General features: G+C 39.2%; 1 protein-coding gene across 3 annotated transcripts; it reads left to right on the top strand.

Annotated features, from left to right (window-relative positions):
- The first annotated feature begins 11,847 nt into the window (after window positions 1-11,847).
- On the top strand, window positions 11,848-69,369 carry LOC129762826 (LIM domain transcription factor LMO4.2). 3 transcript variants are annotated; one of them, XM_055761374.1, is made up of 4 exons: window positions 11,848-13,067; window positions 60,539-60,897; window positions 60,976-61,101; window positions 68,119-69,369. In XM_055761374.1, the coding sequence occupies exons 2-4, from the start codon at window positions 60,539-60,541 to the stop codon at window positions 68,528-68,530; spliced, it is 897 nt and encodes a 298-aa protein (XP_055617349.1). In that variant the 5' UTR covers window positions 11,848-13,067; the 3' UTR covers window positions 68,531-69,369. The 3 variants fall into 3 exon arrangements, with proteins under 3 accessions (XP_055617349.1, XP_055617347.1, XP_055617348.1); XM_055761372.1 differs by having other exon boundaries at window positions 60,961-61,101; XM_055761373.1 differs by having other exon boundaries at window positions 60,536-60,897; window positions 60,961-61,101.
- The last annotated feature ends 2,720 nt before the right edge of the window (window positions 69,370-72,089 follow it).

The following is a 72,089-nucleotide window of genomic DNA, read 5'->3' as shown; positions in this document are numbered from 1 at the left end:
CTGCGAAAGACTAACGAGCTCGAGTCCTCACGGTGCGAGAGTAGAGTAAGAAATGAACGAAAGCAAAGGAAGCGTCATTTTATAAACCATAAAAGTATAGAATCTAAATCCCACCCTTATTATATTCGTGAGTATACAGTAAGCTTATACAATAAAGAGGGTGGGGTTTACATTCGATTCTTTTATGTTTTATAAAATGACACTTCCCTTGCTTTCGTTCATTTCTTACTCTACTCCCGCACCGTGAGGACTCGTTTCATCGGGACTAAGCAGACAGCTCGTTAGTCCTTCGGTGGTAAGGCACACGAAGTCAGCTCGGATAAGCGCACCAGTAGCAGGATAGGTGGAGAAGCCACATCGCTATCGATCGGGAACTTCGCATGAAATTCGTCGCTATCAGAAGTCGACCGAATTGCTGATCCGCAAGCTACCTTTGCAGCATTTGGATCGTGGAATTGCTCAGGAACTCAAAACCGACTTGCGCTTCCAAAGTTCCGCGGTTATGACGCTGCAGGAGGCTTATTCGAAGATACAAATTTGTGTGCTATCCACGTAAAACGTGTCACATCATGCCCAAGGACATTCAGCTGGCCCGTCGAATCCAAGGAGAGGGTGCTATATTAGCTTAGCATATAATCAACGGCCCTTTTCAGGGCTCCAAATTTGATGGATTAGAGTTCAGAAAAGTTTTTTGCAGGCCAAACTGAAACGAGAATTTTCGTTTGGATGCCATACAGCATCGAGAAAATTCCGGAAAGATCTAATCGTTGCTGAAAAATAATCTGCCAGTTCCCTGAGAATTGAAGAATACATCCATGCGAAAGAGTTTATTTTAATGTTTTCTAATTATATGGCGAACACAGCGACCAAATACATTTGATTTCGTAATTTTTCAATCAAGTGTAATTAGCTGGAAAGCTTCTGAAGATTATTCTTTCCCATCAGTAGGATATTTTCGTATCCAATAATGGATGCATAACATGAAAAACGGAAAATGTTTCGTATCGCCTAAATTATATAATTTTCAATCGATTATTGCTCAGTCGCCGAAATTTTCATACTCAGAGAGTTCATTCTCCTCTAGTTTGCCTTCCAAATTGCCATCGTAAACCAAACCTTCTCTCGATTCAATCACGCACGAAAAGCATACTGAAATGATATTCTGGTGGTGAAACCCATTCATTTTTCGTGAGGCGTCGTGCACAAATTACGTAACGCGATAAGGGGGGAGGGGTTAGATGTTGCGTTACTTTCTGTTTATTAGAGATAGGAAATTGCGTTACGAAAGGGGGGGGAGGTTCAAAATCCGGATTTTTTGCGTTACGTAATTTGTGCACGACGCCTGAGGACATCGACAAGACAACATCGTTACTGAACGACTTGAACGGCGAGGGATCGAGGTATTCATTACCTGGCTTGACCTGACCTGAAATGCAATCAGTTTGTTTTAACTGTGAGGGAGCGCAGAAAAGCCGATCGATCAGAAGGAGAAGAGAAGGTGACCAAGAGAGTATCAGCATCGAAATACGGTTCCTCGGGAAGACATAGAAGCAGCCGCCACACACACACATAAACGCGCGCAACTCTTTTGCGTTTGCTGGTTATCGAGAGGAAACCTGGAAAGAAATGATCGTTGCTGAAAAATAATCTGCCAGTTCCCCTTGGAATTGAAAATTACATTCAAGCGAGTTTATTTTAATGTTTTCTATCCATATAATACTGCGACCACATACATTTGGTTTTGTGATTTGTCAATCAAGTGCAGTTAACAGGAAAGCTTCTGAAGATTATTCTTCAGAACAAGGTTTTTTGTATCCAATATTGGATGCATAAAACCTCGAGTCTTCAAAGTAACACTCTTGTTTTTGAAGTCACCCAAATATTTATTTATTCATTCATTCAGGATGGATTTAGATTCAACTTCAAGCAAATGATCTCTAAATCAACGATAGTCCTACGTCACCCTTGCGGTTATACCATAGACATAACCCACTTCCTGTTTTTTCATTCGGATTCATTACAGCATTAATGAAAAAATCAAGTAAAAAAAATCAATCAATGTTATGCGCTAATCAGACTTGTTGACTACGAATTAAAGTTAGCCTCATTTTTTTATTTTTTATTTAATTTTTTAAACCGCACAGAGCTACTTGCCATACTCCACAACCCTTGTATACAAATTTTCTCGATGACCGGATCAACAGTTTTTGAGTTTATATCGGACATACACACATTCAGATATACAATTTCTGGCAGGTTTCAGTCCCTCTCAAACGCAAAGCTGGTAGCACAATGATACTCGACGTAGTTGGAATGCTTTTTACATTCTGGCAAATATAAACTGCAATAATGTAATTTTGAATCTTCCGCTGAAAAATTTCGATTTTTTAAAAGAAGAAACTACTGTCGGTGGTTTCAATGTAAATTTTAAGCACGATCTGTCATTTAGTTTGTTTATAGCGTCATTAAGAACAAGTTTATTTTTTTTGTGACGTAGGACTACGTCTTACATTAAGGGCGCCAAATCAGAAAACAGGTCACGTCTTTATGAAATAAAGTTAACGTTAATAAATATTTTTGTTGCGAACGGATTTTAACAATTTACATACCAATCGAATAGGGAATTTTCTATGATTTGTTTGATATGCTATACGTTACAATCGCATAGTCTGTATATGGTTTAAATTGATGAAAATTGGAAGCATTCCAGTGCCGTAAACACTCAGCTTGTGGCCCCGGTGCAAGGCAGTATGAAGGGGCCCTAGTAAGTTGCATAAAATGTTAATCTTCAATGGGATTAATAGGATATAAGTATATTGTACCTAATCTCTAGACTAAAAGTTTTATTTACGTTATTGCTAAAAAAATAAAAATGAAATCAGAATACATTATATATTACGATATTGCTAACTTCATAATATAATACTAACAGGAAAACCAAAATGTGTTGTTATTATAAACATTTATTCATCGTATGGGTATATAAACAAAAATCTCTTAGTATCTGGCTTTAGCTCAGTAGGTAAGTAATAATTATTTATTTGTATTAATTTACAAATTTCTTCTTCTTGCCTGTTTTGAGGAGAATTGATCAATTACGTTATCAAAATCGATGTTATGGGCTCTCTCGCTTTCAATCGATAAAATTGCTAATCCCGATAGTCTTTCCTGTCCCATGGTGCTTCTTAAAAAATTATTAATTCAACTACAATTATTAACTTCAATTTTGAGAAGGATCTTTCGGCTTTCGCAACGGACACCGGTAAAGTCAAATACATAAAACAAGCAGTACAAATGTCTGGGTAGCTAGATGCAAGCATGTTATTTTGGATTATGATGAAATCTGCTAACTGTTTAACACTGCTCATCGCCTTTAACTCCTTACTAAATGATGACTTCAGCGATAGTAACTGAGGAGCAAACAAGTATGACGCATTATTGTTAAATTTATTAGTAAATTCATTCGCTTTTTCTGTGAGTACAGCATCTTCAGTTGTTACGATGTAATTCAGTTGTATCACTTCATATGTTTCCAATACTAATTTCATACCTGTGAATCTGTTCTTCAATTGTGAAGATAGTACATCAATCATGGTGTAAAAGATGTTCACCTTAAATCTAGATTTGGGATTTAAAAGGCGTTCGTCTGCAGCCAACTCATCAAAGTGTAGTTAATAACAACACAAATTCAAACTTTTCTATTTTCTTCTTGAGATTTGTTGCTTCCGCTCTCTACTTCATTGTACGAGCAGTTAAAATTAGTTTTGATAACGATTTCAACACATCATTGTATCTTAATTTCAAAGCATATACTGCATCATATCTGCCTGACCACCTAGTAGGATTTAACCTTTTCAACGTTGTCTGTTCTTCATTATCTTGATGTTGTAGCTCATTCCATCTTACAATGCTGTGTCCATAGAACACATAAATGCTCTCTACATCTTCGAAGAACTGCTTTATTTCACGATTTGCTGTTACTGCGTCTTTAATACCAAATTTATGTTATGAGCGGCACAATGAATGAAATATGCGTGTGGCGCGTTTTCTCTTAATTTTTTCTGAAGACCGTTATAAGCTCCGCTCATAACGGCTGCACCATCATAGCCCTGATCTCTGCATTTTTTAATATCAAATCCTTTCTTTCGAATCGAGTCAAGAACTTGAGAACACAGACCCCCAGCAGATTGATCCCTTACTTCTGTGAATCCTGTGAATACTTCGCAGATGTCTATTCGGATGGGCTTATTTTTATTATCGTTATCATCATCATACACAACCTTCACATAACGATACACTTCGCTTAGCTGATCGATTTTTGCTATATCTTGAGTCGTGTCTAATATAATGGCGAAGTATGGAGCATTCTGTAGTTCTTCTAGAATGTTCTGCAGCACTGTATTTCCCAGCAATGAAATAAATTTATTTTGAATAGAAGGACTGAGATATCTTACACTATTTTTAGGCAACTTGATAACCTCAGCCAAAACGGCATCATACTTTGCCAGAATACTTATCACTGATAAAAAGTTCCCTTCATTATAGCTGGATAAATTCTCTGTTGTGCCTTGAAATGGAAGATTGCATGTGGCTAACAGAAGGGTTACATCTAGTATCCTATGTAACACTTTTTTCCAAAAACTTCGCTCATGCTTGATGCTTTCTTCCATGGTGTCTTGTATTGTACGATTGCGTAGCCAGTCTTCGTAAACCATGCAGGAAGCTACGTGATGTTGTGATGATTCATGTGTAGCAATGCTCTGACTTAAATGCCTCCAATCGGTTACCCCGACCGAACCCCATACTTTCTGGTATCCAGTAATATTGGTCTGCGGAAACCGCCAACAAGGCGTACAAAAAACGCAATCCCGTTCAGTTGAATAATTCAACCAGAATCGTTGGAGATTTAATCCAGATTTTGTTGCAGATGTATAATATGCGGTCTTCAGAATTGGTGACAACAGCTAGAAACACTGGAATCGCCGTAGTATTGGACACTGAAAGCAAGTAGATTCTATACTTAGTAGAACCAGAGTCTGGGATGGCAGGATATAAAAATTTCATATAGTTTTTTTTAAATTGCTTTTAGAAAAGCGTACTCTTGGAAATGAAAAAGTTTATAGATAGTCGATACTGTTGCTAATTAAAAAAATAAGTAATCACATTCACTTATTATGGAATTAGTAGATGTTTAATAGTTTACCTTCAGTAATGACGTTTGAAAGAACTGGAGACTGCTTCTCTGAAGGTATTACTTCAGTTTCCGTAATGGCCATGGGATGGAGTTTTTCAACTCGAGACTTTTCGTAGTTGATAGTCTGCTCAGTGAGTCTAAATACAGAATAATTATTATTCATTGTTTTTGGATTTCTACGCAATTATAGAGCAGAACAGTCCTCAGTGCAGTGCAGTGTAATGTAAAAGCTATGAGTTCTACTACTTACCAGAATCAGAAGAAGATTTATGTTCTTTCGCTGCACTATCTCTTGACGTGGGTGGAGTTGAAGAATCTTTCTCTTTCAACCAAGATGTTAAAGCACTTGCACTTTTAGTATCTTCCGGTACAAGTTTGATTTATTGTTTCCACTTTTGAGATCCACTTGGATAATTTCGTTTCATTTTCTTGGAGGCAATTGCACGTACTTGTGCTTGTCGTGCTTAACAATAGACAAGTCAAAAACGCAAACCCAGTGAAATAAATAGTGAATTTCACAATGGCAAAGAGGACGCGACGTACCACATCTCACGAACCGCTTGATGAAAACAAAAAATTTAAAAACAGTAGGCTTTGGAATATATGTCCAAAACACATGACATACTTTGTTTTTGCAAATTGTCATATTTAGTTGCGAAATGTCAATTGAGGCGGGAACTCGTAAAACTATAATCTAAACTTTTCAAGGGCATCCAAAGTGGACCTTCGAACACATCGCAAAAAGTGTCCGCGTGTGCTCGAAAACCGTTTCCAATGTAATCAAACGTTTTAATAAAAACCTGACAATAAAACGTCAGGAAGGTTCTGGAAGAAAATCTGGGTTTCAAAGCCCAAGGAAAGCCAAGAAGATTATTACCCATTTTGAGCGTAATCCTAACATCTCACTACGGAAAATAGCCCAGAAAGTGCACTGTTCACATGGACTGGTCCAGAAGTACCTACCTGCTATGAATAAACAGATGTGAACTGAACGATGAATCACCATTTGGCATTTGGGCGTTCAATATTTTTCCCACGTATATTCAAACTCAAAGCGTGGTCAAATTGAAACACGACAATTTTTGAATACCTACATACTAGTATTTTTGATTTTGAAAGAAATTTTTAAGTATTGTATTGTTGTAGTTGTAGAACATCGTATTTTTGTAGAAATTAAGGATCATTCGGGGCCCTCCTGGTTGGGGGCCCCGGTGCGATGCACCGGCTGCACCGGCATATTTACGGCACTGAAGCATTCCCATTTCCCCGTACATTTGTTCTGTCTATTTGTGTGCTTTCCCCAACAGAGCTGATAATAACGGGCAACTCATGCAGCCGCTAGATTAGAAACAACGAAGAGGGATTGCGAAAAGAGAATATTTGCGAAGTAAACTTCACCCTCGCATAGTAAGTAAGCTGTCGCTCGCGTATAAGTATTGCAGCTACTCTGAGGAAAATTCTCAGAATCTTGCTGTACCCGAAACAACAAACGTCGCTTATTCTGCCCGTTTTGTGTTTTGTGTTCGCCTCGAGCTGTGAACGCTAGCGAATATTTCACTTGAAGTGCGTCAGGCATTATAGATAACCGAAGGATCCGAACCATGACAAAGCCGACGAAAAAAGGGAAGAGTGCAAATGATTATAGGTCGCTTCAAGCCATCAGTGTTTGGCTTTGTGTGTGTTGCTTGTTTTCGTTGCGCGAAACATAGAATTTGTTCATTTCCTGTACATGTGAATAGCACACCTTCGATACTTTTAGTTGCCATTCGTATTTGCTCTCGTGCGCATCGGCTCTGTTCTGATGCAACAAGCTCCTAGCTTTGTTGACGGTTTTGACCCAGAGTCGAGCAACGATTTTTCATAAACGGTCATTCTAGCGATGATCCATTTTCATCGCTGCAACTGTGTGCATCTGTTAGACGCATGTTTGATACTTGTTGAACGGCGATGCACGGAAGATGCATCTCGTTAAGTACTCAGTGCAATGCGTGCATTGATATAAAGAAAAAAATTGTGACATATGACCAATTAGTGTGTTGTTCTCGCAAAGGCAAGAGAGAATCGTTGCTTCTCGAAATGATTCTACAAAACCACGCAAGCCATTAAACCTTTTCAGGGAACTTTTTACTTTTTTCGACGTATTCGCAAATAATATCCGAAATGATGAACCAACAAATTTAAAAATAAAAGATTGCGTAGTCCTACGTCCTAAGCGGTCGTGTCTCGGATACAACCCCTCGTTTTGACGTAGGATTACGTCTTTCGGGAACATATTGGGGTACAAATTGAAAATCGAGAATCGAGCACATCGTGAAAATTGTCCAATTTCAAACGCTTATTGCTCAGTCATTTCATGATGGATTGATGAAATTTTTACGTCAATCGATTTCGGCACTCCATAACAATTTTTTATATTGAATTAAATAATATATATCATTAAACTAACTATCAAACAATTGAAAAATCTCAACCCCTATCCTAACGGAAATACCCACTTCTGATTGGTCGAAATTGACGACACATGCGGCGGTTCCCTAACAGAGACATCAAAACCAAGCTGCCTGATGGAAATTGGCATTGCAAATACATGAAAGTCGGGCGCATTTTTATATTGCAAGTAAGAAGAGTGATACGAATAATTCTAGCAAATAAAATTTAAATTTGGAACTTTAATGGTGGTTGCTTCGTGAAACTCCATATCAATGTCCGATCGTGTATTGTGAAAAATTTAGCTCAAGGGTAGGTGTAAAATTGTATACGATAGCCGTTGTGTTAACCCTTTCCCGTACAACATAGAGTCTCACTACATATAGTACATATAGTATTAGGTATTGTTAGTCCAATTAAAATTCGCATTGGGTTGAATAAACAATCAGAAAGTAAAAATTATAAAAGAAAATTACCTTTCCCATTTCAAATATATTTTCGCTATATTAAAGTAACATGTTTTTACTGATAAGAAAAATTGATAATTGTGTTCGGTATTAATAATTATCTCATATTACATTGGTGAATTTTTTTTCTTTATTTCAACAATACATATCACAAGAGGCATCTCGTCTAGGATCACAGAGGGCGGTTCTCATCATATCTCGTTCCACTTCGGTATCCTTTATCTGATACACACCATCCAACGACTGTTTATCATCCTTCTGTCATCATCACCCGTTAAACACTGGTGGAATGAACAAACAATACCCAACAACCAAACAAAACGGCCCTTTTCAGGTCCACCTAATCATTATCAAAGAGTTTAAGGATGTAATTATCCAAAATCAACAGATAACCTAACGGAATCCTACGTCAATTATGCGGTCGTGTCTCGGACACAACCCTCCTGTGACTTTTTTATTTTGCTTTGCTATTTTTGCTATGGTAAATTCCACTGGTCGAAGATATTGTGTTGCAAATAAAATATCGAAACGTTGAAAATGTTGCCGAATACATCTAGTGACTCAACATTGTCAAAAACACGGGTGTATGCATTCAAAAACGGCCAAGAAGAACGATTTGCCATGTCAAGGACGACCATAATTCTTTTAAACTAATGAAAACATTGACAAAATTAAAGAAACGGTGCTCAGAAATCGTCATTTTAGATTGAGAAAGCTAGCCCGTGAATTAAAAATCTCTCAGGGGACCGTTCGTCATATTTCGGGCATGCGAAAAGTCGCAGCACAACTAGTGCTAAACGTGCTTAATTTTCTTCTACAATTCCATCACAATTAAGTGACAGAAGACGTGCTTTAACGATCAAATTCTGATCTCAGGTTCCTTCAACGCATAATTACTCTCCAGATATGGCCCCATTTGACTGTTTCCTGTTTCCAAAACTCAAATTACCTCTGCGTGGGACCCATTTTGATAGCATTGAATACATACAAACAAATTCGCTGCGTGAACTGAAAGCAATTCCTGAATATAAAGGGTGTGTCACATCAAATTGCATCACGGAAAAAACGCTGTAGAAATTTAATTTTTAGGAATTATATCTTCAGCTTTCGCTTATAATCAGATAAGAGTGTATAGATCACGTTGGCCATGCTTCACTGTCAATTTTTCCTAAATTTGGAAAAATGTCGTCGAACGAAAAAGATCGTCGTGAATTAATCCTGTGCACTCATTTCGAGAATCCGGAGTTGTCACATCGGGACATCGGTAAGATGCTGGGAATCGTCCAATCCACGGTCAGCGGAGTACTAAAACGATACTTCGAGAACCTAACCATCGACCGGATGGTGAAGAACGGCAAAAATGGATGCTCCGTCAGTGAAAAAGATCACAAGCGCGTAGTTAAGCAGTTTAGACGTGATCCGAGAAGTTTGGTCCGGGATGTCGCCAATAAGCTGAATTTGTCAAGTTCATTTGTCCAGCGGACCAAGCAGCGGGAGGGCCTGCGTACATACAAGGTTCAGAAGGCTCCTAACCGCGACGAAAGGCAAAACATGGTGGGGAAGACGCGAGCCCGGAAGCTGTACACCGAAATGCTGACGAAGCCGCATTGCCTGGTAATGGACGACGAAACCTACGCCAAAGCGGCCTTTCGTCAGCTGCCGGGCCTGTTGTTCTTCTCCGCAGAGGACAAATTCAGCGTTCCGGAGGAGATTCGCAAGCAGAAACTATCCAAGTTTGCCAAAAAGTACATGGTGTGGCAAGCGATCTGCTCTTGCGGAAAGCGGAGCGCCCCCTTCGTGATGACCGGCACGGTAAACGGGCAGGTTTACCTTAAGGAGTACCTACAGAAGCGCTTACTACCACTATTGAAGCAGCACGAGGACCCGACCATCTTCTGGCCGGATCTCGCTTCGTGCCGCTATTCAAAGGACGTGTTGGAGTGGTACGAAGCCAACGGGGTCACCTTCGTGCCAAAGGAAATGAACCCGCCCAACGCGCCGGAGCTTCGCCCAATAGAGAAATATTGGGTGATTATGAAGCAGGCCCTCCGGAAGAACCCAAAAGTTGTCAAATCGGAGGCGGACTTCAAGAGAAAATGGATTTCTGTTCAAAAAAAACTACAACCTGACGTTGTACAGAACCTTATGGACGGGGTAAAGAGGAAGGTGCGAGCATACGGGCTTGGGCTCGAAGTATGAATAAAAAGAAAATGCCAAAAGTTGTTTAATAGTTTTTATTTTACTGTCTAAAATTTTCAAAAGGATCGGTCTACTGGGTCTGGTCTGGGGATCGGCCGTGATGCAATTTGATGTGACACACCCTTTAGATTCTAAGGAGCATCTAATAGATACAGGTAAACTTCGATATATGTGCTCCCGTGGCCGAGTGGTTAGCGTCATAACTAACATGCCGGGTGTTCGGGTTCGATTCCCGTTTTGGTCGGGGGAATTTTTCGTCAAAGAAATTTCCTCCGACTTGCACTGTGATCACGCGTATTCTAGAGCTTGCCACTCAGAATGCATTCAAGGCGTGTTATTTGGCATAGAAATCTCAACTAAGTACTAATAAAAATGACGCAAGTAATACTACGTTGAGACGGCGAAGTTCCTCTAGGAACGTTAGTGTCATTGAAGAAGAAGAAGAAACTTCGATATAACGTACATTTCACTTTCAAAATTGTACGTTGTATCGAATTGTACGTTATATCGAAGCATAATAAAGTACTCACAAATGTAGTCTATACTACATTATTATGTTGCTGTTTTAGTAAAGTTAATGAATAACTTCAATCAGAAAACGAAGCCAGTCTTTCTCATGATGCTTCCCTTCGTACTGTTGATTGAAGCTTGATTCATTTAGAATCCGGAATCACAAAACCAGTTGTATTTCGGGATTGATTGAAGGTACAAAACTTGTTTTAGCATCACAATACAGATAATTCTTTGTTATATCAGAAAAAAAATATTGAAAAAAATTTTCCTTTACACTTTGGAAATGTGTACGTTATATCGAGTGACGTTACATCGAAGGTACGTTATAACGAGGGTACGTTATATCGAAGTTTCCCTGTATTCCTCATAGCTCACGCACCCACCAGTGGATTGCCTTCGCTGTTGGTATCAATACCACTTTCCCACGCTTGTTACCAGTCGATATTTGTTACACAATCTCCTCTGAAGTGCTCTACTGCCACTGCTTCTATTTCCCTCTAAGGTGGCCACCAAGTCTCGAGTCCTCCGCTGGCAAACGCAGAGAGACGCAACGCAATGATATTTCCTATTCCAACGACCCCCGCGCCGTCGTGTGTCACGTGTCATCTACACGATTTGTGTACCACCTCCTCCTTGAGAGCGCCGAAAAAAAAAACAAATCTCCACTCGGTTGTCTCTGTTGATCCTTGTCCCACCGCAGGTCGCGCACACACATTATTTGCCACCACCCCCTAGCGACAGAAGAAGAAGACGAGCTGCAACCGAGAGTGATCGAGTGAGCAAGCGAGAGAGCGAGCGAGAGAAGTGCGAAGTGTCAAAAAGCAATTGAAATTTACGGTGTGCATATTATAACCTCGCCTGATCAAAAATAAATAGGGAGAGTAAGCATGCGCTGCTTTGGCCCGTTGAGAGCGGCAACTTTCTCCTTATGTACACACAGGATCAGAGCGCGCGAGAGAGAGAGAGAGAGCGAGAGCGAGTGTGATTGCGGTTGCAGCGGCTGCGATAACACGCGGTGCTTTTCTGCAGCGGTCCGGCTCAGTTGACATTTGAACGTCGCGCCAAGCGGAAGTTGATCGAAGGGTTGCACGCAATCACGCGTTCAGATCAGGTTACTTTTTTCGGCAATAACTTTCCAAACAGGTGTCCTGTTAACGTGACGAAATCCGAAGGTTCCACATTCGCCACGAGAGTGTCATAATAAAAGTGAATTGTGAAGAAAACAAAAAAACAGCAGCAACAAAAACAAAACTGTAAACAAACGTGAGCGATAGTCCGAGAACGTGAATAATAAACAAGCTGCAGCGCAGCGAATCAGAGTCTAATTAATAACCGTTTATCGTTGGGCGCAATTATAATTAAATAAAAGCTACAACTCCTGCGGGGCACACAGAAGGAAGGGCAGGCTCAGCGCTCAGCTCATGCGAGGAGTGGGGAAGATTGTTTTCACATTGTTAATTAAATGTGCGATAACCACATGTTCATGAATGAGCAGTGAATCTTGACGGCGCGAATAAATTCTGTCGCATCCAGAAGCTGGGAGCCATCATAAATGAAAAATGTTATAATTGTTCAAATATTTGAATACCCGAGATAAACGACACTTTCGGTCCATCTCCAGCGGTCGGTGGCGTGGTCCTGGGTTCAGCGCGTTCGGAAAGTGTCTCCGAGTCGTCCGAGTCGAGCAAAGTGCTTAAATTTATTGGTGTTCAGTGCAGCGGGGGAAAAAGGGGTTCCCTTTCGCGAGTTATTTTAATTAGAGAATACAACAGTAATAGAGCAGTGTCAAAGCAACGGAAAAAGCAGAAGCCGGTCGGCTGCATTTTGCAGGGCGCGAGTGGTTAAGCAAAAAAAAAAAAAAAAACGGAAGAAAACAAAAAGTGCAATTCGCAGCACATTGCGCAGGAAAAGACAAACACCAGCGAAAAGACGCAGACGGGTAGACGAGAAATTTGAGAAGCTTGAAGTTGGGCCCAGCCAGTAGAGTCGGCCTCCAACCCGGGTGGAGCCGTGAGCGAAGATTCGGGGGGAGAATTGGTAACGCGCCGCCTGAGGAACGTCTCTGAATTGTAATACGATCACAACGTGGTAGACATTCCTTGGACACGGAGCAGTCGAAGCGAGGCCTTTCAAAGTCAGAATCCCACGGTATTCCTGGGCTGCAACGCGGAAGGAATTTCGCAGCGGCTTCGATTAGCCGGCAGACGCTACCCGGCGCAATTCGCCCTGCTACAAACCACAAGATAGTAGCCAACAGTCAGTTATCCGTAAGTGATTTGTTCGATTGCTATTTCTAGGCGTGAATGATTGGGATTGGTGGGATTGGAATGTGGATGGATCGATTTGAGGGGGGTTTGGGATTTGGTTTTGAAGTGAGTTGAACTCGCAAAAGAACTTTTGGTTTGTGTCTAATGAGGCTATGGATATGTCTTGGATTTTCAGAAATACATTAAATGACGCTCCTTTTTTTTAATGTATGAAGCCTTCGAAATTAAATTGAACTTGCTGGAATTGACTGTCATATTTTGGAAACGACGAAACGAGGTGTTGAGAACTATGGACCATTCAAGAAAATTGAATGTCATTTCACCAGGAGTCACTTAGTTCAGAAACATATCGAAGAAACGCAAACTTCTATTTGATAACACTATCTTCCTCAGATATTACACGATACTCTGATTTCAAAGCTAGATTATACATAGGGTTATTTTTGAACTTTTTTTTTATTTCTTCAGGTCGATGTCTTTCCCGAGATTTGGGTTTCAGCTCTCCGAAATCGCAGTCTTGAACTAAACTACAATAAAATACTGGTTTCCTTGGCTTGAATCCTCCGGAGAAGGATTCTCCAAAATTTTGCCACTAAATTCATGTCCGGGGAACAAGTTAGCTAGCAAATCTATTTGCTGGCCCATGACAAATCCTTCTTGCTCCGTGAGCACTTTTCCTCAAACCATAAAAAAATAAAACGTTGAAACAGATAATTGGTCTTATACGGAATAGACATTGCGACAAAGCTTAAACATTTGTTTGAACCGCTCGTTTGCGTACACAAACGCATATGAAAAATACACAATCAATTGTTGTCACCAATCCAGTGACAGACGACAAACAAAATTTAACCAGCATTGTAGAAATTCGACAGGTTGTATACAAAGGAAGATCATACGGCTCGCATTGCGTGATACTTTCTCAATACTCCGACCATTGCAAATTGATCGACTTAGAAACCTCATCCAGAAAATGGGTCAGCATGCAGCGCTTATACGTCTTCGACAGGCTACGAAGTAATATTTGCTGCCCTTAAATTCTGGAACTAATTCCATTCTACATTTTTTGTTTTTAGCACTCCCATTCTTTCGACTCGTGTCTTCGTGCACTTTAAAAACTTATTCAGAATAAGGATAAAGAATAGAATTCAGATTAACCATCTTCTAGTCCCTTTATTGTAATTAATAATGATGGTTGAGCTGCATCGTAACAAGCTCTGAAACATCTCATAGTGAAAGTCGTTCAGAGCTAAGAATTCGAACAGTTGATTATGAAATCGAATACTTTCGAAACCTTTATTTGTAAGATCGACATTAGGTTGATGATTCTTCGTTTTTCAGAACATCGGTGAGTCGCTTTGACATGGATCGAACAAATTTTTCAGCGTAGGTAAGTCATCTACCATATTTGACGGTTGCTCGAAGTCTTTTCTTCTTTCATTTGGCTTTCATCACACAGTATTCCTTTCGACTGTTCTAGAAAGCGGCGAACCTGTGAAAATTACATGCCACTAGAAGTTGGAATCCTTATCTACGTGTGTCTGTGCCTTTCCATTCGATACTTTATGACATTACCACATAAAACGAGGTCTGGCTACTCTACCATGAAGCCATGAGGACTGCTTATATTGAACACTCTATTCGTCATTTCTTGTTAGTTTTTCTCAGCCTCATTTGCAGGATTTGATGCACTCAATTTTTCATTCTTTTTCCATGTGGATAAGCCATCGCTCGTCAGCTTCTTCGGGTTTCTTCCGAATTAGTCTAGTTTCAAAAACATTTTTTTCGAACTTTCACATTCCTACGTCAAGTCTCCGTTCGTGCTTTTGGTCGCAGACCCACTAATTTTTTGACGTAGGACTACGTCTTTCATTTCTATACCGGGGTGTAAAATCAAAGTTTCGAAAACGAAAGCGTTACGCCGGAGACCGAGATTTTGAGTGTTAATAGCTCCTAAACAACTGAACAAAATGGTATGATAAACACTTCATTCGGAAGATAAAATGTCTACGCGTTCTATACTTGTTACTTTCTGATCCAAAAACTTGTTTCAATAGTCTTAAATTTGCTTTCAAAATAGGCTATTGAAATCACCAATCGATATATAAGCGAGCGCCGCTCGGAAATCCACTCAGTTCTAATTGAACAGCGATTGGAGCATGTTGTCGCTGTTGTGGTGAAGCTCTTCATTTATCATGAAAGCGCGGATGAACGGTATCACCAAGAGCCTGTTTGTGCACCTTAGGCCAGAAGGGAATCCATCAGGAGGAGAGTGATGCTACAAACGGTTCCCCGGGAAGATCTCTAAAGCAGCCGCCACACACACACACACACACACACACACACACACACACACACATACACGCGCGGAATTCTTTCCGTTTGGATGCCATTCAGCATCGAGAAAGATCCGGAAAATAATCTGCCAGTTCCTCTGGGAATTTAAAAATACATTCATGTGAAAGAGTTTATTTGAATGTTTTCTATCCATGTAACACTGTGACCAAATACATTTGGTTTTGTGATTTTTCAATCAATCGCAATCAACAGGATAGCTTCTGAAGATTATTCTTCCCCATCAGTAGGATATTTCCGTATCCAATATTGGATGCATAAAACCTTGTGCCTCCAACGTAACGCTCTCGTTTTCGAAGTTCTCCAAATATTCATTCATTCAGAATGAATTCAGATTCAACTTCATACAAATGATCTCTAAATCGACGATAGTCCTACGTCACTCTTGCGGTTGTACCATAGATATACTTCCTGTTTTTTGAATTTCTTTCATTTATTTGGTTTGAATTTTGAATTTTCAATTATTTGGTTTGAAGCGAACACACTGTATTATTTTTCAATTGCTTATTCATTATATTATTTTAAATTCTTTTAAAGTATGGAATTTTTTTAGTTTTACTTAAAAAAACAAAAAAAAATTATTTGTATTGAAAAGAATAGTGAAAAACAGGAAGTGGGTTATATCTATGGTATAACCGCAAGGGTGACGTAGGACTATCGTTGATTTAGAGATCATTTGTTTGAAGTTGAATCTGAATTCATTCTGAATGAAAGAATATTTGGAGAACTTCGAAAACGAGAGCGTTACGTTGCAGGCACAAGGTTTTATGCATCCAATATTGGATACGTAAATATCCTACTGATGGGGAAGAATAATCTTCAGAAGCTATCCTGCTAATTGCGATTGATTGAAAAATCACAAAACCAAATGTATTTGGTCACAGTGTTACATGGATAGAAAACATTAAAACAAACTCTTTCACATGAACGTAATTTTAAATTCTCAGAGGAACTGGCAGATTATTTTCAGTAACGATTAGATATTTCCACATTTTCCTCGATACTGGAAGCCCACCAGTGGTTAATGCTAACTCGATAACCATCTGTTAATAGCACTTGATTGAAACATATTTGGTCACAGTGTTACATGGATAGAAAACATTCAAATAAACTCTTTCACATGTATGTATTTTTAAATTCCTAGAGGAACTGGCAGATTATTTTCTGGATCTTTCTCGATGCTGCACGGCATCCCAACGGAAAGAATTCCGTGCGTGTATGTGTATGTGTAGCGGCTGCTTCGATGGTCACCTTCTCTTCTCCCGAAGGATCGGCTTCTCTGTGCTCCCTCACAGTTTCAAACAAACTGCTTACGTTTCAGGGCAGATCTCGATCCTTCGCCGTCCAGCACCCTCAGCAACGATGTTGTCTTGTCGATGTCCTCACGAAAAATAAATGCGTCTCACCACCAGAATATCGCTAAAGTATGCTTTCTGTGCGTGATTGAATCGAGAGAAGGCGTGGTTTACGATGGCAGTTTGGAAGGCAAACTAGAGGGGAATGAACTCTCTGAGCTCGGAACTTTCGGCGACTGAGCAATAATCGATTGCGGGCGCATACAATATTGGATACGGAAATATCCTACTGATGGGGAAGAATAATCTTCAGAAGCTATCCTGTTAATTGCGATTGATTGAAAAATCACAAAACCAAATATATTTGGTCAGTGTTACATGGATAGAAAACATTCAAATAAACTCTTTCACATGAATGTAATTTTAAATTCCCAGAAGAACTGGCAGATTATTTTCAGTAACGTTTGGATATTTCCACATTTTCCTCGATACTGGAAGCCAATCAGTGATTTATGCTAACTCGATAATCATCTGTTAATAGCACTTGATTGAAACATATTTGGTCACAGTGTTACATGGATAGAAAACATTCAATTAAACTCTTTCACATGAATATATTTTGAAAATTCCCAAAGGAACAGGCAGATTATTTTCAGTAACGATTAGATATTTCCACATTTTCCTCGATACTGGAAGCCCACCAGTGGTTAATGCCAACTCGATAACCACCTGTTAATAGCCGCGCGTGTATGTGTGTGTAGCGATGTCTTCCCAGAGAACCGTTTGTGGCATCACTCTCCTCCTGATAGATTCCCTTCTGGCCTAGGGTGCACAAACATGCTCTTGGTGACACCGTTCATCCGCGCTTTCATGATAAATAAAGAGCTTCACCGCAACAGCGACAACATGCTCCAATCGCTGTTCAATTAGAACTGAGTGGATTTCCGAGCGCCGCTCACTTATATACCGATTGGTGATTTCAATAGCCTGTTTTGAAAGCAATTTTAAGACTATTGAAACAAGTTTTTGGATCAAAAAGTAACAAGTATATAACGCGTAGACATTTTATCTTTCGAATGAAGTGTTTATCATACCATTTCGTTCAGTTGTTTAGGAGCTATTAACGCTCAAAATCTCGGTCTCCGGCGTAACGCTTTCGTTTTCGAAACTTTGATTTTACACCCCGGTATAGAAATGAAAGACGTAGTCCTACGTCAAAAAAGTGCTCACTTAGAAAATCGATATGTTCTCGATAAGTTGTCATGGGAAGAGTCCTCGATTGTTTGTGTTTTGACATTCTGACATGTTTTCAAGCAAGCGGCTCGACCTGATTCATTTTTACACCCGATCCCATTTTATTCCGTTTAAAAAAGAATGGAGAACGGGGTGATTTCGAAAGCAATTCCTTTGTGTACTCAAAGATCGGTGGTTCGTGATGTGCAAAATGGTGAATCGCATCGGGCTGTCACTCGCAAGTACAGTATGGCAGTGAGGAAAATCTTCTGAAACCAAAAGGTTCGGATCAGTGGTAGGTCGCCCTGGCAGAGGCAGGAAGCACAAAACGGACGCGATAATGGACACCAAGATTATGCACGAAGTCAAGAATAAGCCGAAGGAGCGCCATATCCATGGCACGGTGAAGCATTATGGAGGAACTGTGGTTGTCTGAGAGTATTTTTCGTGGGGTGGAATGGAGAGCCTCGTAAAAATCGAAGAGATAATAACAGCAGATTCCTATACCAACATCCTGCGGGGAAATCTGGAGGTTTCGCTGATCCAGACGGACCTTGGAGAGACGTTCGTATTTCAGTAGGACAATGACCTGAAGCATACTGTCAAGATGAACATATTTTTCTAGTACTGGTACACGCGTATTCACGAACTCGTCATTCAGAGTACACCCAAAGTTAATTTTTAGCACATGTTCTGGCATCCCGATTTATTACATTAAATGAGCTGAAAGATAACATAAAATGTTCTACTCCCCTATACATGTATATCATTTGTATAATATATATGCTAGAGCCAATATGAGGGAGCGAAACAGGAGACACATTTATATGAAAGCTTTTCGTGTAGTTTGCCAAATACACGGCCCAGACAGAGAAAGATATATTCTCATTCATGTTCTTCTTTATCGTCTTAGAAAACACCTTCCAACTTCATTTTATGATAAGGTGTAATATTATCACGCTCCTTTATAATAGCGCTGGCAGCTATATAGATAGCGTGGTCGTGTAAAGTAACTTTGCATTCCAGCCGGCTTTGGTTCGATCCCCATTGACATCGTCCAAAAAAGTCCATTTTTTTTGCACAATCCTAAATGAAAAGAGAAAAGAAAACAGAAAGAGATGTCTGCTCGCATACATACAAACCTTTTTTAAGCTTTTAAAATGGCTCATTATTTGCGCATTTGACTCTCATGCACAGGAAATGGCATCTTTTCTGCCAAAGATGACATGTTTTCTGCCAACGCTAGTTTGGGTGTGCAATCGAACGTGTTATTTGGCGTAGAAATCTCAACCAAGTACTGTAAGATCCACGCAAGTAAAAATATTATGGAGAGACGTCGAAATTCCTTTAGAATTGGTAGTGCCAATGAGCTTGAGCTTGGGCATTTCGCAGTTACTCTCATTGCTTTAAATAGCCAATAGCGACGCAGGCCACGTCCTTACAGCGGTTACCAGAGGAAAGGGAAGGAATGTTAGTATGATATTCGCCGCCTATAGCGTGGTTCCCTAGCGATTATCAATGAAGGGATAGGGATAGTTGTTACAACCATTCTTCTTAGGGGCTTTGTATCCTCTGCTCTGGCTCTCAATAGTTTCAGGCTCTTTTTCGGTCATGCTACTATAGAGATCCGTCATTCACAGGCGGAGTTATCCAGCAATTCCATGCCAAATCAACCGAAAAACAGCAAATTCTGACGCAACCCTCTTCGATTTTATTTAAACTTGGCAAATATGATGAAAGCTACACAAAATCACAATTTTAATTATCATAAAACAAATTTTATTTACCACTGATTGTTCAAAAGGGCGTATTCAAAATCATTGATCTTTCTTTCAAAAAATCGTAACTCAAAATCCAGATGTCTGATTAAAATATGATGTTTGACAACTTTGCTGGAAAATGAATAAACTATTTAATAATAATAAAATTTCAAATTCACTGTTAAAAAACCATACGGAAAATTGAATTTAATATAAAAAACTTTTATATTCCAAAACTGAATGTAATGCTTTATCCTGGAACCAACCGTTCTCGAGGTATAACTATTTTTCATAGTAAAAATAGTGTTAGTGTATATAATGTTAGTATCACATGCGCAAATAAAAACATCAGTTTTTAAGAATGTTAAAATGTTTGTATGTATGGAGTAGACTACTTATTCTCTCAGACTGAATTGTCAGCTTGGAAATGTACAAAAAAAAAAAATCCTAAACGATGCCAAGCAGGGATTGAACCAAGGCTGGCTGGATTGTAAGACTGATTGTTCCAAACTGGTGCTTTCGTACCAATGTACGAGGATATTACACCACAATATAAAATGAAATTGGATCTTCTTCACTCTCAGAAAACACGGAAAGTATTTTCTGAGAGTAATAAAGAGAATATTTTAACGTGAAACTATTTAACGTTTAACGTTCCGACGTGAAAGTATTTTCTGGGGGTAAAACATTTGATGTCTGATGGTTTGCAAAGTGTCTCTTATTCTGCTCTCTTTTAATGCCAAGTTCTGTATATTATAAACAAACTTGTCTTTCGCTTGAGTAAATGCTGTACCAGTATGGGTGGATAGCACATCTAATGAAGCTTTAACCTTTTTTAATGTCATGTCTGAGAATGTCAAAAAATGTGCGGAATTTGTAATTTGGGTGTATTTTCGCAAAGGGAACACGAAGTTCAATATCCAGATCGAGTCGATCAGATTATATTCTGTTCGTAAATTTTGTGAAAACTTTTGTAGAAAATGATGGTAATTTTGGGGAAATCTGAAATAACTGTGGAGTCCGATCAACATTTTCAATTGTGCTCCAACGTTGCGTTGTGAACCTCTCTAGGTGCAGTAATCGCAGATAAATCTCTTGATTACTCGGTTCGCGAAGGTATCATGACTGAACTGTCACGGCTAAATATCCTCGTCGCTAAGAGGCTACGAAGTATGTTTTGTGGGAGCAGCTTGGTCGTTGTCATTGGAGAACGATATCGAGTTCAGCTGATACGATTGATCCGAGTAATTAGCGAAAACAGCCACTCTTCATGCAGAGGCAAGAAAAAGTGATTCTACAGTGTGGCAACGCTTGGACTCTTCAAAACATGGCTTGATTTGTGGATAGTTCTAAAAGACGAAAACGTTTTTTGTTATGAGCACTGCCAAAAGAACGGGGAAAAGTGGAAGCGATGGGCAATATTTTGAGCGATTTATTGGCAAACTTTTTTCCCAATAAAGCTCCACTTTTGTTTAAAAAAACAGCCAGAACTTGGTCGCGCGCCTAATGTATTTATTCAATATGGATAGTCAGTTCAAGAGTGGTTAGCTCAAAAGGAGATAGATGTCAATTTACAGTACGTTTTTTCACTTGCAATTTATTATCTTTTTTATTATTTATTATTTTCCTTTATTTTCTTTTCCATCTTCTCCTGTATTTTTTTCGTCTTTCTTTTTTTTTGACGTAGGATTACGTTTTTCGGGAACATATTAAGGGTACAAAATGAAAATTGAACATCCTATTGCCTTACTGATGGGTTTACAAAATTGTTCTACCAATCGATTTGATGAAAAAGGGTGATTAAACCTTGGACATCGGATTCTTATCAGCAAACAAACAATTTTATTTCCAGTTTTTGCGCTACTTTAAAAAAAGACGGGTGGGTAATGAAATGGACATAACCGGAGGAGCGTGGAATTACAGCTTCTCACATCCTTTTGGTTATTCTTCTTCTTAAATTTTTCATTCCGCGGAAATATCTTGATGCTGATGATGAAAAATTTAAGCGGATGGGCAGCCAAGTATACATTTAGTATCCTCTATGCAACTTATTCTATTATGTCAACGCATATTTCATTGTACAGAATGCTTCCACTGAGCGAGGCGAGCAATGGACACAGCAACAACATTCCTATATAAACTGTCAACGTCAACGCATCATGCTGGCTGAAGTGTGACTGAGTTGTGTATCTTCTACCTTCCACTTGTATAGTGCTCATTCTTCGATGCAACGTGACATCGAGAAATGGACCATACCCTGTAAGCTTACTCTCTAATTGAATGGAATGGTAGAATGCTTGCAGATTGCTTGTAGATTGTTGCATTGTACAGCATGTGCGAGTAAAATCGACCATTTTTATTCGTTACATTGTTCACTTGTTTTATTATTTCCACTATATATGTCTCGGATAAAAACATAGGTGGGGATATTTTTTTCTTAATTTGTGTATTTGAAAGTAAAATCCATCCATTTTTTTCATTTATTTATTTATTAGGCTCATTAGCATTTTAGTTGTAACAGAGCCGGGTTTTAATCGTGTACATGTACATATGTTTATGTTTCTATAAGTTGTAAATTACACAGTAGTAGCCATTTAGGCGTAAGGGTATTCTTTCTGTTCTTCTATTGTTCAGCAGACCGGACAGCGGAGACAGTTGATATTAATCATTGTTGGGTTATTTATAGAACATCAGCCCGATGTTTCTTGTAGAGCAGAGCAGTTGTATGGATGAATCGATCTTTGTTTCACCGTGGATCGATTTCCATCGCTGATGATGGTTGCGTGGACGTCGTTATTCTATAACAACACAAAGATGGTCAATTGAGGGCCCTGAGTTTGAACTCACGATCGATCGCTTGGTAAGCGAACGCGTAACCAAGTGGCTACGAAGACCCCCTAAATCCATCCATTAATTGAAGAGATATAAACGTTCAAAATCTTTCACTTTTTCCACCAGAATCTTTGAGATGGTATTAAAACGTTCGACGTAGTCCCACGTCAAAACCGCGGATATTTTTTGAATGACCCAACAAGATACCACGAAGAAACGTTGCATGCTTTCCAAATATTTGTATTTTTGTTACCAATTCTAAAATCTATCGAAATCAAAACAACGGAAAACAGGACCCCGCCTACTACGACCTCTCTGCTCTATCTATCCGATAGCCCTAAATCGAGCTCACACGCAAAGTTCAAATGCAATTAGCCTCCAACGGCCTGCTGCGCTGCAATTCCTTCGTTTTATTAATTGCCAAACTTGCAGTGGTTTGAAGGATTTTGGAAATGGGAAAACAACAAAAAACGACGCACAAACGCACCCCGACAACACCGCTGCACCCATCGAAATTAGATTACTGCTTTCGCTTTCTCGTTTGTTTGTTAATCATTACACATTATTCTCGCATCTTCCTCTCCAGCAGCGTTGCTGCCACCGAGAAGGGACAATCCGAAAACATATGATTCCAATGAGGATCACGGGAAGAATACAGAAGGGAATCAATTTTCTGTTTTACGTCTCATTTTTCATTCATGAGTCAACTTTTGGCCGAATGTACGCGTACGCGCGGATACGCACACGCGTGAGCGAGAGATGCAATTAAAATTAACGAGCTTCGAAGCAATGCGGGAACGGAACCCCTTGAATTTTTCTTAATTTTTGATGAGGACAAAACTCCGGTTTGAATTAAAATTTCTATTTAAATTTCGGATTTCCTATTATGCGATTTGCTCCGGAGCAAGGGTTGGCACGCGAAGCCCGATGACGGATTGTTGCCCGTAATTGGTCCATATGGGGAAGAAGAGAGGAGATGTGAGGCGCGAAGCGCAATCACAATTTTTAATTGGATATATTAATTGAAATTCCTTTCCCAACAACTGCATTCCGGGCAGAGGAAGCCCTCAAGAACAAACACAATCGCATTAATTAGTGCGCTGCTGGCAAACATCAATCAGTAGTCCTTCTCGACTCGAACAAACCACTTGGTGACCACTTGTCAATTTTGTTCCGAGCGAAAACCCGCATTGAACCCGCAGTGAAATTAGGAATAAACTTGAAAAGAAGGGTACAAAAAGAAAAAAACAAAGAACAATATTTGCTAAATCGAATCGTCGTGGACCTTGGTGGTGTGGGGGCAAATTATCTCCAGCCATTGGCTAATCGTGCAACGCATGAATAGTAGAGAAAATTGATTGATTGCCGGAGCAAAACTATTGCAAATAAACAACATAAACAACAACAAATACACAGTGGGCGATGAGTGAATTACAGCGATTTGTTTACCTTATTTCGAATTGCGCTTGTTTGCCGCATTCCGTTCCGACACGGATCACATCCATGAATATGGTTTTTCTTTGAGTTGGAGGAGGAGAGGTAGAAATCGGTAAATTAGCCACTTAAGCGATTGGTAGTGATTAACAGCATTGAGTGGGATTCGCATTCGCAATAACGTCAACGTAACGTAGCGTAACACCAACAAATAAAATGTTTATATTATGATTTCACACTGATATCAAAAACCGATCATATTTGATTATATTAGGCTGTCAAAAAAGTCCTGCGGTATTTCCGCGAGGTGTCGTTGTAAGCGCGTAGTTCTAGTTGTATTCATTGTATCGAGTCATACTATAGCTTGTTGGAAAGGTATTTTTGCGCGCTATAATATAGTCCTTGACAGTGTTTTGTTTGGTTAAGTCGTTCGTGAGTTATAGTGTCGTAAATATGGAGCAAAATAAAGAGAAAATCCGACATATTTTACAGTACTACTATGACAAAGGCAAAAATGCATCTCAAGCTGCCAATAAAATTTGTGCAGTTTATGGACCCGATACAGTTTCCATTTCCACCGCACAACGATGGGTTCAACGTTTTCGTTCTGGTGTAGAGGTCGTCGAAGATGCGTCACGCTCCGGAAGGCCTGTCGTCGAAAATTGCGACAAAATCGCTGAATTAGCCGAGAAAGACCGGCATAGTAGCAGCCGTAGCATCGGCCAAGAGCTGGGAATAAGTCATCAAACCGTTATTAACCATTTGAAGTAGCTTGGATTCACAAAGAAGCTCGATGTATGGGTGCCACACGCGTTGACGCAAAAAAACATCTTTGACCGTATCGACGCATGTGAATCGCTGCTGAATCGCAGCAAAATCGACCCGTTTCTGAAGCGGATGGTGACTGGCGATGAAAAGTGGGTCACTTACGACAACGTGAAGCGCAAACGGTCGTGGTCGAAGCCCGCTGAAGCGCCTCAGACGGTGGCCAAGCCCTCATTAACGGCCAGGAAGGTTCTGCTGTGTGTTTGGTGGGAATGTCAAGGAATAATCTATTATGAGCTGCTTCCCTATGTCCAAACGCTCAATTCGGACCTGTACTGCCAACAACTGGACCGCTTGAAGGTAGCACTCATGAAGAAGAGGCCATCTTTGATAAACAGAGGACGCATTGTCTTCCATCAGGACAACGCCAGGCCACACACTTCTTTGGTGACGCGCCAGAAGCTCCGGGAGCTCGGATGGGAGGTTCTTTTGCATCCGCCGTATAGTCCGGACCTTGCACCAAGTGACTACCACCTGTTTTTGTCCATGGCGAACGAGCTAGGTAGTCAGAAGTTAGCCACAAAAGAGGCCTGTGAAAATTGGCTATCCGAGTTTTTTGCCAATAAGGAAGCGAGCTTCTATAACAGGGGTATTATGAAGTTGGCATCTCGTTGGGAACAAGTCATCGAACAAAACGGCGCATATTTGACTTAAAACAGATGATTGTAACTAATTTTATGAACAAATGAAAATTCAAAAAAAAATACCGCAGGACTTTTTTGACAGCCTAATATTTCCAATATTATTTCGACGAACTTCATTCCAATTGAGGGGCTTAGAATGCAAGGGGTGTAAGTGACTTGATCGGTTTCTCTTCATCAACTTTTTCTTTAGTTAATAACTCAATTGCAAAAACGTTCCAATTTAAGTTTGCTATATAATCTGATAGGTGAGGTTCTGACCTATCTTCCACATTGTCAAATACAGCTGGGAATGTATTTGCAGCTAAGCTATGGCCAAAAGAGAGAGTCGATGTAGAGAAATCGATCAAATCACTTACACCCCTCTCATTCTAAGCCCCTCAATTAATATTTGAGGGCTTTAGAATGCAAGGGGTGTAAGTAACTTGATCGATTTCTCTTCATCAACTTTTTCTTTAGTTAAAAACTCAACTGCAAAAAAGATCCAATTTAAGTTCGCTATGGAATCCGATAGATGAGGTTCTGACCTATCTTCCACATTGTCAAATACAACTGGGTTATGACCAGAAGAGAGAGTCGATGTAGAGAAATCGATCAAATCACTTACACCCCTTTCATTCTAAGCCCCTCATTTTGATTTAAATCACTTCGAACACTCAAGTTTCCACAGAAATTATTTTTATGTACGTGATCTATACTCGCGGTATATAATTTCTTTTTTAACATTTAAACCTGACGCCGACTAAGATGCATCAATTCTGATACTGACTGCTTAAACCCGTTACTCCGTTCTTGAGTTAAATCGTGAGGTCCGTTCCTCATCGTTTTTATTTATATAGCTATACAAAATTTACTTGAAAAAATGACATTCCAATTTTCCAACTACAACATATGCTAAAAAATGACTTTCCAATTGTTTCATCTTTCCGAATGGTTTTCATAACCTTTTTGGCATATAAACCTGTCGCAGACTAAGACACATCAAACCTGATAATAAGTGTTTAAATCCGTTGCTCCGTTCTTGAGTTAAATTGTGAGGAACGGACACCAAATCATATCATATATAGATATACAAAATTTGCTAAAAAATGACCTTCAAATTTTCCAACTTCCATACAAAATATGCTAAAAAAATTATTCCAATTCTTCAACTTTCAGAATTGTTTTGACTTTCCAATTTTCCAACTTTTCGAATGGTTTTAATTACTTTTTTGGGATTCAAACCGTTGCTCCGTTGTTGAGTTAAATCGTGTGGAACGGACACCAAATCATTTTCATTGATATAGATATACAAATTATTAAAAAAATGACTTTCCAATTTTTCAACTTTTCGAATGGGTTTCATAACTTTTTTGGTGTATAAATCTGACGCAGACTAAGATGCATGATACTGACTGTTCAAATCCGTTGATCCGTTTTCAGTTGAATCGTGAGGAACGGACATCATACGATTCTTATTTTTATGGGTACGTTTTGTTTTATTCTGAATCTCTTCAAATAATGGCAATAGTATGGTTGTTCTCGGAGACAAAACAAAAGTTATTTTTTTAGAAGTTTCCAGAAAACAATTAGTCATGGCTTCGCTTTTGGAGAGAATAATAAACAACATAAAAACGGTGGATTCGGAATTTTTTACAAGCAAGAAGCAAGAAGGAGAATTCGCGGTATACAACCATGTGAAACCGATATAGTGGTACTCAGATTTTCGTCAAATGTGGTAATTTTGTTCTTTATCGCAAAACATTAGACCCGTATTTTTTAATTTTTTTTATTAGGGTACCCATTTTTATTTTAGGGTGGTCCGAAAAAAATATTTTTTTCCACTTTTTCCCAAAAATGACTTTTTTTAAATTTATAACTTTTGAACCACTGACCCGAGTACCTTAATAAAATTCGATGGGTTGCATCCGAGACACTATCGCTTAAGACGTACGACTACGCAATCTGTCTTTTTAATTTGTTGGTTTATCATTTCGGATATTATTTGCGAATACGTCGAAATTTATTAAATAACTCTTTAGTAATCGGAGAAAGGGGATATGATTTTTTACAAGTATATCAATTAATACAAAATGCTAAAAATGATTTCACAACCAGAAGAAGAGGTAAATTTACATTACTAAGGGGCTTCTTAGTAATATCAATTGAGGGGCTTAGAATGAAAGGGGTGTAAGTGATTTGATCGATTTCTCTACATCGACTCTCTCTTTGGGTCATAACTTAGCTGCAAATACATTCCCAGCTGTATTTACCAACGTGGAAAATAGATCAGAACCTCATCTATCGGATTCTATAGCAAACTTAAATTAGAATGTTTTTACAGTTGAGTTATTAACTAAATAAAAAAGTTGATGAAGAGAAATCGATCAAGCCACTTACACCCCTTGCATTCTGAGCCTCTCAATTAGAAGTAGGGTAGAAGGAAAAGCTGATTTTTTGATGAGTTCGATGACCATATCAAAGAGACATATTTTTCCAAAAAAAGCAATAAGAATAAATATGCTGCATATATCGGATATGAGATCACACGTACCACATTTAGTTTGTGGAACAGAGATTCCTAACCATTTCACCTTTGCAACCTCCTTTGATTGCAATTGAGTATCCCCTAGTCTCTGCAAGATATGTGGTGTGGCTAATGGAAATCCAAAACTGGATCAAATCATTTTTACCGGACGAATCACGAATCTCTAACGAAATCAGAGAATCCGAAAAACAGCAATGGTTCCAGCACGGACATGTTGATGGCATTTGAGCACGTTCGTTGATCTTTGTTCACGAATCCTGATTTGTTACTGAGCCAGAAAACTGATGAACTGGAATAAAAGGATTTCATATCACAATAAATTATTGATAGACAATAATGACAGGCAAAAAGTTCGAGAGACTCGGCGGAAAGACTAGCCTCGACCTTTTTTTCATGTTTCAGGCAGCAAACGGGTCTTAGGAACTGCTGGTTTTTCGAAGCGATCCGAGGATTTTTAGGATTTTTATTTTTTGAGGATGGAAGTGTAGCTACGCCCGTGCGTTATCGACATCTGAAGAATATGACGAATGAGGTTTCATTGAAGTGCTTCCAGGTAAGGTTTATCGACTAGCGCAACATGTGGTCGAGCGTTGTCGTGCAACAAAATTACCTTATCGTACCTTTACTCATATTGCGGCCATTTTTGCTTCATTGTTCGACTCGAACGCATGAATTGCGTTAGTCAGCGATTTCCTGTGGAAGCTGATAACCGTCGTAATTGCTCCACATTTTATCCAAAGTAACAATCCGATGCAACGATGCAAGGATCCGGTTTTGATTTTGACGTAGGCCTACGTCTTTCAGTATGCATATTTACTGAAAGAAATAGTCCTACGTCAAAATGAAGACGTTCGAGGCATTGGTGAAAACGTTTGAAGATGCAGAATTGGAGGGACTTCTCAGCAAACAGTTCACGTTTATATGAAATAGTTTTAACATCGATAACTACTTTTTTATGAGCGGATTTTGACGAATGTCATGCTAATTTAACCTAAATTCTCTAAGATTTGTTTGATATGCTATACATCATCCGTAAATTTATGAAAATTGGAAGTATTCCCATATTCCATGCATTTTTTTCTGGATATTTCAATGCCTACCTACCCGTGTAGTCAATGAGGAGCAACTCAGGCATCAGTGAGGCAGTATATATTTTCTGATAAATCGAAAGAATGAAGCTCTCAACTAACAAAGAACGAAAAAAGTCATTAATTTCTGCTTGTCACTTTAAATCCATACCCGATAAAACGATACAAAGCTTCGACTTTTTTTTAACGTCGCACCTCACACGTTGTTGCTTTTTTAAAGTCTTGCCAAATATATTTTGAAGTTGTTATAACAGTTTTGTGTTTTGTTTATTGAAAATATGGAATAACACCACCGTTATTATGGAATAAATATGTAATAGCCTGTTACCGAGTATGTTTCAACTGAGAGTAAGACCGCCACGATAGCTGTTATAGCTATAATACAATAATGGAAACGTTCGAGTACCCACTACCCAGTTCGAGTCCGAGATACCCAGTGCAGTGCTGACATTGACATCAGGAAACAATTTGCGACGTGTGATCAGTTTGCGTATTGCTCTCGCAAGGTAAGAATGATCTATGAATCAGCTATCTTCTGCAGATTCATCGAAACCACACAAACTATCAAACTAACCGAAATATTCGAATAATAACCGTAGTAGTAAACAAGTGATTCAAATAAAAATAATTTCGTAGACCTACGTCAACAATGCGACTGTGTGCTGGACACAGCCTTCTATTTGTTCGCAAAAAAATAGAGCTGACACCGGTAAACACACTCAATCGTTGTGATGGGGATTTGTTTACATTGGCATTACGATCCGTTACATTGGCGTTACGTTGACATTACCGCGCGTGTGAATCACCCTTTAGGCGCAAATGTCCGTTTTACTCGCGAGTTTGTCCCCGCTGTTTTGATTTTAACTCGGTCAAGCGTTTTTCGAGCATTATCAAACAAACTGGAACTTAATTGTGGTTTTTTTTCCTACCAATAAATCATACCCTCCTTTATTCTCTTTTTTCCCCGGAAAAATAATCTTCCACCGGAAGAAAAATCGTCAAATGGACTCCGGATGGCTCACTCCCATTTTTCTTACTTCCTTCCGTCCGACCGTTCGTCCGTCCGTTCGTTCGTGTGTATCCTTCCCGGTGATTTGTCGGTTGGCCAGCAGCCGCTCCGCAGTCGGTAATTTCGGCTTAAGAAGCAACAGCCGTCATTCGTTTTCATCCCCCCTCCAGCCCTGGTAATCCCCCGTCCAAGTACGGAAGACTCGAAAGACAACAGAAGCGGAGCACAAACAAGAAAAAAATGCGAAATTTGTGTGAGAAAAATACCCTCCACCAGGGAGGGAGAAAGATCGTGCATCGAATGTAAGAAGAAAAAAATCAGGGGGAGTAATTTATAAAGAGATTATGGTAATTTCTTCCCCGACCGTCGTCGTGGGGCGGAAGAATGAAATTATGAGATGGGAAATTATCTGGACAAATCGACTTTTGCTTGAACCAATGCAGGGATCTGGGGGTTTGGGGATAATTAGCCTCGCCCTCCTGGTTTAAGTTTCCCTAATGGACCTCCTCAATATGTGCCAAATTACAGCTGAAATCGAGCGAAGAAAACTGAATTTTGTGGTCCGTTTTTCACACTATCCTTATCGTTCTCTCCCTTTCTCGAGATAAGTCTCGAGAGGGGTTGGGTAAAGCAAACAAATCGTCAATTGGGCTTCTAATTTATTTACCATCCTTTTAGAAGGATTTATGAGAGTGTTTTTTCACTGCCTGTGTCCGTTCAGCTTGCATGCCAGCATGCCATGGCTTTTTCGAAACTTATGTTTGCTTTTCAATGATTCTCCTCAAATGTCAGATTCAAGTCATAATTGAAAATAAATACGTTTTTGGCTTTTTTTCATTTCTTCTCGCTGCTTGTTAATGGATTCATCGAATTTAGTGTTTTCTCTGGTGCGCTGGAAATTCATTAGGTACTTGTGTGTTTGTGTCCAGAAGGAAGTAGTCATTTTTTTCTAAGATATACATTGATGTATCAAGCGATGAGTTGTGATGATTGACGACTTCCGATGCAACTTGATGGAGGGAAAATGGTAGTAATTGAAAATATGGTATTTAACGATGAATTATTGGAATAAACAAAACAGAGTAGATTTGATAAGTGAGTTTCGGAGGATTGAGAAGTAAAACAGATATTGAACACAATGGCATCATCTGCGAAAGAAGTATTGATTCGCGGGAGGGACGACTGAAATTTCTTCATTGATGTCTCAATTGCTCTGAACGGAAGAGCCATTTTCGTGGTCATAATAAGAGATGTCTGGAAATCATTCGATTAATCGATTAAACGGTTACAGTGCAACCCAATGTCCTCGAAAAAATGCAATGAAGATGGTCGAGTTTCGAGCGACATAGCATGCGCTGCCATAACTATTTCCCAAATAGTGACGTCAGTCGTTGTGTTTATCTTTGATTGCCCACCGCATCTATGTAAAAATGCTATTTTCAGGAAGTAATTTATCAATTAAAAACGTACATTTTTGTGGAGCTGAATATGAGGCTAATGCGAGGCGTGGAGTGAATATTTGTGAAATCACGTCGAAAAAGACGGATAAAAGTGATATTTCCATGTGCCATTTTCACTCCCCCACGTTCATAGAAACAAACGAAGTTTAATTATTTTACCGTTATGAAGTTGATATTTCAGTGTCGGTGTGTATGCTTTCGAGAACTAAGCATACGACTGCTCTCTGGACCGTTTTACCACATGAATAATCGAAATAAGCCACGATATAATTGTCATCTGTTAAAAAACAACCAGTTGAATACTTTGAAGTACGAATAAGGTGAAGTTTGTTTCTTCCATATACATTCCATATTGAATGCAAATAATTTCGACAAGATATTTTGCTTGCCAATACAGATACACTTCGCCTACTGCTCCACCTCTCTATATGTACTTCATTGAGTGCAATCGATAATGGAAGCAAACCAATGTACTGGAAAAAAGGTAATGAAGATGGTAGAGTTTCGAGCGACATAGCATGCGCTGCCATAACTATTCCTCAAATAGTGACGTCAGTCGTTGTGTTTATCTTTGATTGCTCATCGCATCCATGTAAAAATGCTATTTTCAGGAAGTAGTTTATCAATTAAAAACGTAAAATGTATTAGTGTTTCCGCTGAATATAAGGCTAATGTGATAGCGTGCAGTGAACATTTGTGAAATCTCGTCGGAAAAAAACGGATAATAGTGATATTTCCATGTGCCATTTTCACTCCCCCACGTTCATAGAAACAAACGAATTTTCATCATTTTTACGTTATGAAGTGGATGTATCGAAGGCTCTCAGTGTCGGTGTGTATGATGTGAGATAATAATCGCCAATTATGCAAAATTTCGCCGAAAATCTTACTGCTTTCGAGAACTAAGCATACGACAGCTCTCTAGACCTTTTTACCATATAAATAATCGAAATAAGCCACGATACAATTGTTATTTGTTAAAAAACCAACAGTTGAATAATTTCATGAGAATTTTGGCTCAAATTATCATGCAACCGTGAGTACTTTCAACATTGTTTTGTATCTTCCATATAAATTTCATATTGAATGCAAATAATTACGACACATATAGGGGGTCTCCGTAGCCACATTGGTTACGCGTTCGCTTAGTAAGCGATCGATCGTGAGTTCAAAACTCAGGGCCCTCATTGACCATCTTTGTGTTGTTACAGAATAGCTACGTCCATGCAACAATCATCAGCGATGGAGATCGATCCACGGTCGAAATAAGATCGATTCATCCATACAACTGCTCTGCCCTGCAGATATATCGGGCTACTGTTCTATAAATAACTCAACAATAATCAATCAACTGTCTCCGCTGTCCGGTGGTCCAACTGGATAATGGAAGAACAGAAAGAATAACTCTTACGCCTAAATGGCTACTGTGTGAATGTACCATATGTAATGGTATAGAAGGAATACTGGCGAATGGCAACTGTGTAATGTGCTAATTATAGATATGATAACCATGTGACATATACACGATTAAAATTCGGCTCTGTTACAGCTAAAATGCTAATGAGCCTTAAATAAATAAATGGGTTAAAAAAAAAAAATTACGACACGATATTTTGCTTGCCAATACAGATATACTTCGCCTACTGCTCCACCTCTATATGTACCTCATTGGAAGCAAACGAATAATTTACGTCGATCATTCAATCCAAATTCAGAGAAAAAAAACGAAATTTCGCGTTAACGGCACTGACTTTGTGTTGCGCCATTTGGGAAGAAAAAAATGATACTAGATTTTCAAGGTGGAATAATTACACTTTTAAAATAAAAATTATGGATGAAAATTTATGTTTCCCGCACCAAATATGTGTTATATGTAATGCAACAACACAGTTTTTCGGTGAAATTCGAGTTTGGGACCCAAATTTTTCTCTATCTTATTAGAAGACCCGAAGGCAGTTTTCAAGTGTTAAAATTTGAATGAAAATTTTTAAATCATGTTATTTGATTACTCAAAATCGGTAGTTATGACTCTTACTTAACCATAGCCTACGAATTACCTCATATTTCCATTAAAACTCACCATTATATTATTATAAATCATCTTGACGATGACATAGCACAGCTTTCATTTAATTTAAAAAAAAAATTGTTATGAAAACTGTGCAATTGATTTTCACTCGCCTGTCCTGAAGCAAGGATTAATTCGACCTTCTTCTGTGGAGAAATCAATAAAGAAAAGTAACTCCGCTCAGCTCAATTATCAGCTCGACAATCAGGTTAATAATGTTATGTTTACATATTCTTCGCGGTTTGACAATCGTCAACGTTACCGGTACCGCGTAGTAAAATATACCAATCGAAGGTAGAGATGAGTTTTACATCCAGTTGGTAACATTTACAGAAACTATGTACATTCTACTAATGTTTACATTACCAAATATATGGTAGCTTTTTAGTAACCCATTTTATGGGTGCATGTATCGATGTTTGAGTTCAACGTGGTTTGACATATACTACAGGTGAGCTAGTTTTTTTTGCATCGTATACGAAAATTACTCACACGCATAAAATAGTGTGCAATGTTGTGTTCAGAACCATCGACAAATTTGTGAATTTTGTTCATATAAACCCGTTTTTCTGTATGTTTTTTTCTCACAAAATTGAACTCGAAGACAAAGTGAATTAAAATTTTGTATAGAATTCCTCTCAAACCGCACGCTATTTACTAATACTAACGCGAGGACCTTTAAAGCATACTGTCTTAGTTCGTTGGTTCGAGTTCACGGTGGGTAGACAATAAACCGTCCATTAATGGTGTAACTACTTTTTTGCATCAGAAATCAAGTTTTCGTTTCACGGCCGAAGTAGTCCTAGTCGAAGCGAAGCTACAGACAGGAGAGTCGATCTTCAATTTTCACCTTCAAAGATTTCGGGCCCTGGTCCCTACTACGCTTTCCATTCAGTTCGCATCAAGAGCATTTGCACAATATCAGTGGCTCAAATTTCACTGCTACACGTGAAAGCAAAGTGAATTGAGTGCAAACATTTGGTAGAATTCATTATGGATACACCGAGTTCATCCATCGGGGTTATTCTGGATTCCACCTAAGACAAGATCAGACAATTGGAGGTCGATTTCGGACCAGTTTTCGGACCAGCTGCTTATTGGTCAATTTTAAAGGGTTGCCAATAATATTTGAAAATACATTTCTACATAATGCACTCATAATATGTACTCTCACACTAGTTTCCATGATAAAGCATAACAGAAAAATACAATTTGTACAAAAAATTTTGCTTTACATCATCCAAATGCAATTATTCATAGAATATCTGATAGGAAAACATATGTTAGGGACGTGAAAAAATAGTCTTCAAAAACTTTATCTCATTTAGAAACTTAACAGCTCGAGTGGTTTGGCGTCCCTGTTGCTCGCACCTGGTCGAAGAGAAAGAGTAAGAAGCCAGTTGTCACGTCTTGTCTGAGGTTTCCACCTGAGAGAGAGGAGCCAGCTCGCGTTTGTTGTGATCGCTCTTATGTCTGCGCGTACCAGTCACGGTGGACCAAGGGGAAGTATTGAAATATGTAGAAAATTTTAACATGACATTTTTTGCAAGACTCTTTATGAGCAAATAATGTTGACGTCGGATTACATCTTTCATTTCTATACTGGGGTGTAAGTTCAAAGCTACGAGAACGAGAGTGTTATATTGGAGAAACAGGATTTTGTGCAATAATACCTTTTTGCCGGTTGAAAGAAATGGTATGATAACCGCTTCATTCGAATGAACTAATGTCTACGTGTTATATGTGTCTTACTTATTGATCCAAAAACTTGCTTCTATAGCTCAAAAATTGCTTTGAAAGCAAGCTATTGAAATCACAGAAATCTGTATATAAGCAGGTGCCAGCTCGGAAATCCTCTCAATTATAATTGTACAGCGGTTGGATCATATTATCGCTGCTCAAGATTGATATGGCGAAGCTATCTTTGTTCATCAAGAAAGCGCTGATGAATGGAGTTACCACCAAGAGCATGTTTGTGCAAACAAAGAGTCCACCGAAGAGAAGAATAGTACCGATAAGAAGGCGACCAAGAAAGCGCCAGCATCGAAAATGGCCACCGTTTTCGGGAATAAGGGCAGGACATAGAAGACATCTGCTGGTGTGGCTGCCCGAAAGCAAAAATCAAAAAAATCCTCGAAAATCGCTGCATACAAGCCGAAAACGCCGAAGCCATAGAAATCAGCAGCAGCCTTGTTAAAAACTACTGTCTCCACACATAACGCATAACACGAGATCTAATCCAGTTCGTTTCAGAAAGAGTTCATCAAATACTGCGGTTAAATACATTCTTTTTGTAATTTCTTCGATCAAGTGCGATCAACGTAAGATTATTTGGGGGTCTCCGTAGCCACATTGGTTGCGCGTTCGCTTAGTAAGCGATCGATCGTGAGTTCAAAACTCAGGGCCCTCATTGACCATTTTTGTGTTGTTACAGAATAACTACGTCCACGCAACAATCATCAGCGATGGAGATCGATCCACGGTCGAAATAAGATCGATTCATCCCTACAACTGCTCTGCTCTGCAAGAAACATCGGGCTACTGTTCTATAAATAACTCAACAATGATCAATCAACTGTCTCCGCTGTCCGGTATAACTTGGATAATGGAAGAACAGATAAAAAACTCTTACGCCTAAATGGCTACTGTGTAAATGTACCATATGTAATGGTATAGAAGGAATACTGGCGAATGGCAACTGTGTAATGTACTAATTATAGATATGATAACCATGTGACATGTACACGATTAAAATTTGGCTCTGTTACAGCTAAAATGCTAATGAGCCTAAAATAAATAAATGGGATAAAAAAAACACGTAAGATTACATCTTTCGAGAACTTATTGGGGGTACAATGAATCTTGAGAAAGACAATTCATTGCTGCTTGACGCTCGCACAAACGGTGTTCACTCAACAATTTCACAAACGGGAAGTGGGTGTTGTGAGGGAGGGCAGAGTGAGCGCAACATTTATTTAGACTGATTGGAAGCGACAGATATGTTGTCTATTGGAAATGGTATACACATTATATCACACACAAAGAGGAGCAAGACTCTTGACCCTTTTAGTTTTGTGGACAAGACTGGTTCACCTTCACTATCGGTCAATTCGATTGGACCTTCAGTGATACAACTGTAGTATAACTCTCATCTTCATCCGAATCCTATTATTATTTCCTTCGGACACAAACGAAATTCCCTCAAAATGAACCTGGGAAAAATCAATGTTGACTCTTTCATTGGGAGATTAGCACTTATTTTATATATTCCACATACGCTGCATATTCAAATTGCATCGGAGAATATACAATCATCGCCCACATTGCAAAAATCGATTCACTGAGCTTAATAAATCAAACTGGAACCTGTGAGAGAATGAATGAAAGAATGAAAGAATTCGTGAGAACTGAATGAACGATCGGAAAATCCTACATACGATCCTACATGATCAGTGTTCACATTTTGTACCCCCCCATATATTCCTGTTAGACGTAGTACTAAGTCAAAAATCAAATCGGAGATAAAAAATTATAGTAGGATAAAATACGACCGCATTGTTGACGTAGAACTACGCTGTTATTTTATATAAGTCGCTTGTTTATACCTTCGGATATTATTCTATAATGCTGTGAAATTTTCGAAACAACTGCTTAGTAGAATAATCTTTGAAATGGTTTTTCATTGTAGAATCAGTTGACGATAATTGATTGATGATTCATTCTTGCCCTCGCAAAACAATATACTAGCTGATCGTATATCGCAATTTATTTCATGTCAATGCATTGAAAATTTACTCCGGTGATCTTTTTCGCAATTGACATAGACTCGGCTACAGTTGATTATATACATGTTACACCAGCACCATTATTCCACATCTCATAACTACATCAATATATCTTTGGCACCGAATGGAAACAACAATGACAACACTTGCAAGTATCAAATATCATGCTACATGTTATTTAGTATTGCCTCAAAGCAATCGCAACTCTAGGCATCGTTCGTACAACGTAAACCAAGCGCCAAACAAGCGTTCGCCATAGCATGCTTACAGAACCATACATTGGTGGCTTGAAGCTACTACGAATACAAATACTTCTCATCATTTTGCGCTATTCTCAAAAGAAACGCTTTTGTTAATATTACTGGCCTCAAAAAAAGTTGCATTACTTTCTCATGCTCGAGAGAAGCGCAGCTGTCACCCTTAGTGGAGGAATTTTTGTTACTGGTAAGCGAAACCTAATCACATACAAAACTCCAGAACGACATTTACTTTCTTGGTGACTGAACAAGCGAAATAAACTCTTTTTGTTAATATCAACAACCTCGAAAACAGTAGCAATGCTTCATTATGATCAATATTAGCGCAAATGCAATCCTAGTTCAAGGTAGTTTTGCGACTGGCACGCGAACCTAAATAACTTATAACATTCCAGTAAGACATTCAAGATGTTGGTATTCCCCAAATATTTTTTAGAGCATAACCTTAACGCCTGCTTCGCCATAACGTCAGTTTAATGCATTGATGCATTCTCAAAGGCACCAAAGGAGCCGTTCATATTTTCGACCGACGCGCCGAAATCGCCTATTTTGCTGTTGTTCAATGCGGTGTCACACTCGTGAAGGCTCGGTTCAGTGCGAGCGCTTTTCACTACACCAACATCGCGTGCATCATTAGGTGACGCTTGCCTCGAAATTTCATTGCCCCTGGCAATGCGTTCGTTTTTTGCAGGGCTAGAGCCTGCCTCCATCTTCTTCTTGCTCATCACACACTACGCGAAACGTCCAATTTATGACGCGGGAAGAAAAACACACGATACGAATAAAGAATAACGAACAGAAAAATCAAACGACGATATCCAAGTTGGATTACCACTGGTAGGGTCCAATCTTAGATCGAAGTGCAGCGAAAGCAAATTGAACTGGTTTGCTCAACAGTCCGATGCCGAATGAAATTTTGCCTCAGCGAGATCCACTGTGTTTATACTCAAGGCAGATATTCCCCTTCATTCTTCTACTTTTCCTTTGTTCACGGCGACTTCAAATCCTACGATTTCCCCTTCGTTGGTCGTCGATAAGTTGCTCGTTATTTACAGCTCTCTTCGGGAAAGCACACAAATGGACACAACAAATGTATGGAAAAATGAAAACGCCTAAAGTTTTCATGAATTTTAACCATTTACAAACCAGGGGATTCCAATGTATAGCATATTAAACAAATCATACGGAATTCCCGATTCGTTTAGTATGTAAATCGCTAAAATCCGTTCGCGGCAAAAATAGTTATTAACGTTAACTTTATTTCATAAAAACGTGACCTGTTTTCTGATTTGGCACCCTTAATGAAAGACGTAGTTCTACGTCAAAACGCACAAAAGTACTCACAAACAAAGGTTCACTTCAAGTTTGAACACTTTTCTTATAAATGAATGACAACAACTTGCTTGATTAAAATTGTCCGATTTGAATTTAATAAAAATGCGTAAAAAGAATAAGAAGAAAACAAACTATCTGACATTCAGCTGGCTCCTCTCTCTCAGGTTTCCATCACACTCTCTTGTCAGGGTAGACAGAGCGATTTGTTGTGTTTTGTTTTCACTTGTATTTTGAGGGACGTCACTGGAAATGAACACAGGGTCATTCTGGTTTCCACTCCACTGTTCAATACACGGAGTTCATTTTTACACTTCACGATGTAAACGGGAATGGGTGCGAAAAACTGAAGTGAGATGCACTCGTAGTGAAAACGTAAAGGCTGATTTAGACGATGCCAGTCAGCGCTCTAGTTGAAGTATCCAGTGAACAGAGAACAGACACTCTGTTCAGGTTACTTGTACCAGTATCGAACAAGTAATTGGCCTCTAACTTAAACAGAGTGTCTGTTCTCTATTCACTGGATACTTCAACTAGAGCGCTGACTGGCATCGTCTAAATCAGCCTTAAGTGTAAGTGGATACGGGAATAAGTGTCAGTCCTTGCCCCCAAAGATATTTATTGTATAAAAAGAGAATAGCCAGAATTTCGACTAGAAAGTAGTCACATATCATAAAACATCCGAAAACAAACATTGTCTTATATTTCCTTATTTTGTAACTGTCAGTTTCAATGATGAATGTTTGTCTCGTCTCAGAGCGCTACTAGGGCCAGAATAATGGCTGCAATGTTCCATTGTCAGTCCTAAATTGGGCTGATTGAAGGTGTTATGTCAACCTATACACGCAGGATAATATGTATATACATTGGCCTGAATTTCAACGCAATTATCATGAATTCATTTTATGAATAGTTTGATTTTTTTGGACACTTGAAGTAGAAGTAAACTAGAAGATTACAGAATTCTCAAAAAGGACTGATGACTGTCGATTTTCAGTCACAAAACCACCAAGTGAACCTCTCCCCTCCGAAATTTTGTGTTCCTCTTTCTTCCCGTGGGACGATATAAAACATCAAATTTTACGACAAACAAAGTAGCTGCCCAAACGCGGCCTACTTTGACAACAGTGGAGGTCAGAATTAGCGAACTCTCGCACGCACCGGGTGGACGACGTCTCGAGGAGGCTCGTAAAACAAACACCCCCGTCTCACGGCGTCGGTAGCGCCACCCAGGCCCAGCGTGTTGTCGCCTCTGTGATTTTTATATATTTAATTAACCACTCGTGGCGGGGGTGCCGGAGTGGATACCGATTTCGTCAAACGAATTGAAACAGGTAAAGGTAGCAGCAGCAGCAAACAAGCTCTTTTACGGTTTTACGACCGGTTGTTGCTCACCCGGGTTAGGAATCGGTGGAAAATTATGTGGCGTCGTTCAGAATGGTGGGAGGTGGGAGAATTTCCCCCGTTATACTTATCATACCCGACATTCAGGGATAAAAAAAACCAGTGTGAGGGGATGAGGAACCTCGTGTCTGATTTCGATGATTGCCGGTAGTCACGCGATTCGAGTTCGGCTTACGCTTGTTATGCTTTTAAGTATGGAGCAAAACGTGTATTAAGATTGGCATTGTTACGGTTGTTAATGTGTCTTTCTTTTCGTAGATAAAACAACCTTTCTGTTATGATGTGTAATGAATCATCAGGTTGGCAATGATTGCCACTTGCGACCTTTCGCATGATGGCTGTTCATATATTGATGCTGGCAGTTAGCAGCAACGTTTTCGATTGGTTCAAATTTGCACGTATTTTTTAATCATCCGCGGAGAGGGACCCCGTCTCCCCAGTATATCGCTCGCATGTTTTGAGGTGATGATGATCAAACATTAATTACATTGCCACATACACACGGCATCGTTTAGCACTCGAAATGGGAGAACACATCTCGCCTGCTGCGATGCGAACAAATTGAGTTAACAAATGACACTATCCAAATAAACGAGATGGAGGAGAGATAGGCAGCAGCAGCCAAAGCAGCATCAGAGAAGATGTTGTTTGTTTCGTCATTAGCGTGTGCATGCGGCTACACGTTGCGCTTGAGAGGGGGAAAAACTCTTAATGAGGAATAAGAATGTACTAATTGCTGCCTTCCCAGAGCTTGTAAATAACCTGAAAGTATTTGGAGCACGAAACACTGGCATTTCAGCATTTCAGAGCATATGGGCTATCGATTAATAGCTTTCACCACTGCTCGAAAAGGTGGAAAAACGATTAGCATGTGGGTGTGAGAAAGCACACACACGATTTGTCGAACACACATCAAAGCACAAAACGCGCGACGGATACTATTGCTAATTCAAATCTTCTCCAGGGGGGAACGAACAGACAGACACACACATGGCACTTTCCCGGATTTGTGCTTGTAGTTTTTGACGTGCAAAAACTTCACAACTTGTGAAATGTGAGAACAGTGAGCGAAAAGAGAGTGAAGAAAAAAAAGTGCACACCGACCGCAACCACTTACATATCGTTTTACAGACGGCTATGCCACAAGAGCATCATCATGATATGCCATTTGTCATGCATAGCCTACTCTGCTACTACGGGCTCCACGGGCTGCCAGCATAGGAGCCAAAGACTGCAGCAGCAAAACAGAGAGGGAAAGAAACGTGTTATCGTTTCACGCCTGAGCTACATCAATTGCATTCTGTTTTGACGGTTGTTGTCGTCCTGATGCAAAATTCTGCATCCCCCGATTTCCAGCGGTTGCATACTGTGCCATTCGAGAGAAAGAGAGAGAGAGGTGGATTGCATACATGGAGTGATCGATTTTGTGACACTTGATGTAGTCCAGGGTTTCTCAAAGCGGTCGATATCCCTTGGGGTCGATCTCGGTTTTGAAGGGGTCGCCACAAACGAAAATTGATTTTGGGGGTCGACGAGGTATAAGAATCGACCCCTATTTATTAACACTTGTTATTATTTGAATCTTTCATGATACTGTATACGTTGTATTACGTTAAGCAATTTGTTACAAGAATGGCCAATATTTTAGTGCAATATCGATGTAAACAATTCTTGGTGGAAATTCAAGCAAAATCTTCAAAAATCACAATTTTTACCCCACTGTACATGTAATAGCCACTTAAACTTCACCTAAACGATGAAAGGTTACATTTCTTCTCGAAATAAGTCATATTAGGCTGTCAAAAAAGTCCTGCGGTATTTTTTTTGAATTTTCATTTGTTCATAAAATTGGTTACAATCATCTGTTTTAAGTCAAATATGCGCCGTTTTGTTCGATGACTTGTTCCCAACGTGATGCCAACTTCATAATACCCCTGTTATAGAAGCTCGCTTCCTTATTGGCAAAAAACTCGGATAGCCAATTTTCACAGGCCTCTTTTGTGGCTAACTTCTGACTACCTAGCTCGTTCGCCATGGACAAAAACAGGTGGTAGTCACTTGGTGCAAGGTCCGGACTATACGGCGGATGCAAAAGAACCTCCCATCCGAGCTCCCGGAGCTTCTGGCGCGTCACCAAAGAAGTGTGTGGCCTGGCGTTGTCCTGATGGAAGACAATGCGGCCTCTGTTTATCAAAGATGGCCTCTTCTTCATGAGTGCTACCTTCAAGCGGTCCAGTTGTTGGCAGTACAGGTCCGAATTGAGCGTTTGGCCATAGGGAAGCAGCTCATAATAGATTATTCCTTGACAATCCCACCAAACACACAGCAGAACCTTCCTGGCCGTTAATGAAGGCTTGGCCACCGTCTGAGCCGCTTCAGCGGGCTTCGACCACGACCGTTTGCGCTTCACGTTGTCGTAAGTGACCCACTTTTCATCGCCAGTCACCATCCGCTTCAGAAACGGGTCGATTTTGTTGCGATTCAGCAGCGATTCACATGCGTCGATACGGTCAAAGATGTTTTTTTTGCGTCAACGTGTGTGGCACCCATACATCGAGCTTCTTTGTGAATCCAAGCTTCTTCAAATGGTTAATAACGGTTTGATGGTCCATAAACTGCACAAATTTTATTGGCAGCTTGAGATGCATTTTTGCCTTTGTCATAGTAGTACTGTAAAATATGTCGGATTTTCTCTTTATTTTGCTCCATATTTACGACACTATAACTCACGAACGACTTAACCAAACAAAACACTGTCAAGGACTATATTATAGCGCGCAAAAATACCTTTCCAACAAGCTATAGTATGACTCGATACAATGAATACAACTAGAACCACGCGCTTACAACGACACCTCGCGGAAATACCGCAGGACTTTTTTGACAGCCTTATATTTGAAATATTGGGTTGGGGAAAATGAAACGTCGTATATTGTCAATATATGGCAACACTTAAACATATCTTGTGTTGTACTCATCGCATCGGATCATACTATATGGCTCTTTAAAGACGACAATCTGTGCTACAAGTGTCGTTTTGACAGTGTTGTGATTGTCCTTTTCAGTCTCAAGTTATAGCGCCTCAAAGATGGAGTCCACCAAGCAAGAAATTCGCCATATTTTACGTTTTTACTACCAGCGAGGTAAATAAAACTGCAACGAAGGCGGCCGAAAAAAATCGGGTAGTTTATGGACTCGATACTGTAACGATTCGCACAGCACAGCGTTGGTTTGATCGATTTCGTTGTGGTGTAGTGGCTGTCGAAGATACACCCCGTACCGGTTGTATACGGCGCATATTTGACTTGAATTGGATAATTTTAAGTATGTAAAATAAAGCGTCAAATTTCGATCAGAAATACGACATTTCTTTTTCCCCAACCCTATATAAAAAAAATGTTTTTTTCCAAACTGCATATAATCGAGTCCAAAATTGTATATAATCGAATCACACATAATCGAGTCCGACCTGTATACCTTTTTTGTAATCAGATCCAAGAATTAAATCAAGTTTGTTGCGAATATAGCTTCAAAACCGTTTGTATTCTTACATTACTTTACTGATATATTACAGACTTTCTCACAAAATACTGATAGAGGTGAAGCACTGGGATTAATTTTCGTAAAGGGGGAGAATTGAGCAAAAAAGGTTGAAAATCACTGGTCTTCTTCTTCTTCTTCAATGGCACTAACGTTCCTAGAGGAACTTCGCCGTCTCAACGTAGTATTACTTGCGTCATTTTTATTAGTACTTAGTTGAGATTTCTATGCCAAATAACACGCCTTGAATGCATTCTGAGTGGCAAGCTCTAGAATACGCGTGATCACAGTGCAAGTCGGAGGAAATTTCTTTGACGAAAAATTCCCCCGACCAGAACGGGAATCGAACCCGAACACCCGGCATGTTAGTTATGACGCTAACCACTCGGCCACGGGAGCACAAATCACTGGTCTAAAGTGCTCTATTTCTCTGTATGTAATAACTCTTATCGTCACATATTCATTTGACCTTCATCAATGAATGGATGAAAAACGTAAAACCATTCAAAAACATTTACAATGTATTATCATAATTTTAATATCAAAAGTTTGTTCATTCCACATAAAAAGCCTTTACCATTTCCGCCTCACTAATTGGAAGACGAACCGTCAATGCCGTTAACGCGAATATGCATACCGAAATGAATGTATTTCCCTAACACGATCTTTTGAACCAAGGTGTCTGAATAAATTGGCATTGTAAATGCATTTTGCATGTATGTATTTTTGTACTCCTGATTGTGTTTTCCTAACACGGACTACAAAAGTTGGTAAGAGCACAACACTCATTCAATCAATTATTTTATCAATACAAACAAATGATTACTAAGTGAGCTGTAGTCCTACGTCAACCCTGCGGTTATATACACTGCGTTTCACAACTCTAAAACCACTCATTTTTTCTGAGTTTCCAGTGATATGTAAGAAGTCGGTTGAATACTTCAATTCAGGATATAATAACTATCTTCATTTAAAAGACTGGCCATTTGAGCTTTATTGTTGCTCAATGCGCGAAACAACAGCAGTAAATGGTTCTAAAGTACCTCTCTGCACTTCTGACTGTTCATCTGAGTTCATGGTAAGCTACATAAACCAGGCCTTTTTGATAAAATTATCTCCAAACTATAAAAATCTCATCTCCTAAGCTGCGGGTCCAAAAACTGATGTGGAAGCTAATGCCATGGATTTCACTATTTCAGGAGAACTTCTCTGATAAGAAGAAATTCAACTTGAATAGAATTTCTTCTTACTGGAAGGACTTACGGAACGTGTCATGTAATTTTTCAACTCGTAACTTTGCAGGCGGCAGTTTGATGGTTTGAGGTAAATATTTCCAAAAAGGCCTGGGTAATTTTATGAAGGAGTGAGAGTTTTTCCATCTGGTTCTATAGTTATGAAACACTGGAATTTTAGTTTATTGAATGTTTCGCGCCTGAACAGAACAATAAAGTTCAAATGGCCAGTCTTTTAAATGAAGTTAGTTATTATATCCTACACTATACACTTCAATTCAACCGACTTCTTACATATCTCTGGAAACTCAGAAAAAATGAGTGGTTTTATAGTTGTGAAACGCAGTGTATGACCTAGAGATGGGCAAAATGGTTAATTTCAGTGAGCGGCTCAGAGCCGTGCGCTCAATGTAAAGAGCCGGCTCATTTGAGCGGCTCGACGGCTCTTTTCATGAATTGGTTTATTCGGATATGTAAAGAATGGAAGACGTAAAAAATAAGGTTTAAAACAATAATCAGTGCAGAGAAAGTAAAAATATTTTTACTGAAGGTTTTCTCTGATATATTTCCATCACAATGATCTTTTTATTTTTTTTATTTATAAACATTATCTTTTCAATGTTATCTGATGAATGTCGACTACATCTTTCACTGCTAACTTGTCTTGCTTTCGGAAAAACTCGCTCACATGGTACTGAAGTCGTCGGAATACATAATATTTTCAAAAAAAAGATAGAGCCGCGGAGGGATAGATTTCCTTTAATTCCACCAAAACGAAGGGTCGCTTAGTCTCAGCAAATGTGGATATAGATGTTGCAGCAGATTTTGGATCATGTGAGGATCGAAGATTGCCAACCAATGCATCAAACTCCTCCCATTCAGATGACAGCGCTTCATCACCAACGATTTGTGGTAGTTTCGTAGGTGTGTATTCCATGGATGTCATTCTTAGCATCCTTATCAACGACTGGTGTGCATAGTTGTACTTTCTGTTATCCCCAAAACCTTGCTGCTTGAAGCGAGGATCTAGCAGTATTTGTTAGGCTACTAATTCGTCTGACTCAAGATTTGTAGATCGCTTTACCAGCTCCGAAATCAATTCATACAGAGCTTTTTTACAATCACTAGAACTGATTTCACTTGATCCATATAATGTTGATCATGTCGAATTATCAGTCGGGAGAATATAGCAGTTTTCGATAACGACACAGTTTTCTCCCCGTTTTGTATCCCAAACGTTTTTAAAATATTTCGAATGGAATGTTTTCATGAATAACTATATTATATTAGTCAAATCATTTCATTCGATACCTATATGCGGGTTGGATTTATCATACATAACTGTGATTTACTAGTCAAGCCCGTTCATCTGATACCCATATAATGGGGTTTTCAAAAGAAAAGTAGTCTGTCATTTCGTAACGGTCGCTATTTTGGATTTACATTTTTCACGAATAACAGTGTTCTACTAGTCAAGTCCTTTCATTTGATACCCATATTGATGAGGTTTTGGCAAAATATGTAGTCTGTCATTTTATAATGGCCGCCATATTGGATTTCCATTTTACATAAATAACTGTGTCCTACTAGACAAGTACTTCCATTAGATACCCATATCGAGGGGGTTTTGAAAAAAAATACATATTTCGCCATGTTGAGGAGGCGGCCATTTTGGATTTACATTTTTCATAAATAACTGTGGTCTACTAGTCAAGCCCTTTCATTTGATACACATATTGACATATTGGGTTTTGACGAAATTAGTGGTCTGCCATTTTGTAACGACCGCCATCTTGGATTTCCATCTTACATAAATAACTATGTTCTACTAGTCAAGTCTTTTTATTAGATACCCATATTGAGGGGTTCTGAAAAAAATACATATCACATAACACAAACTTCTGCATTACTCAAGAATTAATCAAGCTAATAAAACCAAATTGGGCATATTGAGGTTATAGGGTGCAATAAATGATTCTATGATAGTTAGACTCTCCACCCCTTCTCTAAGGAGGAGCTGCCATACAAATGAAACACAAATTTCTGAATTACTCGAGAATTAATCAAGCGAATGAAACCAAATTTGGCATGTGGAGGTTTTAGGATACAATAAATATTTATATGGTGGTTAGACACTCCTCCCGATCTCTAAAGGTGGGCTGTCATACAAATGAAACACAAATTTCTGCATAACTCTAAAACTAGTCAAGCACAGTTTGGGATGTGAGGGTTTTTGAGTATGAGAAATGTTTCTATAATGGTGTGACACTCACTCTCCTCTGGAATGGAGAGGGGGTCCCATAAAAATAATACACATATTTCAACCATCAATTTTCCATCCAAACATGACAATTGAAAATTTTCGGAAAACTCTGAAGGAAAAAGTGAAAATTCGGAAAATTAAATTCCCATATGTTCTACAATTACATAGTGACAAGTGCTGTTAGTCCATTTCATGTTTGTGCTAGCGAAATTGATATTTGTTCGAAACTGGAAATGGATTTTAATGTGATGAAACGCACTCCTATATCTTCTTCTATCTATACCAAAAAAAAAGGATTGCCGGATGTGTTGATAAGATCAGAACTCGAAGAAGGAACTGTCCGATTTAGGGCTGTCTTTGTTCTATCATATTTTCTGTATAAAACATTTATTCTATGTCACGGAGAAACATGTTACAGTCAACTCTCCCTAACTCGATATCCAAAGGGACCATCGAGTTAGGGAGGTATCGAGATACAGAACATTTTTTCTTAATTTTTTTTATGTCTTAAATTGTCATATATTAGGGTAAGTGTCCCAATTATGGTATGAATTTGAATTTTTGATTCATTCCCTTAAAGTGAAAAAACACCTTTCTCATATAAAAAAAATATTTTTTCCAGAATCTTTCAGGAGGTGATAGACGGTTATATTTCACGAAAAAAATCCTTCTACGCATATGTTAGAATTTCAACGATGACAGACTTATAGAACTTTTTCTTTGTTTCGGATTCTGTTGGCTCAAACTGACTCTACATTGAAAAGTATGCTACGTAATCCGATTTTGTTGCTTTCATTTGAAAGATGAGAAAATTTAGTACAGGATATAGTAGTGGAACATCTAAATTAGTGGATTAAAATAACATTTTTGAAGTGGAAAATTTAAGTTTTTTTTTATTTGTAATTATTAATTTTATCCTAATAATTCATACTAAACTTGATTGTTTCTATCAATTAAATTAAAGCTCTCTAACCTCTCTACAATTTGTTCTTTGACGCCCAACTTCTATCTCTCTTAATTTCGCTGCAATATCGATATAAACAATTCCTGATGAAGATTCAATCAAAATCTTCAAAAATCGATTTTTAATCCACTGTACTTATAAAAGCCACTTAAATTTCACCTTAATGCTGAAAGGTTAATTTTTTTTCTTGAAATGATTCATATTTGAATTATAAAAAAAAACTTTTTTTTTCAAACTATATACAATCGAGTCCTAAATTTTACATAATCGAATCATATATAATCGAGTTTGTATATAATCGAGTCCGACTTGCACGAGGCACTAGGTTAACAAAGAAAATATTGATTAAGTATGTTACTCAAACTGAATTGTAACGATCACGCAGGAACTGTTCAATCACAAAGAAATGTTCGAATAGTTTCACAGGAACATTTTCAGTTGATTTCAATATTCCGGACATATTCTTCAGGTTTGATTTAACGTTCGAATTAACATCTCAATAGAACTACTATCTTCAGCGTTTTTCTCAGGTTTTTCAACACTTTCTAGTATATCGGTATCTGGCATCAGATCACAGCAAATCACGTTTTGGTCCTTTTTGCACTAATTATTAAAAGACATTGAACAATCGAACGGTATTATACCGTCGACATCGCTCACGACACATTAATTATGCCAGCGGAATATCACTCCCGTCCATGTTGGTTGTGCTTTGAAGTTAGGAATTCCCAGTTTCTGGACAAATTCTTAAGCCATATCCCGAAGAATAGAAGAGGGGTAAATTATTCTGTCTAGCTTGACAAGACAAAAATTCATTGACCGCTCCAGCTTCTCGATTCTGACCAACCTAATATGCTTTTGGTCTAGATACAATTTTCCATTCCGATTCCATTTTTACTTTAGTTTGAGTAGTGTTGATACCGCACTTTGTGCAATACTGAAATTATTTGCAGCTTCAGACCCCTTCCGTCCATATTTTTCGACCTGCTCGATGATGCTCAAACCTTGCGCAATGGATAGTGTTTTGATTGTTCGCTTGAAAGGTTTCTCGTGGTTTTCCATACTTGAAAAGAAATTGTTTGATGACACGAACACTCCGTCTTCACTTTCAAGGGCAATTGAAATCTGAGGTAATGACGCACAAAAACATGTACGCGAAAATCAATCGAGTTAGGGAGGTGAAAATCCATGGAAAAATGAGTCAAAACACATCGAGTTAGGGAGGTATCGTGTTATGGAGAGAAGAATGCTTGTAAAATCGATGGTGCCATGAAATCCATCGAGTTAGGGAAAATATCGAGATACAGAACATCGAGTTAGGGAGAGTTGACTGTAAACTTGAAAGGTTGAAAAATCTTGAACGAGAATCGTGTCTGAAAATAATCTGATATTATAATGATGAGTTTTGTAAATTCTACGGGGTCGATTAGAAGATCAATCAATGAACAGTTCTGCGATTGGACCCATGAATTTGCTCATAGTAAGAAAACGTGAATGTTTGAAGGTATTGATAACAAATAACAAATTTTGGGCGGGACGAAGTTTGCCGGGTCAGCTAGTTTTTCATAAATAACTGTGATCTACTATGCAAGCCCTTCATTTGATACCCATATTGATAGGGTTTTGATGAAATTAGTAGTCTGTCATTTTATGACGGCCACCATCTTGGATTTCCATTTTACATAAATAACTGTGTCCTACTAGTCAAGTCCTTTCATTAGATACCCATAGCTATGGGGTTTCGAGAATATATGTAATCCGCCAAAATTTACAAACATTCAAACAGTTAAATGAAACTGCTTAAAAAGCAACATGGGAAACATATATTTCTTCTACATTGCCGCAAGCCACACTGCCGGTTCGTCAGAACGAGCGTACGATTCACGGTTCTTTATCAATAAGCCGGCTCTTAAAAGAAACACGGTTCTTGTATGAACCGTAGTTCTTTTTTAAACCGTGGTTCTCAAATGAACGGCTCTTAAATGAACCGCGGTTCAAAAACGGCTCATAAAAGAACCGTGGGTCTTTTTGAACCGTGGTTCATTCAAGAGCCGTACGTATAAGAGCCATTCATTTGAGAGCCGCGGCTCATTTTTAAAGAACCGTGGATCGTACGCTCTTTCTGACGTACCGGCTCAAATGAGCGGCTCGTGAGCGCTCGCCCGTCTCTAGTATGACCTACCCATTTTTTATTTGGAAGAACGTTACCTCATTTGGGTAACAAATTCAATGTTCTGCGTTGAATTTCCTTAAAACAAGAATGAATTTAAAACTACTGTTGCTAATCCGAGGGGCGACAAAATCTGTCACTTCCTGTTGCTGCACCGTCAACACCACCACGGCGTTCCACAGCTGGGCTTTGTTTGCTATGTGCATGCATCTCATGACGATCGTTGGGGATGTATGGAAACTAATGCCTTCGAGTAGTTGGAGTGAGAGTGGTGGAATATCCTTTAATGTCGCTTTTTTGCGACCTCTCTATGACGCTGCTCTTCTCGGTTATGCGCTTTTGGCACATCGATCATGCTAATCTGCTGCCTGTCGCCATGGTTTGGGGGCGGGTTGCTCCTTGGCGGTGGTTGTTTGTTCTATTTGCTTTGTCGGTGGTTTCCATGAATTTTATTTCACTATCAACGATTTGATTTGATTTCCACCTCAAGCACTTGTCGAAGACCGGAACGATAGCTTCAAGCTCACAGATTTTGGAGACTGATCCTGTTCCGCCAGATGGTGCCTCGCACCATGCATCAGAAAAAAAGCCCATCATTCAAACAGACATGTTCGCGATGGAACGAGAACTCTCGGTGTGTAATAATTTCGATTATTGAATTACACCGATTTTTAACTCTCAAATTGCCATTCGTAACTACGTGTTTTCAGCGGCGCGCAAAAAAAAAACCGGCCGCCAGCTGTCGTCGACAGCAATGTTTGTGACCGGATATCAAATGACATTACTTGCTGCGCGCCATCACCGCTCCCCAAAAGTTTTGTCCGGACACTGCAAAACTGCTGATATGAGGGATTTCTGCTGGTGGTTGGCCAACGGCCGCGCACTGCTTTTTTAATTATTGTAATTGCGAACGTCGTCGTCATCACAGTCATCATCATGGTCATCACGATTCTAGCCCATCGCGTAACCGTTTCCGTTGAGTTCTTCGTTCGTCCAAACACCCCGTTATTTTGAGTTTGCAAAAAGTAAGCAATTTGTGTCCTTCTACTCTCTCTCGGTTTGGCGCAAATCATTGGGGTAAGAGAGGCAACAACAAAATTAGCGGCGGACAGGACCGGACCACAACCATCCGAGTAGGACTCGGATGAGTGTTATTCAATTATCTCATGTTCCTCCACGTTTCCGTTGGTTGCTGCTGTTGGCAGGATCAACTCAACACGACGCGGATGTGTTGTGCACACACACACACACACACACACACACACACATGTGGTGAGGTGAGATTGACGGTGGTAAATTGAATCCACAGTTGACACGTCAGATTTAATTGCTGTGACCGACGTGGCGCGGTTCCATTATATCTTTCTTTATTTTCATTCGGGATTTGCTGGGGAAACTCTTGAAGGTGCTCACAGTCACTCAGTGACAATTATAGTTTCTCCGTCGAATCTCCATCGCGCAGTGACTTACCGAGGACATATCAAAAACTTTGCTGACAGTGGCGTATTGGCTCGTGCAATATTAATACCGCAGGACCTAATACCGTCTCGGAAGCTGATGCTATTGAATTTCAATATTTAATCAGGACCAAGAGTGCCGTCAATTCATTGTTCTCCCGGGGGGCGGAAAAGAGAAGTTTTCCCGAAACCCGGGAAAACTATTCCGCCAAGTGTGGCGAGAACCGCTCGGAACATTTTACAAAGTAACAAATTACCCTCCTAAAACTATCTTGCTCATCATATATTCATCGGTGAGGCGATGCGGAGTGGAGCTGCTGCCGATACAAAGGTAAACATTCCATCCGGAATTCCGACGCAGAATGCCAACTTTGAACTCCGGCTCCAGTCTTCATCATTATCCGAATTGTTTCGCTTCGAATTTCATCATGCTTCTGTGTTTGTGTGGGTGTGTGTGTATCTGCGGATTAAATGTATGGAATTTTCTTACATCGAAAGGCGCTCGAGGTCACCAACACCCGCCCCTGGCGGCAGGATCAAGTTTTCCCTATCATTGCTGTGGTGGCAAAAGTTTGTGACTACTCGTATCTTGTAGGCCACCATAACCGACACAAATTAAACTTTGAAGATCAGACAAGTGCCGGTGGCATCAAAGCAAACCGTTTTTTCAGAGTTCGATTTGCATTGCTCACGAGATGCGCCGTGTTGCCGATTTCGGGAGAGGAAGAATAATCAAAGACTTTTCCCGAATCCGCTCTTTTTTTTGACGTAGGACTACGTCTTTCATTTCTATACCGGGGTGTAAAATCAAAGTTTCGAAAACGAAAGCGTTACGCCGGAGACCGAGATTTTGATCGTTAATAGCTCCTAAACAACTGAACGAAATGGTATGATAAACACTTCATTCGATAGATAAAATGTCTACGCGTTCTATACTTGTTACTTTCTGATCCAAAAACTTGTTTCAATAGTCTTAAAATTGCTTTCAAAACAGGCTATTGAAATCATCAATCGGTATATAAGCGAGCGCCGCTCGGAAATCCACTCAGTTCTAATTGAACAGCGATTGGAGCATGTTGTCGCTGTTGCGGTGAAGCTCTTTATTTATCATGAATGCGCGGATGAACGGTGTCACCAAGAGCCTGTTTGTGCACCCTAGGCCAGAAGGGAATCTATCAGGAGGAGAGTGATGCCACAAACGGTTCCCTGGGAAGACATCGCTACACACACATACACGCGCGGCTATTAACAGGTGGTTATCGAGTTGGCATTAACCACTGGTGGGCTTCCAGTATCGAGGAAAATGTGGAAATATCTAATCGTTACTGAGAATAATCTGCCAGTTCCTCTGGGAATTTTCAAAATATATTCATGTGAAAGAGTTTAATTGAATGTTTTCTATCCATGTAACACTGTGACCAAATACATTTGGTTTTGTGGTTTTTCAATCAATCGCAATTAACAGGATAGCTTCAGAAGATTATTCCTCCCCATCAGTAGGATATTTCCGTATCCAATATTGTATGCGCCCGCAATCGATTATTGCTCAGTCGCCGAAAGTTCCGAGCTCAGAGAGTTCATTCCCCTCTAGTTTGCCTTCCAAATTGCCATCGTAAACCACACCTTCTCTCGATTCAATCACACACAAAAAGCATACTTAAGCGATATTCTGGTGGTGAGACACATTCATTTTTCGTGAGGATATCGACAAGACAACATCGTTGCCTAACGTGCTGGAGGAGGTGGACGGCGAAGGATCGACACATACACGCGCAGAACTCTTTCCGTTAGGATGCCATTCAGCATCGAGAAAGTTCCGGAAAGATCTAATCATTGCTGGAAAATAATCTGCCAGTTCCTTTGGGAATTTTCAAAATATATTCATGTGAAAGAGTTTAATTGAATGTTTTCTATCCATGTAACACTGTGACCAAATATGTTTCAATCAAGTGCTATTAACAGGTGGTTATCGAGTTGGCATTAACCACTGGTGGGCTTCCAGTATCGAGGAAAATGTGGAAATATCTAATCGTTACTGAAAATAATCTGCCAGTTCCTTTGGGAATTTTCAAAATATATTCATGTGAAAGAGTTTAATTGAATGTTTTCTATCCATGTAACACTGTGACCAAATATGTTTCAATCAAGTGCTATTAACAGGTGGTTATCGAGTTGGTATTAACCACTGGTGGGCTTCCAGTATCGAGGAAAATGTGGAAATAACTAATCGTTACTGAAAATAATCTGCCAGTTCCTCTGGGAATTTTCAAAATATATTCATGTGAAAGAGTTTAATTGAATGTTTTCTATCCATAAAATATCCATATAATACATTTGGGTTTGTGATTTGTCAATCAAGTACAGTTAGCAGGTTAGCTTCTGAAGATTATACTTCAGAACAAGGTTTTTCGTATCCTATATTGGATGCATAAAACCTTGTGCCTCCAACGTAACGCTCTCGTTTTCGAAGTCTCCCAAATATTCATTTATTCATTCATTCAGAATGGATTTAGATTCAACTTCAAACAAATGATCTCTAAATCAACGATAGTACTACGTCACCCTTGCGGTTATACCATAGATATAACCCACTTCCTGTTTTTTTTTGGGAAAATGAAATAAGGAGTGTATCGAAAAGTAGTCTTAAACATTTACCATGTTATTACACACAAACGGATGAACTTTTTTTTGTCGTGTAATCAGAGCACGCTTTGTTTGCATGTCAAACATCGAAATACAATTTCATTTAGTCGCGGTCATAATGTTGTTTTCGAAATGTCGCGGATTGATTTGAAAACTAAAAGAAAATTGTGCACAGTTGGTGCACCGAAAAGGATGTTACATACCACAGAATAACAAAAAAAAAATCAAGGTTTGTCCATAAAGTGTTTAAGGAATCGTTGCAAAGTTCGGTAATGAGTGTTCTTTCGAGGATCTCAGCAGAAGTGGACGAAAACCAGGAACAAGGTACAGGATCACTTCGATATAACGTACATTTTACTTCAAAATTGTACGTTGTATCGAATTGTACGTTATATCGAAGCATAATAAAGAACTCAGAAATGTAACATATATTACCTTATTGTGTTGCTGTTTGAGTAAGGTTAAGGAATAAATTCAACTAGAAGACGAAGTCAACCTTTCTCATGATGTTTCCCTTCGTACTGTTGATTGAAATATAATTCATTTAGAATCCGGAATCACAAAACAGTTGTTCTTCGGGATTGGTTAAAAGTACAAATCCAGCTTTAGTATCAAAATACAGATAAATTATAGTTCTTTCAGAAAAACAATATTCAAAAAATTATTTCTTTGGACTTTTGTAAAGTGTACGTTATATCGAGGGTACGTTATAACGAGGGTATGTTATATCGAAGTTTCCCTGTATCCCGAAGTGGTCCTGAAAGGTGTGAATTATATTCAGAAGTACAGGTCTGCATCTATTCGTGATTTGGCCAAGAAACTCAAAACCAGTGTTGGGATGATTCAGCGGATTAAATAGAAACATAATCTGAATACCTATAAAAAGCAAAAAGTGGCCAAACAAACACCGGAGCAGCAAGATCGAAACACGTGCTCGAAAGCTATGCGAGCGTATTTTGAGCAATCCCAATCAGTGCATACTCATGGATGACGACACATACGTCAAAGAAGATTCCAGAACGCTGCCGGGACCTCAATTTTATACCAAATCGATTGGACAGAGTGTACCATTTGCGGATACGACTGTTGCGTGGGAAAAATTCGGCCAAAAAGTGCTCGTTTGGCAAGCCATTTGTACGTGTGACATGTGATCGTCAACATTTTTCACTAAAGGGTCTATAAATGTCCAAATTTATGTGGAAGAATGCTTGAAGAAGAGATTGATTCCACTTCATCGAAAGCACGAGGTTCCTCCTATATTCTGGCTGTAATTGGCATCGGCATATTATGCCAAATCCACTCTACAATGGTTTTCGGAAAACAACATCATGTTCGTCGAAAAAGATCTCAACTCACCTAACTGTCCCCAGCTGCGGTCAGTTGGACATTACTGGGCAATTGTCAAGGCGAAGTTCAAGAAGGAAGGTACAGTGTCTAAAAATATGTCAGAGTTCAAGAAGAATTGGTCTGCAGCGTCCAGAAAGTGCACAAAGACTACAATCAACAATCAACAATAAGCTCAACAATAAGCTTGATTTTTTCATTTCATTGCTATGCAAACTTAATATTGTTTAATAAGATTCATTTTTGTAAACACTTTCTGAGCATTTTCAGTTTTATTTTGATGTTTAAAAGTTGAGGACTACTTTTCGATACACTCTTTACATTAGCATTTATTTTTCTCCTATTTTTTACTATATCAACCCCTCACATAACGAAGCTTGTTCTTCTTTTTTGTTAATAAAATGACAAGGATAATGTTCAACAAACGATTGCATTTTTGACGTAGGTCTACGAAAACATTGTATCTAAATCGCTCGTTTATCACTTTCGACATTATTTGAAATGAATCCTAATTCGAAAATTAAAGTTTTGTTTGTTGTTTTGTGCAGTTGATTCAATCGTCTTGGCCTTTTGGTGAATAATACACATTTAAACTTATCATTTATTCCATTCATCACGCGTAACTTTATTTACAGCCTGTAGAACCACTAAGCTATATATATATTTTTCATCAAATGTTGAACATCGGATTGCTTCATCGGATGACGAATTGACGAAATTCCAACGCCATCGTTTTCTGCTGAGACGCTCGTTTTCAACTTTCTTGTCACATGTTCTGAATTTGTTCGCCTCTAACTTTGGAAAAAGACTCATTAGGAAATAGTAAACAACTCACAAGTAGTGTTAAAAAGGGATCTATGGAAACAAGTTCTATACTTCCACTAAATCTACTATTAGTCACACCGAGAATAGCTTGGCTTCGAGTAGCTTCCTCGTGTAGCGTGATAGAAAGATTTTTCGCTGCCATCAGATGGCAACATCTTCATGGGGAAAAGACCGCCACGCAAATGCACACCTTCGTGGACGCGAGCGAAACCAGTTAAACCAGCGGTTGTTCGCATTCGTTTCCAAAAGAGACAGACTCAGTTGAAAGTGCATTGGCTGGAGCTAAAAGCAGAGTCACGACGCCAAAAAATGCCGTCATCGGAGCTAGGCTGGCAGATTCCATTTCTGAATGGATCTCTACTACGATTCAAAAACGCTGTCTCTGAACAGATCTCAGAAATGTCATGTGTTGGGTAAAATTGCATCATTTTGAGTATAGAAACTCACCGCGGGTTGAAGTAGTGAAATCGTCCGCCGTTATCATACAAAATGTTAGAATTCGTTACCTTTTCTTTTACCATTCAAATAGTGAATAGTGTAGCCTAATAATTATTACGAGAAAGTGGATTAAGATGACCGCGTTTGTCCAAATTAGTCTCGGATCGAGACGACCGCGTTTCGCCAAATTAATAGTGGATCGAGACGACCGCGTTTAGAAAAATTAGTAGCGGATCGAAATGACCGCGTTTCGCCAAATTAGCAGTGGATCGAGATGACCGCGGTTGGCTAAATTAGTAGCGGATCGATACGACCGCGTTTGGCAAAATTAGTAGTGGACTTAGTTGGAGACCGTCGCAAAATTTAGAGAATCAGTTCTAGGTGCTGTGGAAAGGCCCACCCTGACAAACTGAGCGGAATGGTTCACCGGAGTGAAGTTGCTTGCTATCAACGAGATCGTAGTAATCAGATTACCACGTAATTACTGGCCTGAACGAAAGTACAAACCGTTGGTGGCATTTACGAGCGACCTGTTGTCGTAGCAGGAAATACAATTCAGGACGATCTTCCTGCTTGGGAAGGAGGAAAGTTAGTAACGCAACGTCGACCAGCGTGTACAACAGATCTTAGTTTGGTCATCTCGGAAGCAGACACGGTTTGCTGAGGAGCGTCGAACGATAATGAAGTGTCTTTGTCAAGACAGGTGGAGAAGGAGTTTGAAGTGAGGCCCTTTTCAGGGCTAGAGACGAATGAACTGGAAAATTTAACGTCTCTATGATTCAACAAGTCAGTCAGATCAGCGTGTAAAGCACGTTCCTGTATGAATACAATAAAAACGCCAGCTGCATCCACTGGCTGAGTAAAAGCGAAAACTGTAAAAAAAGATTGAGCAAAAGAATTAAAAATATTTATAATTTACGAAACGTTCGAATTAATCAAATCAAATAAATTCCTCTTCACTAAACATTTGGATCAAATCTACGAATGATAGGAAAATATAGCGAGCCTAAATTGGCAGAGCATAACAACAAAGATTTTGGACAAAGGGGCAAATAAAGTTGAAGACTACCAAAATTCATTGTAGCGAATAGGGGAGCTACTTCAGTGAATAAAATTGGATAAACTGAACTAAAAATTGGGAAATGGGGAACGTGACTGGAATAGAAACCGCAAAATATATATCTCTCTACTCTCGTCCGGTGGAATTGTGGTGGAAGGGGGGAGCTTAATTTCTTGAGTTCTTCTTGGGTGTTCAATGAAAATCGCGAACGCTGCTTACTGGATCATTTCTTGATGAATCGCAGAGATGTTTGCATCAATCGATTGAAAATAATACACAGTGCAATTGATTTTTGATTTAATAATAAATTTCTGTTCTCAAATCCGAGATGAAGGCTCGATGAGAAATACAAAAATGCATCGGATTCCATTCCGTCAGGTGGAGAGTGTTTGTGTATTATTGGATCAAACGTACGCATTATTGTATTGATGCGTTCTCAAAGGTAGATTAAAGCGGTGCTTGTGGAAAAAATATAAAGATGTGTTCCTAAAAATTTAGATGCTTATAGGTATTACTTTCCAATTTATATTAGAACTGATACTCTGTAGTTCCAACAATGTGGTCGTGCCCTGAACACCACTTCTTATAATTTTTTGCGATATACTGTCCTTGAGTCAAGCCCTGATATCCATAATGAGAAAAATACTCTTTTTAAGTTGGCGGCTTTTCTTGAATTTTGATTGAATGAAACTTGACTAACAGACGATACTAATTTATAAGCCAAGTCCCTTCATTTGATACTCATATCGGAAAAAAAGAATAACCCGGCATTTTGTGGTGGCGATAGTGGATTTCCTATCTCCTCATGGTTTACTATATTCTTTTTGTTTCATTAATTATCATGTTGAAGAATTTGTCAAAATAGGTAATCCGCCGTTTTGTAGGGTCGGGCATCTTGAATTTACAATATTTGTGAATACGAATATAATTGTATTGTTGCCACAAGTCATGTACCAAATTTTTGATCAGTCGGTCAACAGAAAAGGTGTAAATGGTAAATTTCAAATTACTGGATTTGATCCACACAAGACATAAACATGGCAGGTTAAGAAAAACCATTTAAGAATGATATTTAGAATACAAAAACTCTCTTGTAGCCTTTAAAAATGACAATTTGAGAGTTTCGAATTTAACTCATATCTTCACAAAATGCTGTTGACTGCTCACTGGCTGGATCGAGGCTGAAACAGAAATCGCAACGGCACCCCTGTATAGTCTTTCCCGGTGCAAGTTTTGTGCAAAAGCGGATTTTTAGTTGTAAATGTTGCCCTGCACTGCACTGAGCATTCTTTCTGAAGCGAATGATGGTAAAAAAAGCTTTCCCCTAAAAGTAGGCATTTGAGGTGCCATATAATATCACATCGGCGTATTTTTTTAGATTTTCGGTGTACTCTTAAATACAAGTAATATGATTCGCCTATAATTGGATATACCAGTAGAGCGACACGAATAATTGGACATTTGATCCTCTAATTTGACATTTTGGACATTCTTTGTGTAAGTTTCTACAACATGATAAATTTTTAGGAGTGTTTTCAACCATTTTACTAGATTATGTATTTTGCACACTTTTCTAATGGTTATTTGTTAGATTTTCAATGATTGTCCTGTTTCAACATGTTTTTCACATTGTGTTGTGTTTGTCGCCTCTAATGCGACACTGAGTGGTGCCTCTGTATGTCCAATTAGAGCGAATCACCGTACTGATAGTTCAAAGCACATTTTTTATTGGCAAATGTCAAAAGCTTAACGTCACAGTTCACAATTTCATTCGAATCGAGAAAACGAAAAAAGGCAAAATTAACACAAAACAAGCAAAGGGTTTGTACCGAATTTATGTTGCCATTCTCGTCGTTTCGCCTTGATTTATTGTCCTCCCTCACTTGGACGATTAATCGAACGTAAAATGGCGAATGCGGGAAATGGAACCAAAAAAAAAAAGACAAAACTTCCAAAGCGATAAATTTTCCCCGAGCCGCGCGTTGAAATGTTTCTTGAGCGCAGTTAATTAAAAAGTCGTTGTTGTGCTGTTTTATTCGCCGATCCGGACACCGGAAATGGCGAACAGCTTCCGGAGGATGCACTCTCCACTGCACTTATCGGTCTCCATTAGGAGATGAGAAAAGTTTTTCCACGTCGTTTGCGCCGTTATCGCTTGTTTTCTTGCCCGCCAGGAGCTTCCTATTTACGGTTGTTTTTTTTTTTTGTTTTATCTCGTGTCTTTCAGCAGATGATGACGATGGACGTCACCAAACCGGAACCCTCGGCGGGTGCCGCGGGACACAACGGTGCGGGCAGCGTTGCCAGCAATGTGGGTCCCAATTCGCAGCAGAATGGCGTCGGCGGCGGCGGTGGAGGTGGTGTTGTCGGCCCGGGACAGACAGGTGGCGTTAATGGCAGTGGAGCCCACCAGCAGCTGTGCGCCGGCTGCGGCAAACACATCCAGGATCGATTTCTGCTGCGGGCGTTGGACCTGCTCTGGCACGAGGATTGCCTCAAGTGTGGCTGCTGTGATTGCCGGCTCGGCGAGGTCGGATCCACACTGTACACAAAGGGGAATCTGATGCTGTGCAAGCGAGACTATCTGAGGTAGGGCAACCGTTCGAACCGACCTGGATTGGATTGACATGACCTTATGATGATTTAATTCAGTTTGAAAAATTCCAGACTCTTTGGCAACACGGGTTTCTGTGCCGCCTGCAACAAGGTGATACCGGCGTTCGAGATGGTGATGCGGGCCCGCAACAATGTGTATCACCTCGAATGTTTCGCTTGTCAACAGTGCAATCATCGGTAAGTGGCAAACATCATGTCTAAGAAAATTAATTTCCTTACGTTCAACATAATTTATTTACGTCGGGTACCGGATGTATTCAATCGAGAAACAAAGGTTCCCTCAATTTACTTGGATTTCTTTTGGGCACAATCTTGACATTCACAGCGAGCAAACGCGCGAACCGTTTGACATTTAAAATTCCACCTTCGTAATGGCTCTGGAGGGAAATCAGAAAACCATTTCGGATGCCCTTAGTCCCTCCACCCTTGCACCGGAAAATTCTGCAGCAATTTTGATGAATACATAATGCGACTCTCATGTGAGACTGACCTTTTTGTGTGTTTTCCACCCATTCAAACAAAAGCGGCGGGGGGAGGGTAATAACATTAACAATTTATCATTTGCATGCTGCTGTCCCTCTTACTTGGGCGAGCGAAGCCCAAACCGAGTAGGCCGAGACGCACCGTGATTGTGACATAATGTCAAAAAATGCGGAAAATTGATTTCTTTGCGACAGGGTTTCTTGATTATACTTGCGGACAAGAATACGGCTGTGATTAATGATTGTCAGAAAACTCGGAAAAGATTAGGGACGGTGGTTTTCGGTCCTAGTGAAGGGCGGAGAGGCATTTAATAATGCTTGAACCGGATCCGGGATTGTCTTTTGAATAATTTGAATGAATGTTTGTGACAGTTTTTCTGCTTCTTGGATTGACGGAGTGAGTGACTTTGGTAGGGTTGCCATCTTGGTCATATTTTCAGGAAGGTTTTTTTTTATTCCGAATGGAGGGCGCATTTTCCAAAGGTTTTTATCGTATAAATAAAATTTTTTATTCGAAAATGGTCGAATTTTGGTGAACATTTGATACCCGTAGAATGGTCATTCATTGCAAAAATTGAGGACGGGATTCTGCAAGGGGGGCAGCGATCCAAAACAACAGTCCTTCTGTCACATGATCCTAATCCAATTGACGAATTTACGTTGGATTTACAACCAGATGGCGCAGCGAGTAAAATGAGGATGTTTTGTTTCTTTTTTAATATGAAATTCGTTTAAATTTGTTAGAATTTTCCTTCAAATTTCCCGAATTCAAGTATTCTTTCCACGCTGAAAAGGTTAAATAATCATCATTTTACAATGTGGTATATATATTACGAGGAATTGCTTGTTACAAGTATTGTAACTTTAATTTTTTTCAACAAAGTAAACGATGAATCGGGTATTTTGCGCAAAAAATACTGCAAATCCTTATCGTATCGGCCCCTACATAATCAATGATATCAGCCAATTTGATAAGATATCGATTTCATCGTAATTATCCATAGTATCAATAACCGGTATGCATTATCAAACTTTAAATTTTCGAAGATTATGTATGACTTTGGTCAAATCGCGTGTTGAAACAATCGTAAATATAGAAACCCCAACATTCTTACCATATACTGACGACATTCTATGGCTGAAATGAATCTAAATTGAAATAAAATGAATAATCCCCACCGAATATTGCTTTTCAGTGCGTAAAATAAACAAATACCTTCACTTTTGTGGTTCTGAGCTCTAATGTAGATGTCGCATGAGCTGATTCAGCTTTGTGTAAATTCGTCAATAGGGAAAATCGAGTCTCATGTCTTATATTAAGCACAAGATAAAAGGATGCACAGCACAGCACAGTTCGTAAAGATGTAAATTTGTAAATTTTGCACAGACTATGCTGTACATGTTCCAACTTAACCGACTATAAATGAATGCATAGAAAACACAACAATTTTAGTCTTTAATGATCTAGCATTTATTTCTTAATATATTTCGGAATAATTATGGCGAATGCAATATTTATAATGAAATTTATAATGAAAATTCGACTTTTGCATTTTTTTTTTGCAATTTTTTTTTATAGCCGCTCAAGTTACTTCTCTTCCATTTTAAATCGCTTTATTTTTCGAACGCTCGAATCGCTCGAAATTTTTCGAACTTTATTTATTCATCACATTACATGAGAACATTGAAAGTTCCAATCTTGAATTTATTTATGACCTTATGTGCACAAACGTTGATGAACTGAAATTAGCAGACATTTGGTTGCCACAGAGCACAGCAAGGACTCACAATGATAGTATGTCTTTAAATCTAAATTTGGTATCTTCATACAAAATCTGAATTTGGAGTCTGCAATCTAGAGATGGGCAAACCGTTTGCGAACGGTACGAAAGAACTGATTCGCCAAAAGGAGTGAATGAGCATTAGTCGGATGACTAATGCGTTTGCTACAGGTCGTTCTTTTTTGAAGAACGGTAGTCCGCCGCACGAACTGATTCCTAGCGAACTGTTTGCGAGTGAACTGCTTGGAACGAACTGATCGAGAGTGAACTGTTTGGGAGCGAATTGATTGAGAGTGAACTATTTGGAATATACGCGAGCTTTTGCTAGCGAAATGTTTGCGAATGAGTGCAGCTGAATTGAGTAGATGCCGATAGCAGATTGCGCTGGACAAAATGGATAAATACAACGAGAACGCTTGTAAAAAATAGAAAAAAAAAATATTATCATTTATTTACAAGCGAAATGCACGGAACGCGGGACTTATTTTGTTTATATATACTCAATTTTGAGATCAAAAAATTAAATTTTCGTAGTTCTAAAGGTAAAGCTGTATATTTGAAATTTCATATTCCGCGTAATTTTCAAATTTTCATAAAATTATGGAAGAAGTTGGGCGATTCATGAACTAGATAAACATAAAATCTTCAAGATGGAAAAAATGTTTTTGCGTTGCTTTCAATCCATTACATGGTCTATAACGTGTAAGTGTTATAGTGATTGTTTGTATGATTGATTGTTTGTGAAAATTGAAAAAAGCCGTTACTGAATTTTTTTTCTGATGGAACCATTATAAAACATGATCTTTCATGGAACCTATGTTTAGTTCTAGCAGAAAATATGAAAAAATGCAAATCAACTGACATATACATATACCTTTGTCGGCTGATATACATATTTTCACATAAAGTTTGCGACTTTTAGAGAAGAAGCCCCTTTGAATCTCCCGTGAATTCAAACATATAAGTTCCATACAGATAAAAAAATGTCCTATGCTAAGATATGAATAACTGTCTATGTATGTTGGGTTCCAGCTAACATCCTATGTTGTTTTGATACCCATATTGATACCGCTGAACGAAAGAAGCGAAAGAACGATTCAAAAGAACCGGTTCACTTAGATGAAAGGTTAGCGACTGGACCGTTTATCAAAGTGAACTGTTTTGCCCATTTCAACTCTAATCCAAAATAAAATAAAGAATCGAATTATAGAATTGGATTTGGAGCAATGAAACAACATCGCTCGTATGAGTAATCGTTACTAATTTCATGATTTTCATTCGTTTGTATTTGAATGATAGTCGTATGTGACGAACAAATTTTGGTTTTTTTTTCATGATGTGAAAACAAATGTTTCGATTAAATTTTGATATCATATTAAAATAATTTGACAAGGCATAGGTGCATCATTCTCCGTTTTGTTCAGGTTTCACCCCGATCACTTCTTGTTATGAGAGATTTGCATAAGCCGAAACTGTTCCAATACAAACGACTGCCAATCAGATATTTTTTTGAATAATCCGCTGATTTTCACAAACTATTAAATATTTTATTCAGATACTAACAGAAAAATATTCTGTAAAAACTTCTAGTTCATGGACACAAATGACATATAATTTTTGGTATTAGACGTGATAAGGTACACCGGAACAAGTTGAAATTCGGGGTAAGGTAAAACGGAAATCATAATTTTTACTTGGAATGATGGTTTGATGTGATTAAAATATATAAAGTGATCATTATCTTTCAACCCACATTATGACAGCCATTACCAGAATATTGGAATGCTTTAACGCAATCCGCGCCTTTGTTTACTTTTCCTTGTTCCGTGAAATCGAAGCAAACATTTTTGCGCGCTGACTCAATCAGTCCGAAAACACTGATTATTTTGAAAAATATCGCAAGAATCGCACGTCAGGTAATCAAATAGGGATAATCAAGGTTTTGAAAACTAAACTGAAAAACCTCTTCCGTATAGCTATGAGCAATTAAACTCACCCCATGTTTTTTCAACCCTGGGGTAAGTTAGAACTGTTGAAAATCGACTATTTTTTAAACATTGCTGCAGATGCCGATCGTTATTTATTGGTGATTCTTATTATTCTCCGTTTATTTTAGATTGTTCAACAGCCGAAGGAGTTCTGAACGATAAATTCTAAATCATTATATTCTATACTCTACACAGTTGTAGATAGTTCGAGAAACAAAATCGCACATTAAACTCATGATAGTTCCGCGTCTCAACTTACCCCGCTCTACGGACAAGCTTAAAAAACGGAATATTAAAACTAAACATTTTCAAAATTGATATTTTTCGAAACATCCAGTATGAATCTCTATTTTTTATCGAAAGCGATCTGTTATACCATGTAAATGCTGCAAACAGTGGATTTTTAAGATAACTTTAAAGTTGAACTTCGAAAAAGACGGGTGGGTAATGTCGGGGACATAACCGGAGTGACGTAGGACTATACAAAGGGGACAGCTTTTGTTAAAGATATATTTTAAATATGTTGTTTTATTTTCTTCTCCTACGTGAACCTGAAAATCTACCTGAAAAATGGATCAGTTTACTGTTTACTCTTTATGAATATGTTGATGGTTCTGATAAGAACCTTTGGTGTTGTGTTTTTGTTATCACTCGATATTCCCATCTTGTTCGGTTAAACCTTCCTGTTTTGCTATTGCGTTTGCCACTCGCCACAGCTTTCACAGTTGACATGTTGTACAGTAAATTACATTCAATGCGACGTGCCGAAGCGCCACTCAGTGTCGCTTTGGAGGCGATTTTAACCTGTAATTGAACATTTGCGATGACAGTGGAGCAGTGATAATGTTTTAGAAAACATTGAACTGTATTTCCTAAACTCTTTTTTGGAAGGTTTAATGGCCCTGAAAAGCGCCTTGTTTAATGGAATGGTTCCAATTTAGAAAACTTAGTACTCGTGGTTTTGAAAAAAACCATTTCGATAAGTTTGTATAAAGAACAAACTTTTTTCTTCTGCTACCTGATGCCGTTTTGCGATTGCGTTTGCCACTCGCCTGTTGTCTTGATGTCCACCGAACCGAATGTGTTCTGTTCCGAATGCGGGTTTTCTTATCGTCGCGAGCAGCTTTGCCAGCTAACTCGATCACTTCGGCGGCCGAAACTATATAACGCCGGCTAGGTTGACTGGTGCACTGGTACTAACGCGCTCGGCCTAGCTACCCTTGCGGGGAACTCCAGATCAACACGGTTCGAGCGGGATTTTGCCTTTCCCTTCGTTTTCCTCCTTTACCATGTCCAGACATGGCTGCTTGGGTTGGTTTGTTGATGTGTTGTGATGCGAAACGATGTGGTGTACGGTTTGAATGAGAATGATCGTTACGGCAGCGGAGCGGGGATTTTTAAGCTGACTGGCTGGCTCGAGAATTACGCATGTGTGAGACTGCGACCAATGTTTCGTTGATATTTTTTTTTCCTTTCCAATCGTGCTTCATTCTATTTCGCTGCTGCCGCTGGTTGCCCGTTATGGTCGGTACGATTTGAGGAGCACAAAATGGACCAATCAAAAATGGGCACATAGGGCATTTTGACAATGCTTGATATTTCACAATTATTCAATTATTTATCTCAAGAAAAATGAAATGTTATTCGTTATGATAGATGCGTAGATATATTTTCTATCAATTGATGCAAAAACGTTCGCGATCTATTGAGAAATGCTCGAGTTATAAGCGTTCCAAATCTTGCATTTTTTCCTACTTGTTCAGTGCCTAGATTTCCATTTCACCCCCTATATCTTCCGGTTAGACGTAGTCCTACGTCAAAAAACCGTTTCAACTTGCCCCGGTGTACTTTATCTTCTTTGCCAACGCTCGTTTTGGTGTAGCCAAACTATTTTTGCAGAAGTTATTTCAGGATACAAGACAATCAGAAATACTTTAATGAATTTAACAATACAGCGATTCGATTTTCCTATATTCCTGTAAATATCACTAATTCATTATTTGTCCATCGAATGTAATAATTTCAAGTTGGTCGCCCTATCACTGCTATTCACCACCATTCGGTCATAACAAAAATTGGTGAAATTGAGTGGGATGGGAAAACGCCGCTCACAATGGTCGGTGGAGTCGCCGCTTCATTCGCAGCATGCTGCGATGGCTTCTCGGGTGCCATCGCCCCATAGTAACCATTTTTCATGACAGCTTCCGTGTGAGAAAGTGGATGAGGCTTGCTGGACGCCGGAGGAGGTTTACGCAAACAATTCAAAACTATCCTTGCGGGTAATATTATTTTAATTTGATTTATAATCCCTGACAAATATAAATTACGCACTGAAGAGAAGGACGGACGGGCGGACGGAAAATGGCAGAAGCACTCGGTGGCGCGTTTGTATTTTGCGGTTGTGGGACAGATTTTGCGCCCGGTCTGGATTGCAACGTAATCACGTATCACTTTCATTCACACAGCGGGAGAGAGGGTGGTTATTCTAATTGATAGCAGCAATGAGGGAGGCTATGAATGGTTTCGTTTACTTCGAATATGATGAATTGTGTCGGGGCTTTAATGGTCATTTTTCGATACAGAAGCAAAATGAAGTGTGGTGGATCAATAGCACACACAAAAGCGCGACATCACCCGCCGGAAGGCACAAAATCCAATTCCGGATGTTGCGAAAAGTTGGTCTCTTCATTTTCAAATAACAATTTTTGCACTCAATCACGTGAAATTGGACGTGAAAAAGGCGCTCCCCGGAGAGAGGGAGGGTCAAACGCGCTCGATTGAGTTTCAACTGTTCCGCAGCAAAGTCAAACAAAAATCGAATCATATCCATCAGCAAACAGTTCGTCGTTCGCTCGCTGTAGGAAATGTTTCCCTATAGCAAAAAAAAAAAAAAAATTGGATTCTCTCACCAATCATGTTTTGTTATGCTCTCCATTTCCACAGATTCTGCGTCGGCGACAAGTTCTACCTGTGTGAAAATAAAATCCTCTGCGAGTACGACTACGAGGAGCGACTGGTGTTCGCTTCGATGGCAAACCATCCGATGCTGAAGCGACAGATCGGTCAAGGTGGTCAGCAGCAGCAGCAACAACAGCAACAGTCCGGAGGTCATCATCCCGTTCAGAATGGCATTGGCCACCAGCATCCGTCGGCAGCCGCTCAGCAGCAGCAGCAGCAGCAGCAAGGACAATCTCCAAATCCAAACGCACTAATGTCCCAACTGGTGGTGGGCCAGCGTGCCGCCGGAGGCGACCACAACAACAACAGTAATCTACCGGTGTCGCTCGGTGGCGGGGGTCCCTCACCCTTCGGGACGCCCACGCACATGAAGGCCGCCCTCAGCACCGCTAGTTAAATTGTTGTTGTACGCGCGTAAGCATAACAATAAGCAGCGCTAATCAACTGTTGAGAAGGACTGTGTCTTTTCGTGTGAGAGGCAACATTACTCATTATACTAACAAAGAATAACACAACGATGTGCAATATGCTTTAGGTCCTCCTCAATCGCTCTCGTTTCCCCCCGGAGGGTCCGGGAGAAAAATGTGCCAAAATTGGAGGAGGGAGCTTCTCCTATTTTTATTCCATTCCCAATCATATCGAGTGCCATCAATTTATGCCACCTTTTACCGATCGACATGGCGCGCGACTTGTTTAGCACATCATCATAGATCGGAAACGCAAACTATTTAGATGGCGGGCACTCTGTAATCCATTTTCTTTAAAGTGCGATATGGGAGAGGCGGGGAAAAATCGAATGTCTAAATTCTCCAGAAGAAAGATTGGTTAGGTTACATTAATTAATTGATTAGTTCTGCTAGTGTACATTTTTACTTGTAAATACTAGGCGATATCGAATATTTGTTGAGTATGATAATTTTTTGTCCCTCGTTTGGGAAATAGGTCACAGTGGACGGATAAGTAAGCGCTATTAGTTTCCGTTTTTGAACCCCCATTTTTCTACTAATCAAACAAAAACATGAAATCCACTTGGAGAAAACAAAACTAACGATAAAAATTCGAATAAATGTTCTGGCATATGTAATCATACTAACTACACAATAGAGACAACGCAACAAACGCGCAACTGGAGACAAACCAAAGAAAAAACTGTACTATTTAATACCGAATAGAAATGGAAACGTAAATGGTGATTAGTCAAATTATTGAAATAAAACAGAAGAAAAAAAATTAATCAAACACGAGTGCAAGCTACCATCAATGTGATTCTTCCGAAATTTCCACCCAGAGGTGACAACAGTCATTCTCGTCATATGAAGGAGAAGAAAGAAATAAAAATAGTCGTCATCTCTTCAAGCGAAGTAACATATAATATGCATAGTCGTGTTACACACAAACGAAGACGATAAGTCGTGCGGGCGCGGGTGACGACCAGGGTTGGCAATATTCCAGTTTAAACAGGATTCTTCCTGATTTTTTCACGATCCAGTCATCCAGTTGAATCCTTAAAATCTTCCAGCTTTTATTTCAATATCATCCAGTTTTATCCAGTTTTTTGTATATGTGCTTTGGTTTTACCCACTTCAAATGGTATAAATTTACAATGCATAAATCTTATCCCACTCTCCACCTTCCCTTGACCAATTTGGTTTTTTTTGTCATTTATCGTTAAATTTTCTATCTATTCAACCTCTGATAGTCTTTCTTCACATTTTTTTAAAAACAAAAATCAATTTTGAATGGATCGAACGCTATGTGGTAGTATGCCATGCAACATTTACACAATCATCCCGATCGATTCAAACCACCGATTACTGCGATTCAGAGCAACAACCCAATGTCCTGGAAAAAAAGGTAATGAAGATGGTAGATGGTAGAGTTTCGAGCGACATAGCATGCGCTGCCATAATTTCTCAAATAGTAACGTCAGTCGTTGTGTTTATCTTTGATTGCCCACCGCATCCATGTGAAAATGCTATTTTCAGGAAGTCATCATCTAAAAACGTTCATTTTTTTTTAGAAATCCCGCTGAATATGCGGCTAACGTGATAGTGTGCAGTGAATATTTGTGAAATCCCGTCGAAAAACACGGAAAAAAGTGATATTTCCATGTGCCATTTTCACTTCCCCACGTTCATAGGAACAAACGAAGTTTCATTATTTTAAAGTTATGAAGTGTATGTTTCGAAGGCTCTCAGTGGCGGTGTGTATGTTGTGAGAAAATAATCGCCAATTATTAAAAAATTCAACGAGAATGTTATCGATTTCAAGAACTAAGCATACGATTGCTCTCCGGACTTTTTTACCACATAAATAATCGTAATAAGCCACGATACAATTGTCATCTGTTAAAAAAGTCGCAGGAGGGTTGTGTCCGAGACACGACCGCATAGTTGACGTAGGATTCCGTTAGGTTATCTGTTGATTTTGGATATGTTTGAAGAATTACATCGTTAAACTCTTTGATAATGATTTGGTTTTAATGTCTCTGTCAGGGAACACTTTTCGGTGGGAACAAAAGCTCCCACTATTTTCATGTATTTGCAATGCCGATTTCCCCAGGCAGCTTGGTTTTGATGTCTCTGTAAAGGAATGCATTACGGTGAGAACAAAAGCTCCCCCTACTTTCATGTATTTGCAGTGCCGATTTCCCCCAGGCAGCTTGGTTTTGATGTCTCTGTTAGGGAACACATTTCGGTGGGAGCAAAAGTTCCCCCTACTTTCATGTATTTGCAATGCCGATTTCCCCAGGCAGCTTGGTTTTGATGTCTCTGTAAGGGAATGCATTACGGTGAGAACAAAAGCTCCCCCTACTTTCATGTATTTGCAGTGCCGATTTTCCCCAGGCAGCTTGGTTTTGATGTCTCTGTTAGGGTCCCGCCGCGTGTGTCGTCAATTTCGACCAATCAGAAGTGGGTGTTTCCGTTAGAATAGGGGTTGAGATTCTTCAATTGTTCGATAGTTAGTTTCATGACATATATTATTTTCTTCAATATAAAAAATTGTTATGGAGTGCCGAAATCGATTGACGCTAAAATTTCATCAATCCATCATTAAATGACTGAGCAATAAGCGTTTGAAATTGGACAATTTTCACGATGTGCTCGATTTTCGATTTTCAATTTGTACCCCAATATGTTCCCGAAAGACGTAATCCTACGTCAAAACAAACAGTTGGAGGATTTCATGAGAATTTCGGCTCAAATTATCATGCAACCGTGAGAACTTTCAACATTGTACTTCACCTACTGCTCCACCTCTATACAGCTATTCCATGCTAAACCGATATAGTGGATCTCAGACAGAGATCGAAATTCTCGCTCGGCTGCGTGATAAATATTCAATCAATCAATCTAGTTTTCGATGAACCGTGTATTGTTGATATTTTCGTTTCTTCTTTTTCACCGAAAATTCTTTTTCAGAGAAAAAAAAATGTGGAAAATCTCTATCTCTGAAGTTCAACGAGAATGCTTTTTCGTCTCTCATTTGGTACTGAAAATATGGAGCGAAAAATCAAAGCTAACTTTACCAACATTAGTCTTTTAGAGCAGCGTAAAACGATCTACATTTGGACAGCGTCTGAATTGTACAAATATTACTCCATCTCATGTTCACTTCACGATGAAACCCAATATTGCCGCATGTTTTCAGCTGTACTGAAGATGTGAAAAACCATTATCGGCATCAAGGAGTCACTGAAAACGAAACCATTTTTCGGCAATCATAACTCACCGAAAAATAAAAATCGGCTTTGCGTTTCTCGCGAGAATCGAAGTGAGCGTATAACATTCTCTCGCCTCCTATATTCTCAGCTATTTTTCCCTCTGGTTGAAAATGGATGTTTTTCGTCTCAAATCGGCGAGCATTTCGATCTCTGATCTCAGATTTTCGTCAAAAGTGGTAGTTTTGTTCTTTATCGCAAATTATTACACTCGTATTTTTTAATTGTTTTGTTA

This window comes from Toxorhynchites rutilus, chromosome 1 (assembly GCF_029784135.1).
Source record: "Toxorhynchites rutilus septentrionalis strain SRP chromosome 1, ASM2978413v1, whole genome shotgun sequence".
NCBI classification, from domain to species: Eukaryota; Metazoa; Arthropoda; class Insecta; order Diptera; family Culicidae; genus Toxorhynchites; species Toxorhynchites rutilus.
The sequence above is the reverse complement of the archived record's forward strand: the minus strand, read 5'-3'. Positions and strand labels throughout refer to the sequence as shown.

Coding starts and splice junctions, on each gene's coding strand:
- LOC129762826 (XM_055761372.1), top strand. CDS start 60,539: ATGATGACGATGGACGTCACCAAACCGGAACCCTCGGCGGGTGCCGCG. Junction 60,898..60,960: donor TGCAAGCGAGACTATCTGAG/GTAGGGCAACCG, acceptor GATTTAATTCAG/TTTGAAAAATTCCAGACTCT. Junction 61,102..68,118: donor TGTCAACAGTGCAATCATCG/GTAAGTGGCAAA, acceptor CCATTTCCACAG/ATTCTGCGTCGGCGACAAGT.